This window comes from Prinia subflava, chromosome 5, assembly GCF_021018805.1.
Source record: "Prinia subflava isolate CZ2003 ecotype Zambia chromosome 5, Cam_Psub_1.2, whole genome shotgun sequence".
Classification (NCBI taxonomy): Eukaryota; Metazoa; Chordata; class Aves; order Passeriformes; family Cisticolidae; genus Prinia; species Prinia subflava.
In genome coordinates, this window is record NC_086251.1 from 13176783 (window position 1) to 13248871 (window position 72089).

Genomic DNA, 72089 nt, shown 5'->3' on the forward strand with positions numbered 1-72089 from the left:
CAAACTTTTTGTCCTTTCTGGTTTAGCATCATAAAAATCTGCACATGTATCTAGAAGGTAGACAACAATCCACTACACCATCAGAGTAGCAGTAGGATACAAATAGAAGTCCAAGAAAAATAGTTAAATCTGTTTTATCTTTAATTTCTTCCTTACCTTCTATCGTCAGTTCTTTGGAAACCCTTTATATGGTTTGGGTGAGGATTAAGGTATTTTTATTAGGATCTGGGGGCCTTATAAAAAAAATGTATGCATCTTCATCTAAGACTCTGTGAAATTTGTGACCTCTCAAAAAGATGAACTTGGAATCAGTTCAACTTCCACCACAGGTACCACATTTTACTGGCTGGAGGGTGCAAGGGCACAAAGTGCAGGTTCACTGCCTTTGTGTCAGGGTACACTTGTCAAGGAACTTTTCAGCCCTACTGGTTTACATCGTATTTGTTGTACTGCAAAAAATGAGCTTCAGAAGTCAGTGTGCAAATTGTACAGAGAACAATGAGAAATAAGGGGGAAGGTAAAGGTCTGGTCAGGAAGTAGAGTCCAGCTGAAGTTTAAGGGATTATGACATGGAACAAATAGATATTGCTGGCAGTGTTGCTCACTATCTCAGTTTGGCTGTGTAAGTTTGGAAGGGCTTTGGAGAGATGTTGCAAGTTAAAATTTTATGTAAAGCACTTGATAGGCCAAGTGTCTAGGGAAACCTGACAGTCCCATAAACAACAAGCAAACACATTCATAGCTTTGCCCCTTCTCCACATTAAACTCTGAATGTACAAGAAGCATTTGGCCCAAAAAACATAGTCTAAACTTCTGTTTACTTATCTATAATATCCACTGATTTTCCAGATATAATTTTATAACAAGGTATGTGGCATAAAAGTGATTAGAAATCCAGAAACTGTTTCGGGAATAAAAAGCTAAATGTGTCACGGTGTTACTGCAAGCAAATTGTTCAATTATTTGCCTTTGGTCAATCAGTTGCAACCTAGTATTGGGTGCAGCTGTATGGTCCTGCTGGTGTTTATTCCAAGGTTGTTTTGCTTCACCTCATTCTCCCCTCTCCTTCTCTGCCTTCCAGCATGCACCTAATCCAGGTGGACTCTGTTCAGCGATGGATGGAAGACCTGAAGCTGATGACAGACTGTGAATGTATGTGCATTCTCCAGTCCAAGCCCATCAGCATTGAGAAGGATGAACAAAATGAACTCATCCTTTCCTCGCAGTACAGCACTTGTGATAGCTTGCAGCTTCTGCTAAAGAGAGCTTGGATCATAAGCACAGAGCTGACCAGGATTGCTCAGAAGCTGGAGAAGAACAGGTGGCAGAGGGTCCACAGCATGACAGTGAGAGTCAACTGCCACGTGCGCTCCATGATAAACGAGTACAGCACCTTCACCAGGAGCTCTTCAGAAGAAACGCACCAGGTGAGAAGATGCCTTAGCTGATGTCATGTTTCTCTGGCTTTTTGAGTTTTTATTTAATTATAATAATTAAAACTTGCTTTAAACAATCTGTAAGAAATTCTTACATACTGATATTGGTCCCATAAGACTTTCCAATCTCTTTCCAGCAATGGAAAAATTCTTGACTTGCTTTGGGTCCTATTTTATCATAGGCTATTCTGAATGTTAATAATATTGACAAATTGTATTGAAAAAATGTTTTGCTTTTGAGGACTACAGGACTTCGCTTTTGAGAATCCCATCTGTGAATCCCTTTGCATTTAAAGTGTAGAAAATGCTACTTTTTTTGTTAACCTCAGTTTTATCTCTACCTGTTTTATTTGGAAAAATAGATGAAGGGAGTTCATATGAAATATTATGTTTTGAGAAGGTTTTTGATTACCAGACAAGGATTTATTTTTGTAAAGCAATTGTGTGTATGGATATAACTTAAAACCACTTTCTCCTGCTCTCTCTGCAGCTTGAAAAACTTTTAGTAGAAAAGTGTTCAGAATTTACAGCATTCACAGAAAGGTAACTTAAATTTTATAGTTGAAATATTAATTTTGCTCTTTTATTTTGTTGTAGAACTTCTAATGAGAATCAAAAATCCATAGACACCCCCAATTGTTTGAACTAGGCTGCTGTAACTCTGCAAAGCTTTCTAAATGTTAATCTCTGGTGGGTGAAGTGAGTTGCTGTTAGCTAAACTACATCCTAATGAAATGGGATCTGCTGTTGCCCAGAGTATCTGACATAGATGCAAAGCTGCATGCAAGTTGATTTTTCAGGACTTTTAGACATCAAGGGAGAAAATCTGGCTGTGACAGATATTGGTGACAAAGTTCCCTTCTAGTTCTGTGGAGTCAGGATTTCAGCTGGTGTGAAAACTTGGGTTTTGAGACTTGTACTATGTGGTCCTGTATGAACATACCCATTGCATTGTAGATCAAAACAAAGTAAATACACATTCCTTTGAATTTTAGTTGTAGGTTTACTCATCTCCCTGCACTCCGGAATGTTGAGACTGGAAAATAAAAAATCTCTGTAATTCTTCTAATGTTATTTCCACTTTCTGACATAAGTTACCCATTTCCTCCAGCACAGTTCAATCACTCTTTTTTTGGTATACTTTAAACATGGTGCAAATCATTCTGTTTCAGGGATATCACCAGGGAAAAAACACAATCTAATTATTAGGAAATAACATTTTTTTGGAGCACTATTGCTTTTTGCCAAACCCACACAGCTCATGTTTGTGTTTTATACTCTACTATGAGACACACTGATTTACTAATGAGATCCAGTCTCAAAGATTCTTCCCCAAATCAGTCCTCTCCCTTCTTGTCTTTTTGACAAAAAACTGATATAGGTGGCTGACAAGTAAAGCTGAAAAGGTGACCTGAGTGCAGGCAGAGAGGCTGATCACCCAAACTATGTCTTCCAATACAGTAACTTGACTGGGTGAAAGATGTTTTGACAATACAAATTAATGCATTTCTGTGAGGAAGCATTCATTATTTTATTTGAATTGTATAAAGTTTCTCATCTATATCTAATTTCTTTAGTTACAGCCAGACATCACTGGTTACAGGATAATGGTACTAACTCTGTAAAGATGCTTTATGTATCTTTCTGTATAGAGGGCCAAATTTTATTTTTGATTATGCTGTTTAACTCATTTGGACACACATTTCTTTCTTCATCCTTATCCTGCTATCATTAAACTATGACAAAGAAGGTAAAGAAATAGAAATTGCTGAAAGCCCTTCATTGATCATGAAAATGGATGGATATTCACAGCTGCAGTTGAAATACAGGCATCCAAGAGTGAAACTGTCAGCATAAGAGGAAAAGAGCAGTGTTGAACTGTATAAACACACAGCATCTACAGCAAAATTTGGCCTGCACTCTGTGATGTAAATTGTGACCCCCAAATTATTCAGTAGTGTCCACTGTTATCCTTTCATGGTGTATATTTACTCTGTGTAGACAAAGCTTTGAATAAAGTCTGGAATGATGTTAATGACACAAAGTCCTTGTGAACAGCTGAATTTCAGTTATATCCTGTGATTAACATGGGCCTCATCTCTGACATTCATGTCTGTTGCATCTTTTTTTCCTTCATCCCTTTCCCATCTCTTTCTTTTCAGGTGCTTACAGACTGAAGATGAAGAGATACTGAAGTCCATGAAATCTTGTGTTAATGAAACACTCACGACCGTTGCCCAATATTTTGGCCAGTTGATAGAGCTGGTTTTAACACAAGAGGCACAGGTTAGTTTGTAGTAAAAAAATCCCAAGTCAAAAAGGTCTTCCAAAATTGTTGAATCTTGAGGGCAACCATCCATGAAAGATCCAAGGCTGAGCTGGATGGGACTTCTGAGAAACCTGATCTAGCGGAAGGTGTCCCTGCTCCTGGCAGGGAGATGGCAACTAGATGATTTTAGAGTCCCCTTCCAACCCAAGCCATTCTATAATTCTATAATTAAGAGGAGGATTAGAATTACAGCTCTCAATTTTCAACAAATTTATGATAAGTAACTCAAATATGTTGCAATGAGATTTAGATGTTCATATCCTCAAATTCTCCAATAACCTCAAATCCTCAAATTGGCTCACCATGTTACTTATTCTTCCTGATGTCTCTTTCTTGCAAGACATCTAAATGATGACTTCTGGTTGTCTCTTCCAGCCTTATCCATTCTGTGATTCTGATTCTGTGAAATACACTCAGTAATTACTCTGAGTCTGCAAATGCATTATTTTTTTTTCCATTGGATCATTTTTGAAATAATAGCAACTTGCATGTCTAGCCAGCCTATCTTGACCTCCCTCTCCCTTTGCATGTTCTAGTCTTTCTCACATAGAAAAATCCACAAATGTAATTCTGCTCAAAAAAATTGTCCATGTTTTAGAGGAGATGTTATGCTGAAATTTTGTGTTGCTGCAGCAGAAAAAGAGGAAAGGAGAGGCTTAGTGAACACAAATAGCTAAAAAGTATTATTACAGCACCAAAACAAAATTAATGCATACTAGTGGTTAAACTGTAACATACCCTGATGTGTTAACATGGCAAAAACGGTGGTGGTTTCAGAAACATCCCTTCTATTTTTAAAGGGTCATTACTAGGAGGTGAGAATATTCCAAATATATTTGCAGAATTATGGTCAAACTAACAAACTACTTCCTATATGCTCTTTGGCTGGGATTTATGAGAACCACACAAAATGTATGGGTTGAAGTGTGTAAATAACTTTGCTTATTTCAAATTCAGTGAGTAGGTTACCATTGTTAAGATGTTTATTATTTTCTGCTTGAAGAGCAGTACTTTACTGCTGATATTTCTGCCTTTGGGCATCTTGGCACCTACTGACATACCTGAGATCCTACTCTCCTTTTTTTTAAGGGAGTGAAATTATTGACTGCATCATCTTGTGTGTATTTGTGTGGGTGAAGGACTTGGATTAGAACTCATTAATAAAAACAATTTTCTGAACAGTTCTGTCAGGCTATGTGCCCACTTCTGCCATAAAAACCCATTGTCTGGGGGTAGTTTGCTGCTCTGAAGCAGACTAAGTATCTGTGTGAGAGATTTCAGCTTAAATTGTGTATAGACCTTTTTTTTTCTAATCAGTGTAGCAGGATTTAATTCAGGATAGGTTCATATCAAATTGTGAACTCCTAAGCAATGTCTTTTATGGAGCATTTTTCTAATGCATTATTATGGAGCATTTTCCTAATGCTAAAGGTGGAAGAATAGAACCTCTTAAAGGCAAGGTAATTGAATTTTGTATAAATAACAGTGTAAAACATGGGATACTCCCTTGCATTTCTTTCAAATTTGGATTAAATACAAAAATGCTTACTTTCCTCCTCCTAGGAAATAGAATTAATTATTCTAGGGATTCTATGTCTTTTTTCAGAAACATAAAATGAAATAGACTTCCTGTTCTTTTCACAGTTGCACTTCTCTAAAGCTGCGATGGCACAAATACAAAAGCAAGATAATATTTACAAAGATTAAAAGATATTTAATCTATTTCATACATTGGATAAATACACTATATTTTTTTATAAGAATATCTATTTGTCAGTGACGTTTTGACTGAGAGTAGCGATGAACCCAGAGCCTTAGGAGGTAGTGTAAGAAAGGGTGTAGTAATATTCCTTGTAAATAAGGTGGAAATCTTGTATCATCATGTGTTTCAGCTTCTATACTAACTAAATTAGTTGCCTTCTGAAAATTCTGGTTCAATCCCAGATGAAACGCAATAACAATTTACTAAATATCTTGAGAGTTCCATAACAAACGTTCTCACACCACTGCCTTACCCTGTTAATATTTATTTTTAAATGTCACTCTCCTTGGTTACGTCTGCTCAAATGCAAAGACAGATGTGCACTGTGAGCCTGACTGCTGCAGGTTTGTTGTGCTGTGTCCCGCAGAGCCTGCTGAGGCAGATAGAGCTCTCGGGCAGCCTGTACGTCACGGAGTTGGCCCTCAGCGGTTTGTTCAGCCTTGCCCAGGAGGGCACTCACCTCTGCCGCATCATAGCCAAGGTAAGGGATGCATGGAGTCATCCAAATACAAGAAACTCATTTCGCTAAAGAACAACAAAATTTACGCAGAGAAACTACTTTTTTTCTCTTCTTGTGGTGCTTTTGGAAGTCTTGCTCTACAGAGTTTACCACTACAAGTATTGCGTTAGAGATTTTTTTCCTTAAGAGGACGACATCCCCTCAATTTAATAAAGCCCAATACCTGTGCAAGCAGCTTCAGTAGGATGGTCAGTTCCAACAGACTTCTCAGCATTGCTTCAGTTGCAGTTGTCTTTGTGTCATCTGAGGGATTATCATTCCATAATTTTGGGAACATTTTTAGTGTCTCTCCTGATACTGCTTTTTACATACGAGCCGTGTAAATGAACAAACTTTACAATAGGCCATGGCTGTGGCAGACTGTGCACAGAAACAGAAAGACTTCTTCAGCTGTGTGTACAGGGAGGGTTAGAGATGTTATTAAAGATGCAAATTTAGGAATAATTTGCATTTATTATTATCATTTTACAAAGGACTCATCATTGCAATTACAGTTACTTTTTTTCAGTGTGTGTTCTCATTTACTGAGTAGTTGGTGCTAACTTTTGGTATAAATGAGTCATTCTGTCAAGATCCATGACACTGGAAATCCCCACAGAGTTTGCACCTTTGAGGACACTTGGATTTTGAAAACGTGAGGAGGGTAGGACATGGTGTCTTCTTGAGGATGGGATAATCAGAGCATGCAGAAGGAGGAAAACCTCCCTCCCCCAGCTCCTGCTTGTGGAGTGCTGTGCCAGTTACTCAGAGGCAGGTCTAGACAGCAGCATTTAACTACTTCTATGTGCCTTTAGATGGACATTTACATGAGAGAAGGTACTCCTCTGTTCTGAAGGCTGAGAACAAGCCAGACTCAGAAACCTGTAGTGGATTCTGTCAACAGCCTGAGAAGTTTTTTTTCTCTAAATTGGTATTTGAGCTCCACTCAGTGGTACCCAAAAACAATGTTTAAATGTTGAGTATTGAGGAAGTGCAGAATTAACAAATTAAAGAAAATTAGTCTTGGGCTTTTTATCATTTTACAACTTCCATAACAGTTTAATTTAACAGAAGTGAAGTCTGACTTTTCATAAATCACTACACTAATGTATTGCTAAAAACTGGGTGTGTCACAGGTTTACAACTGAGGAAATGCATCCCCTTATGCAAAGAACCCTGAGTGGTGTTTGGCTGCCAAATTACAGTGGTGATTGCATCACCTGTCCTGTGCCTCTGTCTGCACTGGGAAATTTGTCCAGACTGACCATTATCCTTCACCCTCTGCACTGCCTCAGTGACCAAGGGGGAACTGTAACACATCAGAGTTTCAAATGGGTAAAGAGCTCTGTTCAGACAAAGAAACTTAACAACACTGAGCTTTGCTTGCTTTGGAGGTTAACTTGCATCTTTCCAGAAGCTCCCAATGTGAATAAAGTATGTTTTAATTTCTAGTTTGCAGACTTTGTGACATTTCCAGTTTTGGACCAGATAACACATGAAGTGCTGCTTGTGCTGTAATTCAAGTTTCATTTGTGACAGATTTTACAGTCTCTGAAGCAGAAAGGGATGGGCACTGGCTTTAGTTAGCTATGACAGCAAAAATTCAGGGTGATTTCAAAACAGAAAATAAACAATAAAAAAAAGCCTTCAAACTCTTCTCAGTCATTGGGAGAATGAAAAGGGATTGAAGTCATGTGAAGATTTCAAAATCTTTTATAAAATCTATAGTTCCCTCAAGAGCTGTCATAAGATCCTTGATAAAAACTAGCCAGAGAGATTAGTTGTTTATCATGAAAGAGAAATTCAACAAATTTGTCCATGTAACCTTGACGTTACTCTCCATGACAGAGTGTGATCTTGTGGAACACTGCTGTTAGGTTTTTCCCTGTCCCAAGCTATAAGTTACAGCTTTAAAGCACACTAGTCTTGGATGTGCAAAAAAAGGAACCAAGACAGTGTTGTAAAGCTACAACATTACAGGAGCTGGTCTCTCATTTTACGTTTGGTAAGTGTTTCAGTCTTCTTTCTCTTTCTCCCCCATCCCCTGCTAACATTTTACAGAAATTTAAAAAAGACTATCAAACGCTCCTCTCTATGCTGAAGCATAATTTTATTCCCATAATTTTATTCCACCTACAAGCATTCTTTGACACTTTTTTTTAGCATGTAACTTTGTAATCTGCTGTGAAAAAATCATGTTGCTGACTCACCTGGGCAGTCAGCAGTAGTTCTCACTAGCTGTCAGAGACATAAAACCTAAAGTCTCTAACAAAAATGAGTAGTAGCATGGACAAGAAAAATTTGCATTACTTGGAACAAACTTGTTATAAATAGATTTGGATTTATGACAACCAGAAGAATTGGTAAAAATATGTTTACTAGTTACAATAAATAGGTCATAGAATGATAAGGAAAATATAATTTTTAAAAAAATTAATTTTACTGACAGTAGAGTCCAATACCAGCTGTATGGAAGAGAGTGCCATGATAAAAGGCTTGTAAAAGAGAAGCAATAAAAATGAAGATATTCGTACCTCATAACAGCCCCCTTGGAGAATACTTGACTATTGGAATTCCTTATGGCTGTACAGCAGGTCACTTGCTCTGAGAAGCTTTTGATGGATCCTGCCTTACTTTCTTTATATGCCAGTTACTTTTCTAGCAAGTATTTATGATGAAGATCTCTTTGGAGGTCATCTGTCAAGATAATTATTAATATTGTCAAAGCCTTGAGGAGAATTTACTGCACTTTGTGTTATTTCAGGCTGAAACTGCAAAATATTCCACCTTAGAATTAGATGCCTTTTTGCTTCCCCTCATTATTCACTCAACCCACATAGTTTTGGTGATTGCAGTTCAGGTGATTTTGTTACCTAAACCTAGCCCTTCTGAACAGCAATCCCACAAAACTGAATTCCTGTTAATCCAGTATAAGAGAGAAGTAGGTCATCAAGTAGTAGAGCAAGCGTCCCTCCCTTCCTCTGAATGTTTACCCACTTGACCAATTTATGTATGTCCCTGTCATATGGAATGGTTTGGCGTCATTGCAAAAGATACAGGGGATGAATCTTGAGAAAGGTGAATAAATTCTGAGAAATGCTCTGATCCCAGTGAGGGGACTGGTTTTGACAAGCTATGGGATCAGGCTCAGTGTTTTCTGCCCATCCAATATTTCATTTACAGATCTCTCAGTTCATTACTCATGGTCAATATTTTACAGCTTAATAATGGCACATGAGGCACAAAATAAAGACTACAGATCTCCTCCTGACAAATGCAGTGATAAATCAGTTCATGTCCATCAAAGGCCAAATCAGGGCACCCATTTGGCATAGAAAAGGCTTAAAGCAAATGTGCCAACATCACTTGAACATTACTAGATTTATCCACAAACTTCTGCTTATTGGGGCTAAAACAGAGGGTCAGATCATCCTTGATTCAATTGAACTGTGGGAATATTCAAATTGAAAATGAAATTTAAGCAAAAAACCCCAACAAAACAGTTACTTTTGGCTTGGAAATGACAATGCAACCGCTTTTCCCCTACATTTTTGATAGATAATTTAATTACTGCTTGGGTGAAATACAAGTATCCTTTTTTGGAAGGAAAAATACGACTGAAACTCTTTTGTTAATGTACTACCTATTTTTTTAATTCAAAGGCTCAGAAATATCATTCTGCATTAGGCTATATATAGCAGTACTGGATACAAAAAACCAGACACATGAAAGCTTCTTACAATTTCAAAAATAAGTTTCAGTCCTAATGAATTTCAGGGAGCCTATTGTTTTCACCGATGCCACAGAAATTCCAAATGCTTGTGAAAGATGTGATCTAAAACTTCTATCTGGAAAATATGTTGAAGAGTTAATTTTGTCTAATTCTATATGACCTGGTATAATTTTTTTTTTTAGACTGAATATAGGGTTTTGCTTCTTCTATTATTCTCTACTGTATTCAAGTAGAACTCGTACCAAAATATAGAATTCTGAAAATGAGTAAAGTCTGAATTGTAAGCCAGAGGGTTTAAGTAAGTATAACCTGTTGAGATTTCAAATAATGGTTGAGGAAAAATGGTTGAGGAAAAAAAGATTATTTCTATGAATCTAAAAATGTTTTAAAACAGAGACTACTGAAACAGGCTCTTAAAAAGGGTGTGCTTTTCCCTTGGTCCACAATTTCAACTGTTTTTAATTTACCACTGTAATCTGAACATTTTAGTCTGAGATCTTTCATCTATCATCAACAATTTAAATGCTTTCATTTTCATTGTATGTCTGATTCTACAACATAAAAGACATATGTAGTCTACCTGATAGCACAACATTTTCAAACGAAACATAATTTAAAAAACCCCACCACAAAAAGTGCAACATTGTTGGTATTTATTTATGTATTTACATTTGTTATATGAAATTTGCTAAAACATGTTTACAAGCTATGTTGGAAATTAATTGAGACTAGCTACTCCAATACGTATTCAAGTCTTTGCCGCTGTGGTATTTAAAGAAAAAGTTTTAGGAATGCAAATTTTATTTATTAGAGGATGAAGATTTGAATTGTATCTGTTTAGAATTTGATGCCTATTTTCAGTACCTTTTCAAACAGACAACCTTCCCCTTTATAATTTTAGCATTCAGTAAATTTTGTGTGGAGCTCAGAAATGTAGAGGAACGGGAAATATATCCTAACAAAAGTCTATTTTATAATAATAATAGGGCTGAAGGATCAGTTAAATGTCACTCTAATTGCCACTTATTGATGGTTCTTTGCAATTTTTGCAGGAATGTCAGGTTTAATTTAAATGGAGCTTGTAGCTGGTAGAAGTCAATCACTTAAGCACACCTCCTACTGAGGTTGTATTACTTTTTCATCACTTAGTGTACAAGCATTAATCCACTTGAATTCTCTGTGTGAGCTTAACACCCTCTTTGTTGGTGTTACAATAGCAATTTTGGATAAACTACTAAAGGAATCTACTCCCCCTCCCAATCTTGATTAAGTACTAGGGAAACCTCTAGAACTGCTTTCCTGATTGCTGTTTTCCCCTGCAGGAAGGAGGCGTCGTTGCTCTCTTTAAGATCTGTCGCCAGGATTGTTTCAGGTGCCTTTATCCCCAGACCCTGAGAACGCTGGCATCAATTTGCTGTGTAGAGGAAGGGATGCACCAGCTGGAAAAGGTAGGCACCTCAGGAGTCCTTACTACTGCGGCAAAAAAAAAGAAACGCCATGTCTTTAATGTCTTCCAGAAATTGATAATTTGATGGTATTTGATGTTCCATGCTATGCTCACCTTTTCTGTGCTGAACACATCTTCTGTCTTCAAAAAATTAGTCCCAGCAATAGCATTATCCTATTATCCTTGCACATATAAGCTTTATAAGTGGGGATAATTTTGTGAAACAGGTAAATGTGTTAGTGTCTACATCAAAAAAGGAGAACAAACTAGAGAAATTATGTTTTTCTAGACTCTCTAAAGTGTTTAGAAATTCCAATCTTTCGAATCATCCTTAAAATACAGAAGGCTTTATACCTCTTTTAATCTTTTCTTGATGCTCTGATAGGGGTCCTGCTTGTGGCAGTGCTGCAGCTTGTGAGAACTGTAGTTGAACAGAAAGAAATGGGACAGATACCATCATTAGTCAATCAAAAACTGTCTGCTAATCAGCAGCAGCTTTCATAAAAGCCACTCCTAACTGCGATGGCCAACATCAAAACACTATCCAGATAAAGTTATATCAACTTAGGCTCCTTTTCTTTCTTGCATTCACTACATACTGCTATGTTTTGGAAAGTGAACCCTTCTGGTCACTAAATCATGATCTCATCCTTTGTATTTCATAAAACAGTCATCTTCTTCAGCTGAATAATAGCCTCTTGAAGTTAATGATAAATGATTTCACTGCCTCTTTACATTGACATGTCCTGTAATTTACTGCCCCGAATTCAAGCAAACTGTGACAGAACACCTGCAGCAAAAAGCAAGTCTGTGAGTTTACAGTAAATGAAGATGACTTAAATTTTTTTTGACATAATGCTGGTTCAGACTGACACCAGAATCAGTCTAAAAGGATCTTTCATTATGTCCACTATAATGGTGGAGTTAATAGAGTTAGAAATGAAAAAGATTAATTCAAGTCACCCAGTCCAATTCCTGGCAGCATCAGGATGTGTTCAATGGGCCCATATCAAAGCTGATGGAACAGGAGTCCCAGAAAAAGCAAACACTCTCAAGATCACGTTTCTTTGATCTGCTTGACCACAAGTAAAATTGTTCAGGGTAAACTTTATCACAATTAGGGTTGGAGGTTTAAGGGATTTTTAACTGAAATTCCTACCTTCAAGGGCTTTCAATTCCTAAAGCATTCTCTTTAAATATAAGTGGTTTTATGACTTTCAAAATCTGAAGTACTCTTTCAAAGAACACAAAAGCGAGTTAAAAGTATTAGCAATCCTGTAATTACAAAATTTATTTTGGGACTTCTTATCTCGCAGAAAGGGTGGCTTCTTTTATCCAATGAAGTATCTGGGTGCTGGTGAATCATTTAATTTCTCTAATATGAATATCATTATGCCACCTAGTGCATTAAAATATCAGTGCAATTTGAACTGGGTTTTTAATGACAGAAACTTCATTAAAAAAACCACAGACCTGGCTACCAAGCAACTCAGATTAGGCAAATCAAGATTAAAAAAAACCCAAAAACCAAAAAACAAACTTATGCAAGACCTCCCCCTGTATTTTTCAATTAGATTGCAGAGCCATGGCAGTGTTTAAAAGACCACTTAAAAGAAAGCAGCAAAAACTATAATTTCTTATGAAACACTTATCTGAGAGGTGAAATAAACGGAGGTGGTACAGATTCTGCAGCAATTGCAGTGCTTATCTACTAAAGACGTCAGGAATATTGTTTATTTATCCAGTGCTCTTTGAGCTTGCCAATTCAGCACTCATTTCTAAAGATGTAGAAAATTGCCTATTTTAATAAAAAGCTTTTCTATCAATCTTTTTTTTAATAAAATTCTTGTTCTTCCCAGCCACGAAGCTATAAATATATCACACTGGAAAAAGCCATTATCACCTTTTTATCAGCTTGATAAACAAGCTGATCTTTGCTATAATTGCAGTGATAAAGTAGTTGCTGCCATGATTAGTTTTTCCTCTTTAGGTAAATTTAGTTGGGCCTGTATACAATGATGTAAAATCAGTTGGTTAAAATGTGGGTTTGGAACAATTATTTTACTTGAAAGTACTTGACTGAATTTTGATAATATGCTGGTACTATTTGTTGTACATTGAAGTGCAGAGCTCCAGGAACTCAAGAGTAACAAATTAGGCAATTAAAGTAGAAAAATGGTGAAGAAATAGTCTCATTGTGTGCCTGAGGACTGCAAAAATAAATGTTCTCTGTAAGCTGTGCTAACAAGTGGTAATTTTGGTGCTTCAAGTTGCTTGTGGGTATCTGGTTGTTTGATACACTTCAATTTTGTAATCCACTGTGACACCTGCAGGTTTGAGATCATTATTTGGTCTGAGCTTCCTGACCAGTCCTACTTCAGAGTGGAGTGGAGAGACTCTGGAAAAGCAACCAAAACATATTATTTGTGCATCTCTTTGCCCTGTACCCAAGAGAACTTTGTCATCTGTGTCCTGTGGCACTCAAGCATTTTAAGGAAAAGCTCACTCCACCAGAAAAGTTGGTTATTCTTGATCTGGGCATTCCAGAGTTTATACAGACAAAATAAGTAATACACATAATTAGGGAATAGAGAAAATAGATAAAATCCCTAAACCCCCAACTGAAAGGAGTTTGTGAGAGCTGAGCATGGCTGAAACTAAAGAACAATGTTAGTGCTGCACATGCAGACAGACCTGGTGGTGTGTCCTGCTCTGAGGTTTAGGACAGGAATACAGGGATGTAGGGGGAGACTGGTTCTTGAGATTTGTTGAGGGTTCTGGAGAGAAGAATATCTGAACCTTCAGGATGTGCTTTGCAAATTTAAATCACCTCAATGTAGGAAGGAGAGTTGGAGGCACAGAGTTAGGATCAATTATTTTGTGTATTCAGTGGCACTTAAGGTTCAGAAAATTTAAAATTTGTGGTCTTGGTGACGTATATCCTGCAAATTGCTTCAAGAATGACTGTAGTTCAAGTAATGCTTTCGGAATGAAGACACACAAAATCCAACAGATATGGTCTTCAACATGGAACAATTTTGCCTGGAAATGGAGTTTGTTTCAAGACTTTTCTCTTTTTTCTAGAGCAGTTCTTCAGGCTTTACTCCTCTGAGCAGGCATTAGGTCTTTGTTTTTCAGAGCTGTCTGAACAAAGTGTTTCCCATACATTTGGTGACATGCAGCCTCATTAAAGTCTAAAAACTATGGCAGTTTCTCTGCTTCAGGGCGAAAGTTAGTGGTGGTGGTACTAAAAGCCACAGCTTTCCAGTTTTTGCCCTACTAAGCTCAGTTGTGTGGTTTTTCACTGAGACTTCTGTGGCAATAAAATTCCTGCTGCAATAAAAGAACTGCAGAGCTCGTTCAGAAATAAATAGCAAACAGTGCAATGTGTACTACATTATTTTACTGTGCATCTGAAATGTTATCACATTAAAAAATGCTGCTTAGGTGGGACCTAGATCAAGGGTTAACTGCCACAAAACCAGGATGATTATACAAACAACCAGCTGCCTAAATTTTTACAGTGTGATGAGTATGGTTACTAACATTATTTAAACGACTCCAGAAAGCGAGACACCTTGAATCAGCTCATCAAGACGAGATAATCCAGAGACACTGGTGACAATAGCAGTTACTTTCATTAGAAAAACCTTTTTCACAAATGACACAGCTTTTATCACTGTGCTTTAAGCAAAATTGCCCAGGGTTAGATTACAAATTACTTTGAATCCTTCATTTAAAGCAGAGTAAATCAAATAACCTCCAGAAGAAGGGTAAAGAAAGGGTAAAGAAAGTATGAAGTGTACATTATTTGTGGCTGGAAAACTATACAGATTTTACAAAGCTTTCTAAAATATGAGTGACATCAAAATCTATTACTCACTATGAACACAGTCTGAGTCTTAAAATAACCATATTCTTATACACAGTATTAATTTCTGCATGATAGTAATGCAGTCTGTCCACGATACAGCTGAAAAAGCAAATTTTTCTGGGGAATGAAGTAAAATGTATATTACAGAACCTCCTACAACTTATTCATAGTTTTGGGATGAATGTGTGTTGATTACTTAATTCAGCTCTAACCACTTTGAACTTTCAGTTTCAAATATTACCTTCAGTAAAAATCATGGAGTAACCTTGTCTCAGGTGAAGTCTCAACTGCTAAAACCATTGAAGTCCATGTGACTGTAGGGTGAGACAGAAATGAGAACTCTGTATTAGGAAGAAATTCCTCACTGTGAGAGAGGTAGAGACCAGAACAGGTTGCCCAGAGAAGTTGTGGATGTTCTGTCCCTGGAAGTGTTCAAGGCCAGAGTGGATGAGGCTTTGAGCAGCCTGGTCTAATGGAAGATGGTCCTGGCTATAGCAGGGGGTTGGGAGTAGATGATCTTTTGGATCCCTTCCAGCCCAACCTATTCTATGAATTATGGAAAGGGCTTTGATTGTGAGAGTTTGGATGGTATGAAGGTAAAGTCACTAATTTGAAGGCTGAATGTAAAAGTTAGCTGGTGGCCCATGGATTTCATTGTCCCAGCATGAGAATGCTCCACAATCATGAATGCTTTAATTTTCATTGTGCCTGGTATACAGTGGAAGCAACTTTGTACAATGCAAGAAATGGAAAATTTCCCCTTCTGAATGAACTATATAGATGCCTTCATATTTCATTACTCTAAATGGAAGATCTCAAGGGATGTTAGTAATACTCTTCTAGAAAAGGTATGTGAGATTGCCAGTGTAGGTAGGAGAAACCCTCAGGTTGCTACAGTTAAAAGCATGTCTGCAGCTTGTTTGCTTCTTTTAAGAGGTGCAAGTTTTCTGAGAAACAGGGAAATGTTGATTTTTATTATGGCAAATGGTGGCTTCCAACAGGACTTCCAACAATGAGGAAATTTCAGAAAGTGCATATGACTGCCTCAGACTGTTACCCTTATTACTCCTCAGAGAAGAGCTTTGTGTTAGTGTTTCTTTGTTTCTTAGATGAAAAATTCTCATGGCCTATTTTAGTAGTTTCAGAACAAGGATTATGTGGTCTCAAAGCTGATAAAAATTGCATGGTTATTTTATTCTAAAATGAATTGAGTTCAAGAACTCACATGATTAAGATTTTTTTTAATATTTTCAAAATGGCCATAGTTTTCAAAGTTTTGTTTTGATACACAGAGATTCACATTATTCTGTTTCCTAAGTAAGACAGTATAAAGCTGTGTAATAACAAAATACAGGATTCTTAGAAGCCATTAGGTGTCAAGTTGTCAATGAGCCCTTCTCTTGCCTCTTTCCCACAAAAACAGGTAATGTGCAGTGTTACAACCCTTTCTGATTTTTTCACAGGTTGTGTTGGCAAACACATTCTTAATGCTGTTTTATAAAGAGGAATACCATTGTTTTATGTTCCATAAAGCAGTGCTTGTTTACAGGAGAAACTTGTGAAGCTTCATGGTTGGAAAGAGCCAGGAAACTTACTTTTTGCATGCTCAAAAGCACAGAGCACTGGCTTGTGTGCTGAAAACATGTGAAATGATTTAGGTGGATAGGGTTCAAGTGATGCATTGCTTTTACAGCCCTTTGGCTGGAGAATCAACTCTTCTGATCTGCATAATTCACTTCTTTTCATCCTGGAACACTCTTTTGGCTCATCTTACATGGCTATTTGTAGCTAGGCTTTGAAATCATACTACTGAAGTTACAAACAGTAAGAAGGAATGGATAAAGGGGTTTCTGAATTTTGAGAGAGAAGGATAAGCTTTTAAAGACTAATTCTAGCAACTTTTGGCACACAGAGCACAGCACACTGAAAGTTGGTGGCACTGATAGCTGAAGCTGGGAACTGCGTCTCACTACTGTCAGTGGGTAATTGTGGAAGTCACATGAGAACAAAGAGCAATGAGAAAGAAATATAAGCCAAACTTAAGGAATAGCAGGAGGGACAACGTATTGAAGCTGCTTTTCGCATACCCTTTTAGATAACCAGGCATATCTGTTTCAGTAGCTGAGCTTGTGGTACAATTACATAATGTAAAATTCTATGCTTGCAGCTCTTTAATTTACTGGACACTTCTTCTGAGTAAGGCTGTTTAATTAATTGGCAGTGAAAAATGTGCTGTGTTTGGCAAATTACATTTCTGTCAAAGCCCCTGCAAGATTCATTAAATCATATCTGAGAGTGCAGGAGCTGCCCTTCCTCAAGTGCTGGCTTCGTGTGTATTAGGCGGTTCAAGTTTTACCTCTACACAGCTACGTACATGAAATTAGTAAATAAGGTCTCTTTCAGCACCTTCCCAGGCAAGAGCAACAAGACTTGGGTCACTGCAGAATCTGACCATCTTGGATGCAGCAGGCTGCAGTTCTAAGCCCAAATGAGGAAGTCATGGAAGTGATATGTGTGAATACTGAAAATCAGAGTGAAAAGAGGTTTTAAACCCCACATCTCTCCTCCTAAAACCTCACAACAACAACTAAAGAAAAAACCCCAAAACAACGGGAGCCAATCTTTGAAGTAGCATTTGATTTGTTGAAAACCTTCTGCTAGTTACACAGAAGATTAAAATTTGTTCACTTTATGGTAGTATCCATTTCATCAAGCAAAAAGGAAAACGAGGATTTTTTATGCCTCATTCAAGAGAGATAGAATTGAATAAAGAGAGACAAGTTGGGGTAGGATTATGGTACATTGCTAGATCTCTGTAAGAAAAAAGCATACACAAACTGCTTTGGTTGAAGTCAGGGCCATTATTTCAATTCTGTTAAAATGACTAAAGATACTAGAGTGGTTGTGTTGTTGTAGTCCTGATGCTCTAAAGAGATATGTATCTGTTGCTCTGATAAAAGATATTACCTCTCCTTACAAACCTTGCTTCTCCGAAATCATATTATAGATTTTAAAAGAGGGAGAAAGGAGCCAGCAAGTGTAGCGCTAAAGATAAACATTTTGATAAGACTAGTGAAGGGGGACAACGTGAGACTTGGCTAAGGAGTTGGTGAATACCTGCCTTGGGCTTTGGAGGACAAAGTCTATTGTTTATCAGCAGATCCTCATTTAGATATCTGGCCTTGTCCAGATTCTGCAAACATATAAATGTCCACTCGGCCTTAAATATCATCAGCAAAAAACAAGAGAACCACTACCCGCTAAAAATGTCAGCAGGCATGCACGTGTATTGGTCTATTCATGACTGAGGTTTCTGATGGCAATAAATTTTATTACATAAATATTAATTTGTTGACTACGGAACACAATGCTGTGGCACAGAGGAAAACTTTTAGAATTAAATCAAATAATTGAATTTTTTTTGATAAACTTTGTCTACTTTTTCAATGGAGTGCAACAGGCAATCTATGAATTGACATAATAATCTCCCTCAAAATTGTTAACTTCTATTAACAATTTATGGATAGATTTGCATGTCAGTTCAAAGTGAGCAGTCTTATAACCCAACAATGAATACTTAAAGTCCTTTGCGTTCCAAATCACCTACAGATCTAGGCTTTATGAGGTTTGTCCTGTTCTTAAAGTGACATACTGCTAAAGCACGGATCTGTAATAAAGTGTCCACATGCAAAAACTGCATAACAGTCAAAGCAGCCCTGTTTTATTGGGTTTTTTTCATGTTTCATCAAGACCTGATCAGGAGGTGGCATTGCAGTGGCATTCAGGTATTATCACTAATGTGCTGAGTGTAAATCTTGCCACTGTTATACTTTTTTCATGGCTCCAGGGCAGTGTTCAGCAAGTGAGAGCTGATAGAATGAGGTGTACTTTGGCATTTGGTTTCCATACAGGATGTAGTTACTGAAGGAGGAGCAACCACTCTTCTAATCTAACCCTCAGCTCTGCCTTTTTATACACCTCGATTTCATTAATTGAGATGCAGGAGAGGCTCTACAGATAATTCTTTTTCTTCTTGTTCTAGAAAGATAAATTTCATTGAAATAGGTTTTAAAAGTTGAAAAGGAAAGGCCCCAGGCCATGCCAGGTTACTGAGGTGTACACTTCAAATGGCAAGATCAACTTGGACCAGTGCCTGTGGATTGCCATTCCCTCCAACTTCATTTTGGAAATTTGGAGTGGTGCCAGGTTACTGCTCTGCACTTGTTCAGCTCCCATATAATTTACACATAGTTTTTGCAGTCAGTTCTGTTAGAATTTTATGCTATCTATTGATTTTGTATTTCGCTAAGTATTTTATTTCAGGCACTCCAAATATCTCTAGATTTATGTTTCCAAAGTCAGGATGTTAAAAGAATTTTATAAATGAAAAATAATTTGGAAATCACCAGATGATGATTTTTCTGTAACAATTTAAAGTATTACCTAAAGTGATGACAGTGATCAGGGCAGTGAATGATCCACGAATGACATCCGAAGGAACAGAAGCCAGCATATCAAATAACAGGTGGGTTTTCCCTACCTAATAATAATAATAATAGTCATCTATCAAGAAAATTTAATTTTAAGATGAAAGAAACAGCTTACTCAGCTCCTAAACTGAAGGCAGAGATTAATGAGAATCAATTGAAGCATTTAGAAATAGTGCAAGCAGAGAGCTATTTTGGACCTCAAATTTTCCCCTTGTTCCTGACAGAGGCAGAAAACTGGAAAGAGATGGCCTAAAAAAAAACCTAACAGATGAGTAACTTTGATAATCTTTTTCTCCTCACTCAGCAGGAAACTGTTGCATCTCATATTTGCATTTGTAGCCAGGTGTAAACACACGTACTGAATGTGCTTAGGTTGCACTTTCTAAGTTGCTTACCTGTAGTCATGATAAAGAAGAGATAAGAGTGAAAATGCATGTATGAGGAGACAAATACAAGTAGATCATTCCCCTCCATAAAATCTCTGCTAATAAGTCACGCAGATATAACCAATCCATCCTGCTGCAGGTTTTATGAAAACCTGTATTGTATTGTAGAAGAATTGTAGAAGTATTGTAGAAGAATTTTCTGGATGATAGGAAAGTTCAAAGAGTTTATTTCTCAGGGCTTCCCTTTCTTGTTTGGCTGATTCTTGAGCTCACAGAAAACTTCACTGCTTTCTGAGACCTCTGTAGAATGAGAAGAGGTACCTTCCTGCAGAGATCTGGTAACAAGTTAGGGATTTAAATGCCTAGAGAACCTGAGGATTCACTACCAGCATTATTTTTCCTTCTAATCCTTCTCTCATGTTTATTTTTCCACCTTAATGAACTATCCCTCTTGGAGTTTTCTAGTGTTCTGTGTGGTTTCTTGTGTATCTGTTCTTGCTTGCATAACATCAATTTTCAAAAATGTTAATATACATTGAATTTTGAAGGACTAAATTCTCAGATGCACATTACAAAAAAAGTAAAAGGAGAAAATCCTTTCTTCATTGATCTAACTGCAGCCATGGGATTCCTTACTAATATAAAACTAGACTTACAGAAGTGCTGAATGACCAAAATTCTCAAAAACAGAGAATTATTTCTCCTGGTTCCAGGTAATTTATATTTTTCTTTAGGTCGTGCCAGCTGGAAACAAATAGCTCTATATGTTCAGAAGTGAGCGGATCTCAGTCATACATGAGGGTAACATGATGGAGGCTGCTAGACAAAGTGACTGGCTTACTTGGTCTGGAAATAGGTGTTGGTCACGTACTGGGGTTATAGGAAATGAGAGCACTACAGAAAATTGATTTTCATCACCAGAGCATCCATATTCTGAATCAACTTCTCATCTTGACTACTTCCTTATGCTTGCTTTTGGGTAGTAGTTCAAACTAGCAAAACACAGAAACCTCAGCTTATATTCAGCTTACAACTTGGCTCTCTTCCAAAACCACTTCTGCCATTCTTGTACTCCCATGAATGCTTCTACCCTTCCTCCAGTTCAGCGTGGTGCTAACAAGCCCTTGCATCACAGCACTCGCCAGAGTTCACACTTAGGCAGGGAGGCTCTAAGAGCCCTGCTGTGACTCAGCTCAGTGCAGCTATAAGCTGGGAACCTTTTCCAGCTACGGATACCAAGGAACCTTTGCAAGTCAGGTCCAAGAAGGGCTCCCAAAATGCAAACAAGCTGGATATTGTTATCAAGAGGGAAATCCACAAGTCTGTATTTTACAAGTTTTAATTTTATACTGTTGCTTGTGGGTTTTGTTTGGTTTCACACAATGTTTACCAAAATTACAGTCAAAATATTTGGTCAAACTGTCTTTTCTCCTTCCTCGTCTCCAGTACCTATCACTGCAAGAAAGTCAGAAAACTCTTTAGAAAACAGGGAAAAAATAGATGCAGGAAACTTTTACAATACCAGCTTTGGCCAGTTCTAGCCATGACTGCTATTAAACTAGGTGTGCTTGGTTTAAATGAGTGCTTAGCAGTTTAACCTTACCACTCAAACAGCATTATAGAAACAAAAAAACTCACTCAGAGTTTTCCTGGTGGTAATATTCTGACTCTGCTACAAGGGCCAAAAACTAGCCCTTGGTGGAGCTGTTTTCCCAGAGGTAGTTGTAAAACAGAAACAGAGGAAATCAAACCCAGTGTAATCCAGCTGCCTAATTAGATGAAATCTGGCATCCTTTCCTTGTGATGTACATTTGAAGTTGGGGCTGGCACTACTCAGGTGAAGTGTCTTGCATGTGCTCCTAACAAACCAAAGAAAGTTAATTGCGTGAGATTTTTTTATTTCGGGTTTGTAATGAGCTTAAAGCTACCATGTGACTTAACAGAAGTTCAATCATGATATGTAGGAGTCTCCATGTATTTCTTAAAGTAAGGAAAGGTTAAACAATAATTAATGGCAGATGATGTAGAGATGTTTTTGTGTGTCACTGTAAGGGGATATTTTTGCTTAGGCTTGTTTGCAGGAAACCACTTAGGTCTGGCACACTGCCTGATTTACACTAAAACTTTCATGTTTCATAAAGCATCTTTGAGAACACTTAAAGAGCTGTTGGAAAAACAACCTCTTCTGGTAAAGATAATAATCCTGTTAGATAAACATCTAACAGCATTGCTTGTATATTTACCTGACCTGTACCTTTCTTCTCTTGCCTATCATTAAGTTCCCAGACAGTAGCTCTTTCACTGACTGTTCTTTCCCTTGCCAGTACTGTCTTGAGCTTTTTCTTTTTGAGAGCTTTCAGTTTGTTCCTTTGCAGTCCCTGGGAATGAATGAGCAACATTTTGTATGAATCAGGGCATACTCATATGCTTGTCTGACAAGGATCTCCAGCTGAGATGAAGAAGGAATCCTTATGGGACCAGCAGATTGAATTAAGAAGACAGAAGCATTTCCAGTTTTTGTCAGAGCTCATCTTTGTCATTGTCCCTCACAAAGTGTGGGAACTGACAGTGGTCAGATTTTAGGCTTCAGGCACTTGCTAAAAAGACAAGTGAGCGACTCTCTCATTCTGGTCTGGGAAAATCCTAAGGAGGATTCTTAACAATCCTTGGGAGGTGAAAAACAGCAGCAGTTATTTAGGTGGTGATTTTCTAACTTGTTTACTGGCAAAGATGTTTACAAAGAGGTGTAGGCTCTGAATGACCAATCCATATTCATTGTACCGAAGTACTGTATAAAAAGAGGGTTTTGAAGAAGAAAGATCTCTCTCACTTGCTAAATAAGCTGGGAGTCATGTTGTTATTCCTATGCCATCTTTAAAACAATAACAACAAAAAAGGAGATGTGGAAAAGTTTTCACAGTAACTTGAATTATCCAAGGAGCAGTCCTGCCTCACCAACCCAATGCTTCTGTGATGGAGTGACTACACTACTGGACAAGGGAAGATCCACTGATATCATTTATCTAAACTTCTGTAAGGCTTTTGACATGATGTCCTCATACTGAGAATTCTGTCACACTGGACATGTGTGCATTCCTTTATACCTCATATATAACTGATAGATATAACCTTATTTTGGTATCAACACTATTAGTTTCAAGCTCAAGAAAATAATATTGAAGGAAGATGTCACACAGTACTGGTCCAAATATGGGCTCCTGGGAGACCCCACTCATCACTGCTCTCCATCTGGACACTGAGGAGCTGACTTCTACTTTCTGGTTGTGACAATCCAGCCAATGCATCATCCAACAAACAGCCCATGTCTTAATCCCAAGCCAGCTGGTGCAACCAATGTTTCTTTCTAGCTTCTGTTGTGTCTCGACAATGACACATGTCTGTGTCCCTGCCAGAGTCCAAATGTCTTCTGGTCTTTGTTTAAAAATGAGCTTAGCTGGATTGCAAAAAAAATGGGCATTTCTGGCATGAGCACTTCAGAAAATTGGAAGGGAGGCTAAAGTTTTCTCTTGCATACATCCCATGAAGTCTTGTTGACACTCAACGGGGGATCTATAATATCTGTCACTGAAGAAGTTGATTTTTTCTATTCAATGTGCCATGAAATTCTGTGATGTCATTACTACAGTGGTGTAGTAATGACAGTAGAGTGTTGTGGTGGGGTTTTGTTAAGCTGTATTGATTCTGTATCACTGTGGTTCTTCCCTGTTTCCCCCTGCTCGATGTGTCGGGTGCTGTCCAGGCATGTCCCCATTTTTGTCTCTGTCTACCTCTCCTATCCCTGGCCTGTCCCTAAAAGCTTCGGTCCGCTGTCCATCTCTCCCCTGACCCTGCCCTATGTTATGGAGAAACCCCTGTCCATCTGTCCTGGGACCAATCACCGCTTGTTTCACACCCCCCCCGCCCCGCCTCAGGTTTAAAAGCAGACATAGGCTTTGTTCTTTGCTCCTTTTCGTACTCCCCTCTTGCGGAATAAAGGTCTCTGAGAAATCATACAAAAGAGAGCCTTCTCTAATCCTTGCTCTGAAGCCTAGGCACTGCAACACCTGTTTGCAGCAGAAGAACAGCCTTGTTCTGCACAGTTACCTGAATCTGCTGGAAGATTTGGGAACGGTTCTTGGCACAGCCAGGATTCAGAGCTAGCCGGGGTTCTTCCAGCTGTGTTAGTAGAACACAGAAATGTGTTAGCAGAAAATGTGTTAGCAGAAAATGCCTTATTAGTTTTACTAGTCCCTATCTCAGGGTTGCTTTTCCCTGAGATTCTCTTCAGGGTTCCTGTTCCCTGAGGTATGCAGGCTTTTTGAGCTTTTCTTGCCTGAAAGGTCCAGCACTGGAGTCAGAGAAGACAAACAGTTCTGCCAGTTCGTGTTTTCAATGTTGTTTATTTTTTCATTATCTCTTAGTTCTTTCTCAGCTCCACAAGGCGTCCCCAGCAGAGCAGGACACATGGCAGACTGGGTGGATCAGAGGGTCCCGGACTTTATGTACGGTTTCCCTGATCCAACCATCATCCACAACATACTTTGTATTTACAAAATTTTACCAATACTTACTTCCTATGCTAACATGTCATTTCTACTCTAAACCAATCCTTGTGATACAACTCAGCAGAAAATGGGGGAAAAGAACAAGAACAAGGAGGACAGGACCACTCCCCAATTCCTCCATCTTGCCTCTTCAAACCCATATACTAAAAATCCTTGATTTTACATTCACACTCTGTGATAAACTAACTACTACTTATTTTGAATTCTTTCGGCTTGTGATTCTTCATACAATGTGGGCATTCACTCCCATGGCCAGGGATCAGAGAGGCAGTGTCCTCCTGGGCTCTGTGTGAGTCTGGCTGACCCCTTTGTACAGATCCAAGACCCCGCTGTCCAGTCTCCAAACTCTCCAGGGCGGCCAGAGGGGTGCCCTGGACTCTGACATCCCTACACTGCTGTTCTTATTTACTACAGAAAGGTCATATACCAGCTAAAGGTGTTCCCTCTGTCCCTCATGACTTTATATCCTCTCCCCCCACCCATATGTACATCCCTATTTTGTAAGGAGACAAACATCTATGTATAGGTTGAGTTTTCAAAGAAGCTCCTTCTAAGGAGAGTTTGTGAGAGCCTCAGTCTGACTGAAGGCAGTGCAGAGCTGGATGCTCATGAAGCTGAGCCTGGAGAGACTGTGTCACATGAAGATGTACAGCAAGAGCCATGGAAGGTCTGCCTATGATGACACAATTTCCTGGTCACTCTGTTGTCTGTTAATCCTTTACTGGCAAGAGTCTCTGATTTATAAAATAAGGAAAAGAAACTAAACCTAAAACAAAGAAGCATATTAAACCCTAAGAAATAAGTAAAATTGGAAATTTATGCTGAAGTTAAAGCTTCTGATACCCTGACAGTTTCCCAGAAGAATTCTGAAGGCAGAACAAGTCCCCTTGGGAAAGTATTTCTGGAGGCTGCACACAGGCAGTTTCCTGTTGCAGAGGTAGGAAAGACCATGCACATCCTAGATTCCTGGAATTGTGACTGGGCTCTCCTACCCAGAAAAAATTACTTCAGCTGTAATTAGAAAGACTGGGATTTCCCAGTTTTTGATGGCAGATATTGGTTTATAAATCTGAGCTTCTTTCCATGAGTGACCTTTCCTTTACGTCCTCATGCATATGCCTAATAGACAGGCATCAATATAAAGAGCAGGTAGGTGGTTCTTTTGCTCTGTTGCTGTTTCTATCATGACTCAGTAAATAGGCATAATGGAGGCAACTACATGGATGATGTCACTCCTGCAGTTTGCCGTGTGTGATGAACAGCAGCTGGAATGCTGAGAGAGCCCTAGAGCAGAGCTGCTCTAATAGAGTGAAATTCTGCCTCTGTCTCAATGTTCTTTTGTTTCTATTTCCTGCCCTGGGTGAATTTCTTGAGCTCATTACTTTACTTGGCAAATGAATAGCTGCTTCTCCTTAGCCACAAACAGCCACTTTTGAGTCTCCAGCACTGCAGGAATGTCCAGGCTGCAGGGCACAGGTCTTGCCTGTTGCCTCCAGACCTGCATCACAGATCTGTTTAGCTTCTGGTGCCAATGATTTAGCTAGGTTTGAACAACTGCAGGTCAGATTAAGATTTAGTCTACTAGCTGTTTGGTTTTGTTGATTTCCTTGCTTTATTGTATAATCTTGTTCTTTCGCTGCTGTATCTTCAGGCCTTAGAGAGGCCTAGAGTGCCAGACTAATGCTTAGATGTTCTATTTTGCCCATCTCCGTGACAAGATAACCAGCGTTGATCAGAGTCACTCAAGCTTCTGTTTGAACAAAGCCTGTGTCAGAATATAGCAGGTTTTCAAGGCAGTATTTTGGATATCTGCTAGAAAAGGCTGAGATCCTTTCAAAGGCCAGTCACTATAGACATTTCTGTACTTATCAGTGTCACTGTCTACAAGTGTTGAGAGGAGTGAAAGACCACATTACAAAAGTAGATTTCATAAACACTGAGACACTGCTTCCCCCATCTTCAGCAACTTGAAACAATTGTGGTTATGTCAGCTCTGCCAAATGAGTAGGATAACAAGTCATTCCAGGATGGAGGGCTGGCATGAAAATCTCCCTCTAGCACTATTTTGCCTGGAAGAATTTTGCATGTTTTCTGTAAATTCTCAGAGTACTCCATTAGGTAATATTTATATAACCATATAGATTGTTGAATGTATTAATATAATGTATATATTTAAATATTTTTATTTATTAATATAATAGTTGATATTACTTAGTTATTTAGTTAGTTGGTTATTTGAGGCCTGGGAAAAGAAAGTAAAGCAAAATACAAAAGCTGGGATAATGTGAAATAGACCAAAGGTGATTTAATTTTCTGCCCAGGATTTCAAAAAGTGATTAATAACATTAAATTTCAGTACTTTTAGATTACAGCTTGAATCACCAGAATGGTATCTATCAAGTTGTGGATATCTGTGCATCATCAAATGGCAATTAAATCCACTCCATGAAACTAATAATTAATTGTTATTAATTTAGAAGTTGGCTGATAATGTGTTTTCAGTATTATTGCCATCCTCGGGATGTGCACACACTTTAAGAACACTGAGTGAGTGTTTTTAAGGTATCTGTGGGTCTGTGGTAAGATTTTACCCTTGTGCTGGTTAAGCTGTCTTCAAAGCACTTTAGATGGAGACATAGAGCAATAACACAATTTGGGCTGGAAGGGATTTTTAAAGGTCATCTAATCCAGGCCCTCTGCAGTGAGATTAAAAAAGATAGGGCAAAATAGAGGGCTAAGATGACCTTCAGTCAGTATGGAGGAAGAGATCCACACATGGGACAAAAGGCTTTTTCAAGCACAAAATCAGGAAAGAATCCGAACACTTTTTTGCATTACAGCTTTTCAGTTGTAGTGATCTAGAAAGAATTAAATCATCCTCATATTTCTGTGCTAAAATGATTATCACGTGGCATTTTAGGGTCATAAAAACTAAGTGATAATTCTCTACATATGGTCTGAAAACTTCACGAGAGGGAAGCACGAGTTAAAAGTCCATTTTTCCAGGCTGTTGACTCCTACAGTAAATGCAAGTTATGCTGTGCAATAGTGGCACCCAGTGGAGGCTGGAATTACAGCGAAGTTTGTGCTGCTCCTGGGTATGGTCTGTCCAAATCTATTCTGTGTTTAGGAAGGCAGCAGAGGATTTGGAAAGACAGGTTTGTGAGGACCAAAGCTATGCGCCACTGAAGCATCCACCTAAATCAAGGCAAGCCGTGTCAAATGGGCTTTTAATCTGAAAAGTTTTGGTTCTCTTATCTGTTCACAACAACCTGGATGGTGTGAGAACCATTTTCCTACAGGATAGACCCTCTGATTAACTGCATTAATTGAAAAAATAAAAATCCTTTAGCAATATCTAATGCAAGAGCATCCTTGGGGCAGTGGGGAAAAATGCCTTCTATTCCTGCTGCCCTGAGAGTACTGCCTGGATAGTGACAGTATCAGCCTGAAAAGCTTGGAGGGAATGTAAGGAGCAGGATGTGTGCATGAGGGGAAAGGGGGTTCAGAAAGAAAGCATGGCTCTTTGATCAGCTTCAGTCTGAAAAGGCTGTAAGGTGCATGAGAGAGGAGTTGAGAACAGGAGGAATGCCAGGAGTGTCAGGTAGGGAAGAAATTATCAAGGGAAAATGTCTTCAAGCTTTAAATTCAGGTAATACGAACAGCAGCACCACTAAAACAAATGGACACTAAAAATGATCTGTAAGCAGAAAAATCCCCCTCAGTGTGGAGTCCTCAACATGTTACAAAATGAATGGACTACCAGATTTCTGTAAAGAATGTATTATTTACTACGGGGTGGTCAACATGCTGCTTCGTGGGAAATGAGGCTACCTGCACTTATTATCTGGTTATTGCCTTCTCAGGCATCATGTGTTACAAATAGTTCTGATGAGCAGGGATTTGAGAATAACTGACATGTAGTGCTAAAGAGAATGGAGTGAATTAGAATAATGCTCCTGCAAACAAGGTGCTGTTGAGCTCAGATTTCAGTTCCTGTTATATGTAGACCTACTCATAAGATCACAAAAATGTGAGGAATGAGAATGATGATCTGAGTTCCTAGAAAATGCCCATCCTTAACTGCTTTAGCACTCTCTGCCCTCTGCATTTGTTTTGGCATTTTGTTTTAAGCACTGGATGCTCTGGCATTTTGTCCATGCTGGAATTATTTTATATCTGCAAAGGGTGGCTGGATGCAGGGAAACCTTCCAGAACTTTCTTTTGATCTGGTTATTACTCAGTCTGAGAAACATTCATTTTCTGGAGAAATGAAAGTTCTTTAGGAGGATAATAAGTAGCATTATTGTAATGGCTTATATCCACATGCTAAGTGGCCATAGGTATGTTAATTTTTATCTTCTTTTTTTTTTTTTTATCATAGCACAGGGTATAAGAGGGAAATGAAGTCACTCAGGAGTAAGACTCTACCCCAGACATGTAATGTGAACTTCATGACTGATCCAAACACGAGGTTTTACTACTGTCTAGGCTGAGGAAACAATTATGACAAAATAGAAGGCAAAAGAGCTGTTAGAATAGGTTTGTAATTTATTTTTGAGCAAGATACTTGATTTTTTCTGAGAAAAATAATTAGAAAGCATAGGTCACCTTTTAGTTACTAAAGATTGCTCCTGTCTCATCCCATATCCTGGAAGAAGAACGGGGTTACAAGACACAGGATCTCACCTAGGAAATATTCGTGGTTGAAGACACATGACTGACTCCCTGCTCCTGTTGGCTAAATTTATTTATGTGTTTAAAGGCTGTGACAAATTGCTTTCTTCCTCACTCAGAAAAGGATTTTTGATGATTTGTGCTTCAGGGACCTGGTGGTGTTTGAATTTTCCAGTCCATGGATTTCTGTGTGGCTGTATCAGATGAGGTTGAGAAACACACCCTGCACCTTTATTTTACCAGCTTCGCCAGTGTATTAATGATATTGATGTCACTCTGAGTAAAAATTCTGTGTTTGTTGCTCTCCTTTAGTTCATCTTCCCTTCAAGCTCCTTTAAACATGAAATAACACACTTGCATGTAATTTTTGACACATTTCTCTGATAGAAGAATTTATGTCCTGTATCAACCAGTAAAAGTGAAACGCTTGCCACAAAATGTATGAAGAAGGTAAGGCATTTAGGACTTGGGGCATTGGAGAAGACATTAGGACAGAGAAGTCTAATTAATCAGATCAGGACTTCCAGCCCTCCCCCAAAAAATGGACGGGTAATTGAGACATACTCATGTAATTATAATTGATTTTTCTTACAGAAAAAACCCCCAAAAGACAAAGAATGACAATCGCTGCAAATGGTAATGGCAAAGGAAGTGATTTTAAATTGAGATGACACTGGCTTTTTTCCCCTTTTTATCTCTTGGTTTTTATAAAAGCTATGAGTGCTGACTTCTGATCCTCCCAGTCTTAAAAAGAAGAGTAAGGTTTACCAATAAGTAGTATTTTATAGTTCAAATAAAGAGAAAATAACAGAGAGGAAAGGATATAACAATCAAAGACCTTTTCAGTAACATGGATTAAGGTTTACAATTGAATTAAGAGAGATCAGTTAAAACTCATTAAAAGCTGACTGATTATACTGTTGGTGATTTTCTTTTTTCCTTTAAAAAGAATGGTTTGTGGCCAGTTATTTTGAACAAAAACATTTACACTTTCCTTAAAAATCCTTAAGGCTTTGGAACAGGTGCTTGCATTAACTTTGGTGATTCATCTTTGTAGTGACTCCTGTATTTTACTTCTGGTTAAAGTTGCTCTTCCCTAAAACAGCCAAGGATCTGAGCCATCAGCATCAGTTAAAGGCCAGCCAACATCTCAGTTGGTGCTGAGCAACTTGTCCATGGTGCTTGGCAGTGGAGATGACAGAGCTGTCCTGCAGGTTTTGTGCACTATGAGTGGGAAGCATTAGCTTTCTGTCATGGCAAGGACCATCTAGAAGGTGGTTTGGACCTGCTTTGCTTTAAAAATACCTTTGCACAGTGATGAGACTATGTCTTGGTTTGGAAAGACAGATGTCTGCCAGGGAAAACTGGAGTTTCCCTTGGAATGGAGAATATAAAAACCCATCCCTACAAATTATTACAATTTTGCAATTAGGAACTTTCAGGCAAAAATGTGGGAATAGGAGTAACAGTTCTTTATTAGGAATATTAAAAATAGAAATGCAGTAGTACAAAGAAACAAACAAGCAAACAAACAGAAGTCCTAGAAAACCCTGACAGAGTCAGGGATACAACCTGAAATCCTGTTGTCAGGGTGTTGGAAGCAGTCCAAATAAGTCCTTCTGGAGTAACAGATGTTGTTCTGTGGAGTAGAGATGATCCTGTAGAAAATAAAAGGGTCCAGTGCTGGTGAGATGAGTCCAGTCTTCCTCTGAGAATCAGTGGAAAACCGGCTGCTTGGTGTTCCTACATCTCAGTTTTTACCTTGGTAGAAACAGTTTGCTGCCCCCGCACTGGGTGGAGCATCTCACAATGGGATGATGTAATGTGTCATGTCACTGGTGAGCCTTAATGGCCCATTAACAGAAGAAACACCCCCCCCACCCCACCCTCCGAGGGTGGACAGTGGTGGAAGAGATGAGAAACACTGCCCCACCTGGTTTTAACAGCTGGCCCATTAACAGAAGGCATCCACCCTCCTCCCCCTGGAGTTAAAAGAGATAAAGAGAAAAAAAAAATCTCCCCAACTGGTTTCAACAGATGAAATAGAATACACGTTTTTTTTGGTTACACAACCCAAGACAGACTAATGAATCTCCAGAATTCATGATAAATGTTTGCTGTTGGCAATATGGAAGCTATTTTAATGGGAAGCAATATGGAAGTGAATGCTATTGGTATTTGATACAAGTGTTAGTAAAAATCATAGTCACAGACAAAACCCCAACAATTCAGTCTATTGTATATACACACACAGAGTTGCTTCAAAAACTGGAAATTCTATAAATATTTTGAAAACAAAAGCCAATGTTCAGTGCAACAACTGCTATTTAGGGGTTTATACAGATCTTTACAGCAGATGTTGTGAACAGAACACCTAAGTGCCTAGGCAATCTGAGAGTATTCATACCTGTAAAGACCTATAGTGACTTTTAGGACAACATGTAATGTGGAACAGTTCTTAGCTTAACTAGATCTAGGTGCAAGGACTTTTACTGATGGCTCCTAATTTCACTGAAGTATGCTAAACCTTCAGTTTGTCGTATCATTAATATGCCTCAATTGCAAGGTACTTTTCACACATTTTGGTGAAACCAAGCCTGAGGCATGCTCTTTATTTGTGGAATGTGAGAGAGCCAGCAGTTCTTAGCACACAAGAGACTCACTTCAAGATAGTTTTGAATGATCTTTACTACAACATCTCTTCCTCTTATGTAGAGAGATTGTAAGAGAGATTAACCTGATTTTTTGTTTTGTTTTTGTTTTTGTTTTTGTTTTTTGTTTTTTTGTTTGGAGGCTACTAATGTAATTATAAACAACATGGGGTATATTTTTAAAAGTAATTTGCACTGAACATTTTTTTTTTCCCTCCAGGATCCTTGTTGGCTTGAATTTGGTATAATTTCTTTATGTTGAGTCTGGCTTTATATGGTTTACTTTCCTCATCGGACATCAGTCTAAGTAAATTTAAAAAAATATGTTAAATTCATCTTTAGTAAAAAACAGTGGGAGAGATATAGCACAGACTTTGCAGTGGCTTTTCCCTAGCAGTTGCTATCATTGCTTTCAGTGGCAGTTCGGGCTTGATACACTTTCCTAAGGCTGAGAAAGATGTGACCAGGACTCTGCCTCCTGCCCAGTAAAGTTGGACATATTTGTACTCTCAGACATGATGCTAATATAAATAGAATGTCCACTGTTCTTTCCTCCTTTTGTTCTTTGTCAGCTGTAGAGATGAAATATTGGAAAAAAATCCATTGAAATGTTTTACTTACAGTCTGAATTATTCTAGACTAGATTGCCTAGCAAATGACAAAGGTTTTGTTAATGCTTTTGAGAATGAGGAGTGCACAGAAGGCTAGTCTCAGGAGAAAATCCAGTCAACCATAGTTTCATTCTAGGCAAGACATTGTCTTTCAAAGCAACATTTTCTTTCTTCTGGATGCCTTGAATTTGAGTTCTTTCTAAAAGTCTGGTACATTTTGATTTAAAGTAACATTCTTTCTTTGGCCTTAAGTATTCAGTAGTAGTGGTTTCTGAGTGATGTGGGTATACCTTAGAATCCTAGCTGTCTCACTTTTCTACTATCACTTCTCCCAGTTATGTTATTTTTGATTCCTTCTGAAACAGAGCAGATCCTAATCCTGGGGGCTCTCCTGGATCCAGGAGAAACCCACTACCATTCTGTGGAGACCCGCAGTGGCTCTTTGTTCTTTATGGACTGGCATGTGGCAGAATGCAGCTTGGTCATGTGAAATTTCTAGTCCAGACTTGAGCTTTACAGATCTGGGGGATTCAGTTGGTTTGGAATATGGAATGAAAGTTTTACCTGATTATGAGAAATGAGCCTTGAGTGTTATTGGGGAACACTAATATTTAGTACTTTGTAGTTGGTGCATTCCTTCTGTCATAATACCACTTGCATTTTTCTAAGAATGAGGAAGCTAGTTTATGGATTAGAGACAGTATTAGAAAAACAGACAGTGACTGGATGACAGAATCAGAACAGTATTTGGGATTTTCCTAGACAATGCATTTGTTTTCCCAGATCTGTGCAGCTAAAATAAGGAAAATTGAGGTTTTATCTTTGCTATAACATAACACTTCCACATTTATCTGTCCAAAATATCTGGGGAAGATCCTGGGCTATTGAATCTGGAGTCTGCTCACTAGGAAAATTAAATTTCATTCAGTTCTGACTCATTTTTCTGATGTGAGATCAGATTATGAAAATAAGCTGACTTGAAATATGATTTTGAATGCAGAGTGTAATTGCCCCTGTATCAAAGTGGTGAATGGTACTTCCAAATCCTTGGATTTTCATATGTTGGGAGAACAATCTCTATTGAAAGAGCAATAAAATTTGTGGTTTTATTCCTCCTAGTTCAAACACTAGCTTAACTTGAACTGTATGTGCTTATTACCCTTCAAAGAGTGGTTCTTTTTGTTAAGACTTGTTAAGGCAGCAAAGAATATTGAGTAGAAGAAAAATCAAAATTCAACTTGTAAAAATATCCAATTTTCTCAGCATCTTAGGACTGTCCTTATTTCTTCTAATACAGAATCAATGTAGCAACTGTATTTGACCAAAGAGCAGCATGGAAGGTGCTAATGGAGAGAAAAACATCTGAGATCACTTTACCTGATGACTCCTAGTAGACCTCTGACTGCTCATAAAGATTGTATGTGAGCAGCTGATCTTAAACTTGAATTTCTCAGGCTTCAAGCAATTCTGAAATTAATTTATTGCCACTGCAGTCATAGACATAAATCAATGTTTGTAGGAGACCCGAGGAGATTTACCCAACTGTCAGAAGGGGAATCTTAGGATCAAATAACTTGGGTCTGCTGTAGCCAATAAGGTTCTATCAATTTTCACCAGATGAAAACTGCCCCTTTTTTCACTTTTTCTGATTTTTTTTTTTTTTTTTTTGTTTAAATAAGGGTAGCAATTTCCTCTGTTGTTATTACAACATGAATGGACTCTTATTGAGTTGCTCACTAAAAGTTTTATAGCTACAGTACTGTGAGTGTTTTCATTATAAATGGGTATCATAAAACTCTATAACTTGCTTGTAAAAATTCTCTGCCAATAAAAATCTGGCACATCCAAGGTTGGTTCTGGAGCTAATTTATTTAAAATAATTTATTAAAATAATTGAACAGCCATTGTGAAGTCATGAACGCAGCAAACAATTCTATTAACGCCTAGTGCCTCATAGCGCTGTTCTTAAAAGCAACAAAAATTTGGGGAAGAGAAATATGAGTAAAGCACTGAGTCAGTTTTGGTAATTATGAATTTAGACATAAAAACATTTTTCCGAGCAAGTTACTGTGTATATTTAATACATTATATTATATAAATATTCTACAATTGTAGTGCATTTGATCAGTGTACATATGATTCAGATATTGTTCAAGTCTTGCATTTTATAGAGTGGGTATTTTTTAGGTTAAACTGGCTGACACCATTGAAATGAGAAATGTTTGCAGGAAAATTGTTTGCATAAAGATCTTTATCTTAAAAGTGTTTGCAAAAATCTCATATTTAAAATAAGAGTAAAAAATAAGCACAACATCCTATGAATGTCCATTGCTCACTTTCTCCACCTCTCTAATGTAACTCTGCTTTCTACTGTCATGTTTCCATTGTCATAATTTGAGAATAGAGTAGGGTTGTGTTTGTGTGCAAGTCATGGCATAATGGCATACAGCTGGTCAAGAATTTTAATTCAGTAAGGGAAGTTGTATGTGAAATTATGGTAATAATAATGACAGGGAATATTAAAATTATTTATTAAATCTGCAACATAATTAGGGTTTCAAATTTTTGACTTGAACAACTCCAGAATTCTAGCAGGAAGATTATCAGATACTTTTCCTGAGAGAGGAAAGACACTGTGAAGAGTTAGATGAGGTGACAACGAGTGGCTGTGACCTCCATGCTGCTCTTTTTGGGTAGAGACTCTTTCTCATTATTGTAATAGAATAAGAGGGTCCTCTAAAAATGCCATGTGCGTGAGGTTTTTTTTTTTTTCTTCATTAAGAGCTACACTAAGAGACACTTGAAAATAGAAACCATGGTGTCACACCAAAACCTAAATGATACAAAGTAATCAAACATGTTGAAAGAGTGTCCTTGTTTTTAAATACCAGGCACCAGGTGTTGGAGAATATACCCTCACACCATGAAGTGTCTGTGACATTATTTATTTAAAAGTAGATGACTGGAGCATGTTTTTTTCAGGTAGCACATCTCATTTTCTGGACTGCCCTGCCACACATAACCTGGAGCCCCTGTTTGTTTATAGGAGTAGTTGAGGTGGGTATTTTTCCTTCTCTCAGACTATGATCCCCCAGGGTAAATAAAAATTAGGGCTGTGTGAAAATGACTAATGTATGGTCTTTCCTTAATTCAGACTTCAGGTCCCAGTATCTTGTTCAGCATTCTTGTACACCGCTTGACAGTTCCTCTCATCTTGTTGACAAGTCCTTTTTTGGGTCTGTGTGGCTTCATTTTAATGGATTTCAGACCCCAAAATATAATGCATAAAACCTTATCCATTATTTAAAAGAAACAAGCATGTACTTTCTGGAATTTGTAATGCAGATGCAGATACCAAGAAAACCATACAAATAGGAATAGATTCTTGCCACTTAAAAACAGGCCAGTGTATGCAGTCCTCAAAAATGTAGGGCACAAAAAGTTGAGAAACATTTGGTGTCATGTGTCACATAACTTCAAGAATTTAATCTTTATCATATGTGAGCATAAATAGTTATTCTTTATTCTTACAGGCTTCTGACTCTACCGGTAACATAGTCATTATTGGGATTGTGACAGAATAGGAGAAAGAAAATGTAACAACTGTTGAGTACAAGGCTCATTGCAAATATCTTCCCGTCTGCTGCCCAGGCCACTGTGTTCATTTGTGACCAGTGTTTTCCCTCTGTTTTATCAATGCATCCCAATTCTGTGAACAGTTTCCTGCACTACAGATGAATTCTGCGTATCTGTATGTGAATTGCTTTGCAGTCTCTTCTCCTGCCCTTCGTAGCCAGCCAGTGTTTATCCTGTAGAAATGGAGGGATATCACATTGGAGGAGTAGATCAGGAAAACTGAGTTTATCCTTGGGAGTTTCTCTTCTGTTTGTGGAGAGTAGTTTGAAGCAACGTAAGGTGTGTTTTATGGGAGTGTGAATAAGTGAATATTGCTAGGCTAAATAGCAGTGCAGTGCCTGGTTTCTTTTATCAACCACAAAAAACTTTGAAGACTGTCTTACCCTTCATATCAGTCCTCAATATTGAGGGAGTTCAAAGCCAGCTTCTTCTCTTATCCTTGAAGCAAAGACAAGAGAGAAGTCTGGATATCGACCTTACTGTTTTGTCCATCCTTTCTGTAAAATTACTTATTCTCTATTATCTCTTTGACAACCATTTGTACTTTTTATTTGCAACGAGCTTAGAGCATCTCTGAGTGCTGAAGAACATGAATTCTGAGATGCAGGGCTGCTTCCTCTTGGTTTCATAGGGAGAAAGGTTTTCACAAGATTTATCTTTCAACTCCTAGACAGTCCAGAATAAGGAACTTAGTTCATCTTGCTCTGCATTTTGTTTCTCCCTGCAATATTGATGTAAGGTTGCTACTCAGTCATTGTCACATTTAATGCATCCTTCAAGTTGATACAGCCAAATGTCTTTTCTTTTATGCCACATAACAATATTCCAACATCAATTTTACACTTCTCCTTGATGGATAATCATCAGAAAGAACAAATACCTCTTCATCAGCTTGACCACAACTGAAGGAGGGAAGTGTTAAATGGAAGCTGTAGTCAAAGTCGCTGCAAACTAAAGCACAACTCATTGTCAGTTTAGATATAAAGCTAAAGTTTTTGACAGAAATTTCAAAGCTGCTGAGTTGGGAACTGTTCAAACTCTATTCAACCCCACACAGTTCTGTGATGTTCACAACAGGGCTTATAAATTAGGTGCCATGGCCACTATTGTACAGCATTAGTTATAAAAATCATTGCAGTTTTGTTCACTGGTCACTGCTGCCACCATGGAATGGCTGAAGTAGTTTGGATTATTTGGGATTATATTTGAGGATGTTTTAATGGTATCCCTTTGCTACTATATCATCTCTATATCAATTCCATTACTCAGTAACAAGTCATCAAAATAACAGTATATGGGTTTTGCTGAATGGATATGATAATCCTCCTCCCTGCCTTCTTTCTCAGTTACCCTCTTCCTCATCCGATAAATTTTGATGTGTTTGGGTTTTTACCCACCTTTATATGTTTGGTTTGCCCTGCTAATGTTCATGTCTTCACCTACATAGTTAACCTGTCCTACCTTCAGGTAGGAGGTGCTATTACACAACATGTGGGAAAGGATAGAAGACACAGCTCTGATCTATCAGTTCTTTACTGTTGGGTGCAGCCTCTGCTTTTGAAATTCTCCTCTGGAACAGTTGAGACTGTTTAAGGGGCAATCCCCTTTGTGATATTGTTTCCATATTTGCTGCCCTACCTCTGGATCTCAACATCTCCATTTTTTTCTTCCGTAAAACTGCTTTGAAATCAGCTGGTGCTTCTTACCAGAAGCACCCAGATTTGGCCTGATAGTGTTATCCATGGATTTGACAGTGGGAAATCAGCTGACAGAAGCCTGTAAGACTTTCCAGCCTCACGAAATGACTCTGGAGATCAACTTAGAAAAGGCAAAAAAAAGTTTTGACCAAAGTTTTATCAATATGTAGGGATTATCTGAACATTAAGTGAGCAAACAGGAATGGTAGGGAAAGTCATGCTTTGACAAAAGGCCTTCAGCAACGTTTTATATGGAAGAACATAGATATTACTAAAAGGAAGACGATGAGCATTGGCTCCCAGAGTAGCATGGAGAAACTGCCTTAAACCCCCTTGTGGAACGCAGAGATTTAAGATTGCTGTTGTGTGTAATATTTCAAATCATGAAGTCATTAATGCAATTCATCCCAAGTTCTGCATTGGTATCTTTAAGAGATGCCTCGTTTTTGAATATTTTTAGGAGAAAGGACAGGTATACTGAAGAAGGAAGACTGTTGCCCCAGAACTCATTCATTCCTGTTGTAGAAAAAAGAAATTATTTCCTTTCAGAACACTTGATCTATGCAGTAACATGGTCACACATTTATTTTGTCACTTGGATTAAGTTTCTGCAACAGGACTATGTTCATAAGGATGTAAGTTCCTGGCATTTTCCCAATTATCAATACTGAAATATTAGTGATCAAGCATTTACTGAACGCCATTCCTCAAATGCAGGGGCTCCACAGCTTCTTGTTGCATTCATGGAATTCATTTGTTTGCATTATCTGGCCAACTGGTTCTTTTGTATTGCCAAGGTGATGAACAGGTTTGACATTTAGCTGATTACTTCACCAAAATTAAACAGAAAACAGGGCAGCCATCCAAAGTTCCTTTCAGTGTGAAACCTAATTATAAAAATGCTTTGAGCAGCAATTTCTTTTTGGATGTTAAAGTGCTTTTATTAGATTGTTCCCCTGTCATTTTAAAATTTATTGCTAGACACTTATAAATGGGGTTGCCTGCTGAAGTAGAATTATTTTATTTTCTGTATTGAAGATGGGAGGAAAAAGTGTATGGAGCAAATTTTAGGCTGAATTGGTTAGTATTTTACATGTTTCTGAAAAGGAAGGAGAATAACTAGTTCTGGCTTTCATAGATCTAAAATATGTAACTTATCTTTGTGTTGAATAAAATCGTATCTTTTTTTTTTAAATCACAATTCAGCAGTTCTCAAATTTCAAAAGCTATTAATTAGCAAATAGTGAAATCAAATGTGTGATTTAAAATTTGAGTACAGACCTGCATTGTTAGAAGCTTGTGTTAATGTAGATTTACACAATTACATGTGATAGAAAAATGTAACCATGTACTTGTCCCTGTCCTTCACAAGCCATTACCTGTTCTCAAGGAGCATAAGAGTACTTTTAAGTCATTTATCAAGGTAATAGAATATAAGTTGGCCAAGTGAATTTTAACCAGTAAATTTAGAGCTGAAGACTGAAGTGTATCTTAGAAGAGTTTTCTCGTGAAGTATTTTTTTAATGTCTTGGAATATGCTTAAATTTTTATACTGCCTGTTGTTATTAACATCCTTTGGACCCCAGACAAGGTGTGATCTGGGGAGATTTCAAGGTGACAAAATTGTGGGATTTTGCACATGATATTGTCTAGCACACTTTGGGTACTAAATCATCTTGTGAGGACATAGATTAATTTTTGACACTGAGATCTATTAATATACCTTGAAGCCCAGTGAATTATGTGAATCTGCTGTTTCAAGCTGAAGAATTCTGCCATAACTAGGAGGAAATATTTTGCTGTAGGTAGATTAATGTTGAAAGCTTGTCAAGAAGAAGTTTAACATTGAAAATTTATTCTTTCTCTTTTTGCCAGTGCTAGAGCTTCTACAATAAATACCATTTGTGACCTGAGGAAAAATAGAGATATAGTTTATTTTATGTTTATCTGTGTTACTAGAGTTTCAATGATACAGTCTATTCCCTATTAAAAACTGCATCCCAGTGGATAGTCTTACAGAGGGTAATTTCTGCTCCTATCTATCTGAGAGCTTTTCTCATAAAATACAGTAAAAGTCAGTGCTTATCAAATAATTCATGTCCATTGCAGGATAAGTAATTAAGATAACTCAACATTCTGTATTAATAAATATCAAAAATGAGAATTAGAGATTTGCTAAATACCCTTTTTGAAGATAATGGATATGACTTAACATGGATGATATGAGGGAGCTTTGAGTTGACAGAGAATGAGCAGCAGATCTAAGAGAGGGTGTACAACACAAATATGGGTTTGATTTTGTTTAAGTGTTGAAGTATATTTCAGTACTAAGCCTTCTTAACTCCTCCAAAGTGCCGAGCTGAGGGTGTTTAGCCTGGAGAAAAGGAGGCTCAGGGGAGATCTCCTCACTCGCTGCAACTCAGTGAGCAAGGTGGGAGTCGGCCTCTGCTCCCAGGCAGCCAGTGGCAGGACAAGTGGAAATGGCCTCAAGCTGCACCAGGGGAAGTTCAGGCTGGACATCAGGAAAATTTCTCCATGAAAAGGATTGTCAAGCTTTAGAATGTACAGCCCAAGGGAGGTGGTGCAGTCACCATGGCTCCCACAGCAGTGAGTGCCATGCCTGCTTGACAAGGGGGTGTTCAGCCATAGGCTGGACTCAGTGGTATTGGAGGTCATTTACATCCTAAATTATCCTGTGTTATTACTACTTGCTTGTCAGCTTGGTAAGTTATTCAGGGCTGTGTTAAAGGGAGAGAAACACATTGCTGTTAATTTGAAAGTTCACAGATTATGCTCCTGTGCACAGAGAACACTCCCTAGCTGTGTTTTCTTGCTCACAATGATCCCAATTGATGTGCCCTGTTGCTGTGTTTCATTGTGCCAGTGGGTCTCCTATAACTTAAACCAATATGTGTGTATATGATCTATCTGCCTGAGCTGTGTAAGAACCCTTCAAACTCTAAAAACATAAACCTAGGTTATTTCTTATTTTTCTGTTTCCCTTTGAGACAAGCAAGGGATGGGTGGACCTGGCTTTAATATAAGCGCTGTGCAACCTCATCAGGAGCAACTTGGCCAGGGTCATCTTAAAAGTATTCTTTTTGATCCTTTGTTGGCTTTGTGACAATTTCAGGGAAAAGTGGCGGGAAAAAAAGGTCTGTTTAGACCTTAGTGCACAGTCAGGTTTGAGTCTTGTAATAGAGCTCAAATGAAGCATAGTAGCAATTAACATTTGCTTATCAGAGCTTATTTTTGGATTCATGTTTAACTTTAGATATCTGTCAGAAAAGACTTTGTTGGACCAAAATTGATCTCACAGAAACATTAAGGGAGAAGGAACTACATGACTTTTGGGAGGACAACAAACTTATATGCTGAACTAATTTGTATTTGCTAAACTGAAACTTGCTGTTTCACAAAGGCCACCAAGTTCGAGTTATTTTTGAAAATAAATTGGGTAGTTTAGTCACTGCCATGAAAAGACAAATGGAAAACCATCTTTGGTTGCAAAAGTGCTTGCTACAGTATTTCTAAATTCTACCTGTTGATTCTCCATAGGTTGATGGGATACTGTGCCTGGCTGACATCCTCACTGATACCAGCCATTCTGAAGCTACTCATGCAGAAGCAGCAGCAGTAATTGCCCAGATCACATCTCCACATCTCACGTTCACTCAGCATCTCAGCAGCTTTCTGGAAAATATGGAAGAAATTGTGACAGCACTTGTCAGTAAGTTTTCTATGGGACTTCTGAGTCCAGTTAAAATAACAGGTTAGGGTATGACTCTTTCATTAGAAATATTCCCTAAATAATGTTTACCATACTTTCCTTAACAGACAAAATAACAATTTTCAATTCTGAACCAGAGAATTCTGCAATTACATAATACTTTTTACTCCAGGCTGCATGTGAATAGAATTTATGCACTTTTGTAAAAATAATATCTGTGAGAAAATCTATCTTAAGAGCCTCAAGAAAGACTCAGCAAAGCATCCTCTTGTCTGATTTTTGTCTGTAAAAGAGGAATATTGAGAGCTGTTGACCTTTATGCATGTTGTATTTTCCAAACTTGCTAGAACTCAAGCTCACCACTACATCTGTATTTGTATGATAATTCAGAGGAAAAATAGAGTGTCATATAATCTATGGGTATTGTTACAAGAAAATAAAAGATCTGCCTTGTCTAGGCCCTTGATCCATAGTAAAATGAGACAAAGGTAACAGTAATATTTTCCTTAACCTGGTCACTGAGGATACTTTAGAAAAACAAGATGACATTTCTCATTGTTTTCTAAAGAGAGGAATATCTTATGTCTGGCACTGTGCTCCCTCCCTCTCAAATACCAACATCTTTAATTCAAGCATTCTCTTCTCTCTAGTCTGGAAATTCCTTTTCCCAGAGCTCCACTACTGTTTGGATCTTCTAGTTTGATTTCTCATGTATAATAGATCAGTATATTTGGAATTTTTTCTGGTGACCCCAATGGTTATAGTTAAACTGCAGCACTTCCATGTGAATGCATGATTTTGTGTTTGGTTTTGTTTGTTTATTTGTTGTTGTTGTTTTAAGAAGAAAAAAAAAAGAGTAGTACCAGTGCTTGAGGATTCTGCAGTGGCTGAGTATTATCTGTGATGTATTTAGGCATTCTTCAATAGGCCCAAACAGAACTAGTGATGCAGAAATCAAGGGAACAATTTATTCCTGATGTCCACCAACAAATGGAGAAGCTTGTGCCCTGACACTGCCCTGAATCCAGCAGGTGGAATTAACTTGTCTGAGCTTGGTTCTGCTTGTAGATAGCAGCATCTGACCTGATTGGTTTCAGATGATTTTCTTGGTTATTATAGTGTACCGCAGCCAAGGGCCAATCTGAACAGCTTATCCAGAAGGTGGATCATTTCCTCAATTGTTTAAGTTCCACAGGAATTTTAGTGGTATTAATATTCTGCCCAAGAAATGTAAGCATTAAAAATAGAACATGTATAACTTTGCAAGAGCCATTTCAGTAATCACACACCAGTTTCCTTGTAATATTTATAACTCAGTAATTGAATTACTGTAATATGTTTAATTTTTAAACCATGCAGAAATCCCATTACCAGATGATTCACATCTTAGTTAAAGTACATATGTACAAGGGATTAAATGGTAGCTGTCTCTTTAGCACTTCTTATTGAAGTCGAAAAATATGCAGGATGATTTTTGACTACAGAGAATCAGATTTAGAGATAAGCAACATGTATATGTACCTTGTTCTAAAGAAGAGGATGGAATTCTTCTCATATGGATCATTTACTGTCAGCTTTCTGCCTCCTGTATTTAATTTTATTTCGTTATATCAAGCTTTATTTTGAACAACATGCAGTGAAATATTCCTGGTAGAATGTTTTACTAGGTAGAACGTAATGTTTATTAGAGTTGTAGTGAGGTGAGTGTTGGTCACTTCTTGCAAGTAAAAGTGATAGAACAAGAGTAAATGGCCTCAAGCTGCACCAGGGGAGTTTTAGATTGCATATTAGGAAAATTACTTCATGGAAAGGACTGTTAAGTGCTGGAAACCTCAGCCCAGGGAAGTGGTTGAGTGGCCATCCCTGGAGGTATTTAAAAGCTGTGGCACTTGGGCTCATGGTGTAGTGGTGGAATTGGCAGTGATGGGTTTGGTTGGAGCTGATGATCTTAGAAGCCTTTCCCACTATAAACCACTCTATGATGTTACATAATTGATGAAATTAAGTTTATATTTTTTGTTTCCTTATCTCCACGTTTATGAACTTGATATTGGCTAATAGGATCACACTTGTAAGTTGCAGATGCTTAAATATTGCCTCTAAATGCTGCAGTGAAGGAATAACTTTAATTCAGCTTATTTTCTGCATTCCTAGAACTGTGCCAAGAGGCTTCATCAGGTGAAGTTTTCCTGCTGGCTTCAGCAGCTCTTGCCAATATTACTTTCTTTGATACTATGGCTTGTGAAATATTGCTCCAGTTAAATGCAGTGAAGATTCTCCTAGCGGCGTGCTCAGACAAGCACATAGTGGATACTTCTTATTCCCGGGATCAGGTGAGGAATTTCTCTGCAAGCCATTGTCACGTTTGTGTAAAAGCCAAAAGATTTCAGCACTGTGTCTGTTCTGACATAGCCAAATCTAAACTTCTTTCACTACTCCTTTCTTGGTTCTTTTCATTACATGCTTCTTTCGTTATCTGCTTCACTTCCTTTGGTTTTGGTTTGTTGTGTGTATGGTGGTTTTGTTTGTTTGTTTGTTTTAAATGAGCATTATAAAATATGACAGCTTTAATGTGATTTTCAAAAAATAAAAAAGTTGCAGTTCCATATATCTAAGATAGTGGAATGTATTGTTTTTCATCATGAAGTATGCCAAATAGGGACACAGAGACCCATACAGGTTCTGGGAATCTCTCTCTTTGGAGGGATTCAAAATTTGACTGCACAGAGCTTTGAGGCAAAGATATATATGGAGCCTAAATATACAGTTGTCAGTTCAAAGATGAATTAGCTCCAAAAGCTGAATAAGGATCTGATCCTCAGCCCATTGATGTCGGTGGGCTTTGGACCAAGTCCTGTCTGCCTGGTAGATGGTTTGCAAATTTTTATTGGCAAATACTGCTAATTTAGTTTTGCCTTTACCTTTCCTTCTAGCCACTATTTTTAAATTTTTTTTTTTTTAGTAAAGGGACACAGAATGCTGAAGGTCTATGCTAATGCACAGATGAATTGTGGTAGACCTGGGATCCTCACTGCCACAGAAGGCTTTTTTCACCCTTAACCAGGAGCCAGGCCTTGGAGATTAGGGCCCAGTGGACCCTAGAGACTGATTATTGGTGTTCTAGAGGGCTGATTAGGGCCATTTGATATTATATTAATAGTACTTACTAGTTTTTCAGCTCAGGACTGTGTATAAAAAGATAGAATTAAACCATAATTACTGTTAGTGCTCTTTGGGCGAAGTCAGAGATATCAGCTGTGGTGTTGACATGGCTGTATACTATGACATATGTCAATTCTTCACATTCTTTTTTTTTTTTTTAATTTCTCCTGTATGCTCTCATAGTTTTGATTTCCTCATTTCTTTACATCCCCATCTGAATTCTGCTGTCAGCTGTGAGTTTGCAGTTTGCTCTGTGGGTAGCACAACAAGACCCTTCTTTTTTTGAGGAAGGTAGGTATTGAAAGAAATACATCTGACTTTTTTGAGGTGACAGGCTAGTTCCAGGCCTTTTGCAGTTTGCAAGCAGCAAGTTCATCTCACTATTAGATGAATAGCAAACGTAATGGCTTCCTTCCAAGGACTGAGGAGATTTCATCCCCCATAACCCCTTACCTTCCTTCTCAGAATGAGAAGCTAGAGCAGAAAGGGTGGTGTTCTCTGTGGTGCACTGCTGCAGGAAGCAGTTTCTGAGCCGGCTCCTCGGCTCCTGCAGCAATGGGAACTATAAAAACCTACCTTCAGATTTTCTTTTACTGAGCACTAAGTGTTCAGGTGGAACCTGAGTGCTGCTCATCTTGTCTTTAAGAGCTACCAGTCAAGCAGTTTTGGTAATTTGCAAGCCTTAAGAGAAGTCTTCAAATTCCTGAACAAGTGTGGGTTTGACTGCATTGATCTCCTTGGTTCTTGTATTTGGGGGTGGGGATGGTGTCTGCCAATAACAGCAGTCTCAGGGAATATTTTGCCTTTTAATTTGCTCTGTGCCTAGTTGCAACGAGGAAAATACACTCAGAAAAGAAAAACAGCAGTACAATACTATATTTTATAAGGGCATTATAAATTGCCATTTTGATTTTTGACTGTAAATCCTCTTAGGTAAGCAATGTAGTCAGTATCTTTTCCCAGTATACAAAATATTATGTCCCAGGCAGTAGACATTTGCCTAGGGAGATGTACATTAAAGATTAGTAGGTTTGGAAATTCTTTGATCTAAGATTTTGTTTTGGATTATGGAACCAATATGAAATATATTTTCATGGACTGATTTCCATTCTGAATGATCAAGTCTTGGCCAATGAAACAGATGATTTGTTATTGAGTTATACTAAAGGTTGAAACAATTAAACAAAATAAGCAGGTTAATAGCTGATACAAAACTTGGTCTGAATATTACAAAATTGTATGAAAGACCCCTCAAACTTAAATGCTCTGTTTTTCATACAAATATTTAAGTAGCACAACTACTTATAGAAAACTACCTAATATTTCTAAGTATGTTACTATTTAGCATTAATGCTGATTTAAGAGAATTCTGTTCTGCTAGACTAAAGTGTGGTTTAATGTAAACCAAAACTTGGAGGAAGGTGGCTGAAATGCTGGGAAAGGAACATTAAATTTTGTTTTCCTTTGTGCCATTTTATCTCACCTCAAATTCACAGTATGTCCTTCTGTACAGGACATAGAGTTATTATTAGTTATCACCCTCTGTGATGGTACAAATAAATAACATTCTGCTGAGGAGCTGGATGTTGGATACATTGTGTGTTGCCTGCAAAAAATATTTTACTGCTCAAGCACCTTAAAATTGTTCTGCCTTTTGACTTCTGGAAAGCTGTTTTGTGCAAATGATAAGAAATTTTCCTATCTTCACTAACTGAAAACCAACCTCCTTTTTCTTTCAGTTCCCAGGTAGTGTTAGATTAGATCAGGAAAGAAATCTAGAACTGAGAGCTGGACTTACTGATAAAGAAGATTATAGTTGTCCATTTTATAGAAGCATGTGACTATTTCTGTAGCCAGCAACATTACGCTGAGATTCCTTAGTTTTGTAAAAAAATGCATTGTACAAGAACAGTCATAAAGCAATATTTTCCAGACTCCTTAGTCACCAGTTTGGGGTCAAAAATGATATGATTGTCCCATGTTCTCTTTCTTTCTGCAGACAGTTGTTTCCCAAACTGTAGGTTTTTTTACTTTGAAGAAGCATCAAAATATCCTTTCAGAAGGGGTTCATGCCTAAATTCAGCAGGGTGGTATACACGGTCAGATGCCTTAATGAAGTTTAAGAATTGTCAGAAGAGGGGTTTAGCCAAACCCCTTATCATTCAGGATATTCTTGACTTTAAACATCATCTTAGCCTCTACATAGAAAAATATGAAATATGTGTTTGGGCACAGTATGTTTATGTATAATAAATTTTTTCTCTCTGCATTCCCACTTGTCTCTTCAGTGTTGTTAGTATTCTCACCTTACCTGTGAAGTTGTGGAGGTATAGCCTAACACCTTCTGATCTTCTCTTATTCAGGCAGACAAAGAATTGATGTGCAGTGAACACATCCATTTTTAAAGTGGTTATTCTGAGGTATAAAATCAGTGAATTATGTTTCAGAAGTGTTTGAGGTGGAGAAAGAATTTTAAGCTGGAAGGAAAAATTGGAAATGGTTGCTGCTTTTTTTTTCTCTAATAAATTCTTTCCTGTTTTCTTGGTATTTGGGAGATGCCGCTGGTTTTGTCACTGAGATCTTCTGTGTAATTTCAGATTTTAAATTCTTAACACCCTTCTTACTCTAGGTTCCACATCCTTTTCTCTGCTCTTCACCTTTTTTTCCTTATCAGGCATTTGTGTTTGTTTTTATTGTACTTCCTCAATTTTTCCCCCATAAATGAAGTGTCAAAAGGAGATTGGAGAGAGATGTTACTTTAATATAAAGAAGTTTTGATTTTTAAGTGAAAGAATTTGAGAATAATGTTTTTAAAGAGAAGTGTATTAACAGTTCTTTTAGATTTCTTTTGAAAATCCCTGTCTGTATGAAAGAAGCTTGCAGCACTACTTTTAATCTGAGTTTCTTGAATACTGAGGAGTTTATTAACACGGCCTTTACATATGGACATGGTCATAAAAGGGTATCTGCACTGTTTTCTTGCACAGGTCTCTGTTAATATCCAGCTCTGACATTAGTACCATGATCACTAAATATGTGATTGGAATTGCCTTCCCTCTGAGAGGTCTGACTGTGCGCTGTGGTTGGTAAATTGTACATTAAAACTGTGGGATCCTTTCCAGTATTGATTAGATCACACTGAGAAAACATGATTTCAACTAATATAGCTAGAAAGAGAAATGATAAATTAAAAAAATAAGTTATTTTTAAAAGCTTAAGAAATCAAGAAAGAAACATGGCTGCTAGTAACAGATGCAAAAATGAAAAATAGGCCAAAGTCATCTGACTATCTGAATTTTAACCACATCATTATACTAATGATATTCCAGTTAGTTTCCTATGTAAGATTGTAATAATTTTCCTGATGTCTTTTGTTTTTTCTTTTTAACTGCTTATCTCTGTCTTTTCATGCCCATGTAACCAGCATAAATAAATAACAGTACTGACTGACATTATATGGTCAATGCTATGGATTGTTATATTCCAGGGGTCCAAAACTGACTTTCTGTCTTAAGCACTACAATTTTTGAGTCAGAATTCTCACTTAGTATTGATTCTGCCTTTCATATTTTAGACTCTATGTAGGATAAGATATTGTGCTCCCACTTGCAAAGCAAGGGGTTCAGTTGGAAGAATAAAATCTCAGCTCAGTTGAAAAACTAACTTGTGTTGAAAGGCTAATTTGTGCTCTGCTGTGGGGAGATTAGATCTCTTAGGTGCCTTTGGCTGATTGAGCCTGTTCCAAAAAGCTTCTCAGCTTTTCAGTGCCTTGAAGGAAGTCTGAGAGATGGTTATTCTTCCCCTCCCTATAAAGTTTTAACCTGAAATAAAGCAAGCTATGGCCACTAGCTGAATCACTCTTTTAGTTATACACCCTGGTTTATGGGATTTGTTCTGTCACAACGTGACCCATACAGGGTGCATGTCCTATGTGCTTATTTAAAACAAGGAATGTGAGAACCTGGCCGTTCTGCCCATTCCTCATCTAGATTAGTCAGCAATAGGAAGTAAAGTAAATAAAAATGTAGTAAAGGCTTCCTTCATTGCAAAATGTAAGTTCCACACAGCTTTAGTATCTATTGCTCTGCCTCAGCATGCCAAAAATACAGTTCCCTGGCACAGTGTCAGAATAAACCTAGACTTTGCAAGCAGATCCTGTCTCTAACTAATTTTATTATTCTGGGGGGATGTTAGCTTCTTCTGCTCATCTAGGTGTATTTATTTTCTGTTTTCAGGAAGAAAAACTAAATTCCCAATCACAAAAATGGCTATTAGAAACAATTGGAGTTATTTTCTAATTTTAAGCAATATAATGTCCTAGAGAAAATTTTCCAGGCATTTCTTACTGAAGTTTTTCTCCTGATAGATAATATATTGAAAGGCTTTTTCTACCTCAAAGTGCTGTAATGCCTGTTTTTGATGCCTGCTAAATGCACTCTTTTACTGTCTTCCTGTGGATGGATCTTGAATTGTGATGTTCAGATGATTTTATTTACCTTCGGAAACAGAGACTCTGTGTTGCTTCTGAGTAGTTTTCTGGTGCCACTTTGTTTCTGAAGATGGCTATCTGAAACTTTGCAGACACACTATGATTTATGCTTATGTCATTTATTTGAATGAATTACAAAATGCTCTTATAATATGTACAAAATTTAATATTACTTAGAGATGAATCAGCTTTAAAGAAGTAATTAACTAAGAGAATTAGCAATTCTATATTGATCTACTTTGCCACTTTGTTAAATTACTTGCTAATTCTTATTTTGAGCTTGTGTCTTTCTTTTTATGTCAGGACTGTTGATAAAAGCCTACTGAGCAGTGTGCCTTTTCTATCAGTAAAGGTATATTAGCACCACACCTTCCATGTCTGTAGACACTTCCCGCTCCCATAAATGAGGTAAGGGACCCTCAGTTGTGGAAGATATGGGCCCTTTAGCAGGCTAAAATATGTGCTTTCGTCCTCCAAATCCTTTGGCATCTTTCTTCCTTAGTAGCTGGTTTCAGAATAAAGGTAAAAACTTTCTTAAATCTCCCACTGAGGGAACGTTTTCAGAGAAGCCTTCTGTTTCTTAAGTGTTCTTTTAGTTTAAATCTCTTTGATAACTATGGATTTACACTCTCAGTGTATCTTATTTTATAGCAAAGCATTTGTGTCTAGTTTTTACTTTTGCAACAAAGATTCAGTACCTTTGTACACTGGTTGATGGGCATTAGTCACCACTAATTGTTTAGAAAAGTTTTAATATAGTGTTACTAATAACCTATTTTAACAATATAGTTTCCAAGGTGACTGTTGTTTGAAGAAAACTATTTTAAATATTCTTGATTAACCATGGTTTCTCAAATTTAAATTGCTCTTGACAACTGGAATTCCTACAGTTCAGGGCAAAACAGAATACAGAACTTAAAAGGAAGATTCCCCATTCATTAATTCTATATGTGTGAAAGTCTGAAGGAGTGGAAGGAAACTACATGGAAACAGAAACAAATTTAAAATTATGAAATATATATAGAATAACAAAAAAAGATCAACATTGCCAATTTTATAGTAATGTACGATATTGTCACTAGAGATATATCTGTGTTTAATATCTGTTTACTTATTTTGCTTATAAAAATAGAGATTTTTGATTAGATTTCAAAGTAATTGCCAGGGCAACTGCAAGACTAAGAAGATGATGCTGTATTGACATTTGAAAACTATGAAATAACACCACTATTTTTTAAGTTTAGTTATTAATTAGGGACATTTTCCAAGGACCTAAAGGCACCCTTCCCCTTCAAATAGCCCTTTATATTCAGTTCACCAACAAACCATTTAAAGATGAACCTTCAAAGCTTCTTGATTTTGGGTGTGTTTTTTTTTAAGTTCTGAAAATTACCTACGTAGTCTCTTATTCTTGTGAAAAACCTTACTACTCCCAGTGAAATCTCTGCATGTCGATATTTTTGCTAAGTTGGTGCCCCTTCAGAAGGTGCTAAACCGCGAGCTGGTGTGAGAATTCCTTTCCGGACGTTTTGCCCTTTGCTGTGTCTCACTGCCCCGTGGTCAGGTGTGCAGAGCTGAGCACACAGAAAGAGGCAGGTGTTGGGCACAGGAGGAGCCCCAGGGCCTGTTCCTCTGCTTGTTTTTAGCACTGCTACTCGTGACACTGACCTGAATCATCTAGCTCCCACCTGATGGCAAACAAACGTCATAGGCTCTCCAGGACCTGAGGGAGACAACAGGGAAGATGGAGAGGGGTTTTTTAAAAGGGCACGTAGTGACAGGACAAGGGGAATGGCTTCAAACTGAACAAGAGTAGGTTTAGATTAAGTATTATGGAGAAATTCTTTGCTGTGAGGGTGGTGAGGCACAGGAACAGGTTGCTAAGAGAAGCTGTGGATGTCCCATCCCTGGAAGTGTGGGATGCAAAGCTGGATGAAACTCTGAACAAGAGGGAAGTGCCTCTACAGATGACAGGAGTTGGAATTAGATGGTCTTTAAAGTCCCTTCCAACCCAAGCCATTCTATGCTGATTATTTCTTGATGAAGTATATTTTTCTGTGGTTTTCATTAGTACAGTGGATTTAGGGCTTCCAGATCACAGAGATAACTGCAACATCCAGGTTTATCAGACTCTAGCTCTAGCGAGGCACCTGCAATTCTTAACAGATTTGGATAGCAGGGACTAGAATGTGGATCAGCCTGGGTCAGTCTATCAGAGAGCTCTGCCAAAACACAGATATTGCATGGAGACTGCACCTCCAGAGCAGATCTGCTTAGCAGAGATACAGGTGCTGAGGTAGGGAATTATGTTGAATTCCCTGACAAAATTTGCATAATAGCACATGTACAAATCCCACAGGTTGGTGGGGGACTTCAGCACACTCCTTCTGCGCAGTAGGATGGCCCTAGGAGATGGCTAGGGCTCACGTGTCCTGTTCTTCAGGATGTTTTCCTTCTTACACTTTGAGCTGACCACAAGCTCATTGTATGGGTTAGGAATCGAGAAAAATTGCAAGAATCATAAATTGTGTGAGTTGCCAGTGCTTTATAATCATGGAGCGTGCTCTTTTACAGGGTCAATTACTTGAGCAATTAATTAAATTAATATTAAAAATTCCACAGTAGAGATTCCATTTTAAATATCTGAAAGTCTTTCAATTATTTCAAAGTAATTTTAGTTCTGAAAGAGGTTTTGGTATCTATACTTTTCCAGTAATTTTCAACGGTGAAATGTGGCTTAGGCAGGCACTTTTGTCTGTCTCTGTTTGTGTGCTCCATGCCTCACAATAACATCTGAACTGGTCTGCTGATTCAACAGGACTTTGTAGCTATTTTTGAGACTGCCTAAGGCTTTAGGGAATTTGGAGCCAGAAAATGGGAAAAGAATCAAAGATAAAGACTGCAGTGTAAGCCTCTGTATCATTAGACAAAAAGAAAAAAAAAGTCTGCAGTAGGAGAGAACCTACTGGAAAACATCTATTTATGTTTTTTGATCAACACTTAATCCAAAAGAGATGAGACTTCATTAATACCAGTGCTCATAGAAGTATTACTTCCTGAAGCAAATTGAGAATACATTTGTTTGTGTTTTCCTCTAGAGAACTCATCCTTAACAGGAAACTTCCTTGAACTTTGGTTTGTATTACAAAGGAAATTTTCATATAAGTTGCGTGAACTTTAAAATAGGAAAGTGTAGGGGAAATGGAACATTTAAAGTTAACTCTTTATTCTGCTTGCCTATCATGTTTTTGCATTTTCCTATTTTGTTACATTGTTTACATCACTGGAAAACAAATTTTCTTGGGAAAAAAAAATCTGTCCATATGGCGTGAGATAATCTATGGTTTAACTACCTTTTGAGTCCTACTAAGATTTTAAAAGATAATATAGGTAGCACTTGATGGTCATTGATCATAAGGGCCTTTTTTATGCCCCTCTGGAGAATGTCACATATAAATCCTCTAAGCTAGTCCATAAATATGGCAAAATTTGGGGGCCACATAATCTACACTAAGGAAGTATAGCTATAACCTCAAATAATTTTTTGGTGTCAAAAGATGCACACAACCTATTTTTATGTATGAAAATACTTATTAGACAAAATAACTTGAAGCAGTGGAATAATTGGCATGTATTCAAATTGTGGTTAATTGAATTCTTCATCTGTGGCTTAGAGAGCCACATGGGGTACAGAGTCTGCACAGAGGAAGCAATTTTCATTAACGGGATATAATTTAGAAGTAGAAAACATATACACTCTGCCTGCAACACAGTTAATAATTAATATGGAATAAATACATAGACATACACCGAGTTACCATATTTCTACCTGTCACTCTGTAGAGTTTCAGCAACATATTTGCATGCTAAGTAAGTATATTTATTCAGAGAGATGACACTGTAACACTACCTTCAAAAGTGGAAGACCTTTATGTCACAGCATCGGAAATGAGTCATCCTTGTTTTTAAAATGGCAAAGTGAGATCAGAATGGTGATTTGATCTCATGCCTCCTTACATCTAAGAAGTTTACTGATTTCTGAACTGACACTGTACTGTTAAAAAGCTGATAAACAGTTCCAAAACTGATCATTATTTTTGAGCCTGGTCAGTTTTCCTGACTTAGATTACAGAAAATTTAAAACCTCTGAAGAAAGAGTATTGTTTCTATTTTGTATTCTGATGATCTCTAGCATTTATTATTTGGTCTCTCACATATGCTGTTAATATTGGGATGTGTCTGCATGCAAAAAGCAAACTATGTGAAGGATTGAGAAGAATGTCTTGCAGGATGTGTGAGAAAGTATGTGATATGATATCAATGAAGGGAACGATTGACTGAAAGCCAACAGCACCACAGGATCCAGTCTCTGTCAGTGGCTTGCTGCATCACTTTAAGCAAGTTGAGTTACACCTAATCTCAAAAACAGTTAAAACTATTTGGGATAAGAAATTCTGTGAATCAAGATCTCAGAATGTGCTTGCACATATCAACACAGAATGTGTCGGTACAAAGCCTAACCAGCCTAACCTCTGGAAAGGCATAAACAGAATTTTAAGTCCAGTTGCTTTTGAGACAGTGCCTTGACATGCATACAGTTCTTGACTTCAATAAAACTGAAAAATGTTCCTTAAATATTCCCTTCAATCAGAGCTCAAAACTCCAAATCTCTTGCAAGGATTTCTTAGCATTTCACCTGAGCTTATTCATTGTAATAACAACACTCCCAAATATTTTCCATATTTCTGCTGTATTTATTTTATGAACCACAATGATATTTAATACTACTGACTTTTAGGACTAGACCTCATATTTCCTTCTCCTTTTAAAAACAGGTGGTAACAATATTGGCAAACATGTCTGTGTTGGACCAGTGTGCTTCAGAAATCATTCAAGGAAATGGTATGTATTTTAGCTGAATTATATTTTTTGTTTCTGGAGAGTCTGAGTAGATGGGAATGTAGTACTTACAAGGTAAAGGAGAAAGGCTTCACTAATAAAGCTCCATTTTTCATCCTGTCTCTGCTGAATATTGTATATTGCTGCAGGGTGCAAAATGAGTCCTTGAGATGGTTCTGCACAACCCAAATAAAATGCCACTGTTTTGGGAAGCTTTGCATTGTGATACCACCACATTGCTGGTGTTCTGTGTGTGTGAATTACTCCTAGATGCAAAGGAAAGTAGTAAAAAGTGTTTCAGCAACCTGCATTGGGGTAATACAGGTAATATTGTGGTAAGATGTAAATGCCTTATTAATATGCCTACCAGCAAATTCAAGGCCAACCAATATAGTAAGATGGGTGCCTTTTTTTTCCCCTCTTTTATTTTTTGGTGGGAAATATTAAATTACAGTGGAAATTCACATACATTGGTTTGCTAGGCCAAGTAGGCCTAACTCATGCTAGACACTGCAGTGGATTGTCAGGGACAATGACACCAAGTAAAATTTGTGTATACACTCTGTCATGGAATTTCATAAGAAGCATTTTTCCCCTGACTTTTGAGTGGGGTTGGCACTCATCCTGTGTGTAAAATCTTTCTTGTATCTGCCTAAAGTTATAATAAGCAGGTGCTAGTCAGAGGCCACATTCTGGTCTTCGAATGCTGGAGAATTTAGGTACTTTTTTCTCAACTTTAGAGTTTTTTTCATGTTGATTGATTATTATCTAGCTGCATGGTTCTGATGATAATTCTCTGAATTATTTATGCAAATGTTCTAACAGTTAAAATCCTCTGATGCTACCTGATGTAATCTGCCTAATAGCATATGAAGTCTAATAGCACATAATTGTCTTTACACTTAAAATAATCTAGAAAAGAGAAATCATCATCTTTTTATGTGGTGCTACAAGAAGAATATCAACTCCTACAGGCAACAATTAATTAATGAATCTGCTTTGACATGGATGACATTGTCTCTTCTGGAGTGAATAGTTAGTCATACAGTAAACTTCAAGAAAAAGAATTTCATAATTTCCTTCGTTAAAGGATTCCTCATCCTAAAATACCCTTAAACAGCTTGAGAAGGAAACTTTTAAAGGCTTGCTTAAAAATATGTAAACAAACAAAAAATAATTACTTCAACTGAGAGTGAACTTTCATTTAGAGACCTAAAGTATGTCACTACAGGTTTTTAAGGTAGTGATTACCTTCAGGTTAATTTAGAAGCAAATAAGGAATTACATGTGGGACTGAAATAAATTTGTGGAATTTTAAATATGAGCTTTTAGAGCAGGAAAGAGTTGGTGTATTTTCTAATTTCAGAAGTTCTGTAGCTTCCTAGTGAAGACAAATTTATGCTTAGATCAGATGTGCCTGGGTGCTGATGTCAAAATTGCAGTCCTCTTTTATGTATTCTCCATGCCCTTTTGGGGCAGTGGCTGGTCTGCATTAACCCACCTTTCCTTCTCCCTTTACTTCTTTGCACTGAGTTTTTTTTGTTGGAGAGTGGATAACGATAACTCTTGTATTCTTTTAGGCGTTCAGCTTTTAATGGAAATGCTCTTTGAGAAATCCTCCTCAGGAAATCCAGCAGAAGCTGCAGCTTGTGAGCGAGTCCAGCAGAAATCTGCGGTTACCCTGGCACGGCTCAGCCGAGATCCCGAGGTGGCAGACGCCGCCGTGAAACTCAGCTGTAAGGACGTGTCTCCTGCTTGATGGCACTGAATAGCACTTCTCAAGAGAGAAGCTCTTTTTAATTTTTAGCCTTGGTGACTTGGTAAACTTTATGAAAGATATTCCCTGTGGAGTCTGTCCAGAGGATGACTGAGGAGATGGAGCTAAATGAGCCTCTGGCTCGTTTCCCAGAGGAACCTGAGGTGCAGCATCCACTCAACACGTGTGAGCTATGCCTTACTGTTCCATCTGGCACTGCTGTATGTAAACCCTCGGGCAGGATCTGTCAGGGCACAGGAAACTGGGACCCCAGCAGGTCCTGATGTGATGAATCCAATGGGAGGGAAGGTGTTCTTTGAGTAGGAGCTTTTTAAGGGTGTGCGGGAGGATTGGTAGGGAAGAAATGGAGGTCACAATTTCCACTCTGAAACTGCAGCAGCAAGTAAATCCAATTTATTTGTTTATGCTTTACAACTATTAATTATGACTGCTCTGAACTGCATAGCTCCATGGAAAGTCCCTTAAGTATTTGCATATCATCTTTGCATTAGAGATCATATCTACTAGAAAAAGATAAACATGATGCATCTAAAAAATATCACAAAATAAGAAGTTGTTTTTCTAAATTATTTCTCCTGACACTCTTTTGTGCACTCAGGTATTCCTCGCCTGATTAAACTTTGCAGATCACCAACAGAAAGAAATAACAGTGATTCTGTTTTAGTGGCATGCCTGGTATGTACATTTTAGTCTTCCTTTCATGCTTATATTGGAAAATTAAAGGAAAAAAAATCCCTTTAGATTTCAAAATGCATAAGTATTGCAGAAATGTTTTAAATTCCTGTCAGGGTCTCCTGCTTTTCCCCTTAAGCATAATCCTGTAAGCTGTCAATTATTTATCCTCAGATTGAAGATTTAAGCTTATAAGAAAAAATGGCTTCCTCTTCACAGTATTGGGCACCAAAAACTTTCCTTGGAACACTTTGGAATTTAGGGATTCATTAATTCCTAAATTCCATTCTGTGCTGGTTCTATGTTTGTTGAAATTAGTCTTGAGTCACAGGGGTGGCAGCCCTTTATCTGCACTCACGCATATATCTGAAAATATTTATGTAAAGCATCCAAAAAGGGGAAAAGATATTTCTTGCTTCCACTCCAATCCAATTTTTGTTCTATTTGTGTCACCAAGACAATATAGTGCCAAGCCAAGGGGTGGACAACAGAAGCCCAACCCTTTCCCTGCTCAGAAGAAAGATCCCCAGTGAGGCATTGCCAGAGCTGCACGGACTGTGAGCCAAATGCCAGAGCTGAATGATTTCACCGAGCATTCTGTGAAAGGGCTCTGGGGATATGGGTGATCTGGGGTTGGAGCACAGTCTCTGGTGAATGAAGACTGAAGAATACTGTTTGACAGTGCTTTACAATATTAATTTTATTTTAAATGTAAAAGTAAAACTCGGTTATTGCAGCTTGTTCATTTAAGCAGGTCTCATTCAGGAGGAAGAAAGTATAAATGTGAGTGTAGAAAATGCTGTGATTATTCTTCCTACATGCCAAGAAGACTCGTTAATCTTGTGTGGTTAGAGCAGAGACCACAGAGCGATGGCAGCAAACCAGACTGTGATTTTTCTGTCTCACTGAAGTTGTTGCTGTACATTCCTTGAATCCGTGCCTATTGCTTGAGACATTACCTACCTCCCTGTCTCAGAAATTCTCCTTTTCCTGATATTTTAGTAACTGCCAGAAGATGTTTTCTGATAAAAATGTGGCAAAAACATTGTCCTTGAGACATAAGCTGCTTCAGACTCTGATAGGTATTGTCACTGGTGTCTGAGGGCTTGTACTGAGATGTGCTGCTCAGGTCTAAAAGTAATAATTGCCATTTAATAACTTTGCTTGAGGGAAGATTCATCTGACAGATGAAACCAGTAAGAAGAGATTACCCAGGTAGCAGAATTCATAGACCTGCACAGTTGAGTTTTGAGTTCTGGCTGTTATTTAGATATGGTTATAATGGATTCCTGCCAAACCTGACTGCACTGCAATGATGCTGTTCTGTTTTTCTAGGCAGCCTTGCGGAGACTAGCAGTTATGAGCCCTGATGGACTGGAAGATTCAGATTTTCAGCAGCTGGTAAAGCCCAGACTCGTGGATTCTTTCCTGCTATGCACAAATATGGAAGAGAGCTTTGTATAAACGGGAGCCAAAAACATTTGAACAATAATGAAGAGGATAGGTATGCAGTAAGATAACACATGTACAATTTTGTTTTGGTTTAGTCCTATTGTTATTTATGACTTATTTATTCAAAATCCATGAACATGTGGTTTGTCAGAGCAAAGGAACAGAATGAGAAAACTTGTAACTGTGGTTTACAAAGGTAATTTTTTATTTTATTTTCCTGCCAAGAAACACAAGACCTTATCATTGCCATCTAACAAAATGTTTTGTTTAATAGAGTTGAATTAAGGTAATGAAGCCAAGAATTTGTTGCTCTGATGGTAAATGCTTCTAATGATGTTTTATCACCTTTATTTTTCTACAGCTAGGGCATTTTTTAGGGTTTTAAAAAAAAGTTTTAGCCTCATATGTATTAGGAGAAAAATAATCCTAAAACGTGCAAGTATATACCTTGAAATAAAAGGGATGTTGTAGTCAAAGTCCAGTTTTTAACTGTTGCTATTTCATAATAGACATATGTAACTGAGAGAAAAATTTCCAAAAAATGTTCAAATACTGGCTTCAAATGATGCTAGAATACATTCCTAGGTTGTATAAAGACGTGCTTCATCAGAGGATGCACACTAATAGAAAGTGCTTTATTTACATTGACTGAAATTTCCTCAAGAAATTAATAGAATTCTAGAAAAATCTTTGATGGTGTGTGTTGCCATGAATTTTCCTAGTTTGCTGAGCGTTCATATTAAAGGAGAAACGTGCAGTTTCTCACGCTAGTGAATTGTAAACACAGGACCATATTTTGTAAATATTAGCAATGTTATGAATTCTTTCTCCAAGAGAAGGAGAAGTTGAATGACAGCCTCCTAGACCAATGTGACAGGAGAGGTAGCAATACCCTTCTCCAATCCATGGTCACCTTGCCACAGATATATAATAGAAAAATAAACTAAGGCGTGAGAAACTGCAGGTTTCTCCTTTAATATGAACGCTCAGCAAACTAAGAAAATTCATAGCAACAGGTGTGTGTGTTTTATCTCATAATGTGAGATTTTTCACTTATGATTTAAAAACATTACCCAGTGATAATTTTCTCTCCTTTCCAAGCGTTACAAGAACTGGAAGTGCTAATGTCAAGACATGTTTTTAACATTCAAGCTACTGTTTTTGTGAAAATTTTTTCACACCTATTCTAAATAATCTGAAGAGTTTAATTAATTGTAACTTGAAATTGTAACTTGAATTCTCTCTCTCTCTCTCTTTTTTTTTTTTTTTTTTTTTGGTTTACTAAGTAGTCCTGTATTTTTAAAACTTAAATGAGATACTTAGGAGCTCTGGAATTTGAGAAATGGATGATAACCTAAATAACAGATGTGATTTTGAAATCGACTTTTTTTCATGAACATTCTTCTTAAGTCTTGCTTTTTCTTTCCATTGACATGTATTACTCAACCAGCAACATCTTGGTAGTGTTTTTTCCTTAACTTTTCACAAAGCACTCTGTAGATTATGAAAAGAGGTGTAATTCTTTCTTCATGGCTTCCAAACATTGTTTTGGATCATTTTATGATCAGCAACTTCAGGGTGCTAGGATATCTGCCAAAACCCCCCCCACATCCCTTCCTTACTGTACTTTGTAGATATATTAAGCAGTTTAATTCATTAATGTTTCTTTAGTGTTATGTGGTGTTTGGATGAAAGGCACCAGGAAATTGTGAAGCTGTGATTGCCTTCCACAGCTTCTGAATATGAGAAATCTGTCCTGCTTCAAGCACTGAGACAATGATGGCTACTTTTTTCTCCCTTAATTTTATGGGTTAAGAAGTCTCTGTCTTAATGTTTTTCTTGTGAGCTCTACATTTAATGAGCTCTATCCTGACTGAATTTCAAAACCTTACAAAACATGCAATGACCTCTGTCATGAGCAGCTGTTCAAAGAAAAGTGTTGAATCAAATGTTCTAGAAAGCACCGAGGTGAATTCTGCTTTTTTTTGCTTACTTTGAGACAGCTTCTTAAGTTTCTAAGATTATTAAAATGTATGGTGCTGTAAAACTTTAAGAATATTGTATTAGTGGTGGACTTCAACATTTTCCTCACTAAGCAGAAATACATGTGTGAGCCATGGATGTCTTGGTATAAACAATGAACTGATGCATTTCATAAAAAACTAATTCAAAATAAAATCCTGTTGCTATCATTCTGATAGCATGACAATCCCTGCTAAAACACATCAAATTCTGTAGTGAATTTCTGTACAAAACCTCATTCTGTCAGCTTCAGCTAATACCAGAGATGGAGTGGAGTTTATCCCATAATAGGAAAATTTAAAATCTAATTTAAAGAAATTTTCCACACCTGCGCAGTGAACTGAAGCAGCTATTAAGAAAATGACGTCATGATTCTTAATGTTTTAATGTCATTTCTAACAGGTCAATCAAATATTCAGTGAGCAGGTCAGTGACAACTGGTTCGCTCTCAAATACAGTAATGTGAACCCACATCAATTGAATTTACTACAGATACTCTCAATCTGCAAATATGGGTCCATAGTTCTAGGCCCATATTTTCCATTTAAATGTGTTCATATTGCAGATGTGGCTGTTGATATTACAGAAGAAACGTACATTTAGGTGGAACTCGAATTTGCAGCAGAAAATATATCTTGAAAGAGCCATTGCAGCAGACCTCTTGTCACCTAAGTGTCCTCACAACCATTTTAGCTAGGACTATTATTTTCACCTAAAGCTGTGCACTGTTGTAGTTTAAATTTTGGGGGGCATCCCGGGGAGGGTTCCCCGGGAGCCCCCCGGGCTCTAGGGTCGTGGGTGTTCACGTGCTGGCAGGCAAAGACACTCCAGACGGCTGCTGAGGTGCTGATGAGATGAGGGTTTATTCAGGGCTTTACCCCGGGAAGGCAGCATGGGGTCACTGAGGGAGAGGGGGAAGGGAAGGGGGGAGAGGGAGAAGGGGAGAGGGATGGGGAGAGAGCAGTCTCTGGAGACCACCAGGGCAACAGAGGAGGAGCCCTCTCCATTTGCACCCTTATCACAGAGGTTCAAAGGGGCGCAGTAAGATTCTCCAGCCAATAGAGTTACAGATACACGATACTGCAGGGAGGGTACAGACTGGGGATCAACCATACACTTTATAAGGGTGAACAAGAGCAAACCATTTCCATAAAATGCAATCCCACAGTGCACTTTATTTTTGTATACGCTACAGTTTATGAGAAAGTAAACACACCTCTAATTTTACCTCTTGATTCACTTGGAAATAATAAGTCATTAAAAATACTGATTTATTTTACTTCTGAAGAAGAATTTTGGATTCTGAATGAATTCTTGATTCTAAATGTTTGCTTTGAAATTAAATCTTCAGCTTTTAAAACAAAAAAACAAACAAAACCAAACAAGAACCATTTAAGCCAGAATAAACATTTTTGCTTTCAAATGTAGTATGAAATAAAATATTTCATATCAAGGAATTTTCACTAAAATAAATATAGTAGTGGCTTAATCTTTGAGCTCCCTGTATGTATACATATACAGGTAGGAGAGAGAGTGGAGAGTATGTGTAATATGTTCACAAATCAGCTCATTTATGTGAAGTCATTGACCTATAGAGACTGAATGTAAGTTATATATTGGTTTAATCTTCCTGGAAAATGAATGTCAAACTTGTTAGAAATGTTGTCATTTTACTTAAATTCTTCTGAACATTTTCAGTTTTGTATGAGATTAGAAATACTTAACAAACATGCAGTGAGCTGCAGGATTCTTTGTAATTTTGATTTACACTCCAGCAACTTTGGACAATGTCTTCAAATTTCAGCTTTAGTTTCAAACTGTTTACAGATATTCAGTGCCCAGATGTTCCATTCATTGAATAAAGTTTTGTTTTTCTCAGTTTATTGTGTACTTGGTACATGAATCACTTATGTGGAATGTTACTTGTCCAACTTTTTCAGTTTAAAATAATATTTGTGTCTACAAAGAATAAAATAATGTCTTTGTTAATTGCATACCTTAACTATTTTTGGGGGTTGCCTGTTAGTATCCAAGAGATTACTTCACTTTGTAGAGTTTTGCCTTTGTACAAGACTGATTCTGGTTGCTCATGTGGCTTATTCCAAATTTTTGTGTTGGCCATCTCCTTTTAAATAACAGCAATGAACAGCCAAAATAACCTTGGATTTTGTATTTTGAGGAACTTGCTTTGATCCTCAGTTTAAATTGATATTAAATTTAATGTATTTAAAGAAACACTGTAGACACTGTAAATTATTCACCAGTGTTCTCATTCATAAGGGGAGGGGAGGGAAGATGGCACTAAGCATTGAAAGAAAGGTCCAGAGTGAATTTGTTAATGTGAATTGGAAGTGCAGAACTAGTGGGAAGGTGGGTGAATAATTTCAACCTTTGACAAGTCCTCAAAGAACTGGGAACAAGAAAAACACAGGGTCATCTAGTCTAGATACATACATGTTTTGTGGAGACTCTTATCTCTATTTTCTGTCTTGCTCTTGGATGTGAGCTTCTCTTTTTCCAGCTGTGACAAATTTCTTGCTCTTGGGTGTATATTTGTATAATTGCTAGTTATCTAACAAAAGGGAGTTACACTCCAAGGTCTGGTCCTGCTAATTATCAGATTGATAAGGTTTTTGCTGAGAAATTAAGTAACAAAAATACCTTGTTAAGTAGATGTAGAAGAGAAAGAAATGTCATTCTTACAACAAGGGGAAGGATCGACATATCCTCCAAAAAAAAGCACAGTTACATCAGCTGATACTTTCCTGTTTTGGTACTTTTACAAGCAGACCTGCTGACTAAGAGTTTATGAATTGATCAGCTGTCGGCCAAATAATCACTGAATCTGAGAAATAAAAGAAACCCTTTAGACCTACAGACCAAGTGATGGAAAATCAAAGATTTTTCTCTTTCAACAGCCAATTGCTGACTTTTTCTTTTAATAATTGAAGTGTGTCTAGAACCCAAAGAAACCTCTGGGAAACCAGTGGGGCAAAAAAAAAGTAGCAAGAAATGCTGTTAATTTACTTTGGAAAGAAATGGAAAAAGATCAAAAGGCTTTTAAATGATGTGAAGAAGGAGGTGTGTATAATACAGTGCCTCGCCTATCACGGTTGTGATCACCTGTGTTACAAATCACTGCTCATACCCTCTTCTTTAAGTTTTCTGGATTACTGCTGGGTTTTAACCAGCTTTTGTCCATGTTCCTCACAACATTTAGAATGTGACCGAATAATGCATATGTCTTCTAAGTGATCTGCTTAGTCTGATTTATTTTTTATACCCCATATTGTAAAAAAATCTATTTTTTTTAATAGTTCTGAAAGGATAAACCTCGCAATATATGTCTGTTATGTATGCTCATCAGGTGAGACGAAGGTTATGATAAATCAAGAAGGTATAACTAAAAGGATCCAGAAACAGACATGTATCTTTTCACTTGAATCAAAAGAATAATTATGGGCCCAAGTGATCTAGGAAAGTCTTTTTTGATGCTTCTTCTTCTTACTTCTATTGGTCAGTTTGCTTGCACTGAAGAAGAGCCAGAGGTAACCCAAGGTTTCCAGGATCTTGCTGGAGTTAGATTTGGGGAGGTCTAGCACATCAATATAAATAAAGCCTTACAATATGAAACTATGGAAAAAACACCTTTTTTTCAGAGCAGCAATTAACAAAAATCAATGCTTTTAAAAGTTTATCCTATCAGTAGAAGAAATTATCATATGCTTTATCTAGGGGGGAATTATGAACTGTTTGAAGTTCAGTTCTGCTAGCATAGACTCTACCAGTAATTTAGGTCCTTTCTGTAGACCACAGAGAGAAGTGGGCAGTACTTTCTCACTGAGGATGACCCCCCAAGACAGACAGTATACATACTACCATTGGGATACCTTTTTTTTTTATCCAGGGGCTATGGAAAAATACTGCTGACGATTTCTTTGAGGGAGCTGTCTAAACACCTCGGCATCTGACTCTTAGTTCGGGTCAGGGGAGATGAGTTCCAGGCTCAGTCTGGAGACAAGAGGGAGGCACTTTTTCAACTGGGATTTTACATGCTGTTTACATTTCAAGCACAATTTCCCTCAAACCAGAAAATTTTGCAAGATCAGACTCTTCTTTTGAAAAGACCAAGATGTCATTTACTTGTTTGGTATGTTCTAACTGATGACTCCTGTTTGCCAGTGTTTCAAAACAAGAAATAGCTGGACCAACTCATTGATCTCACCAGATCAATATACCAGATTATAGGTTTCTTATCATAGAGAAATATCTTGCATTTGAAAGAAAGGGAGAAGACAAAAAAGGACACTAACGAGGAACTCCAAAGTGAGCTATCTTGGACAATATGTGAAATACCACTGACCTAATCGATAGTATTGCACATGCCAGGAAAGCTGCTGCTCACCGGAAAACAGGAAAACAAACACAAATCCCCTTAAACCCAGTAAACCTTCTTTCCCAAAAGTAATCATCTGAGCTGGAAGAAGAAAGGACACTTACAAGGCAGAGCCTGGAACAAAGCAACATCACAGGTAAGACACACATATCTGAGGACTATTTCCAGGTGGTTCAGGCTATTCCATAGGAACCCATGCTGGCTTGGAAGTTGCTTACTATCAGACCATTGCTAAACCCTTGCACAGAAGTCTTTGTTGCTGTACTTACTGTGGCTTAATCTTTGAGCTAGCAGACATTGGGAACCCTTTCTTGAGTCAAGAATATGCTTTCCATCACTGGAAGATGGATGTGTGGTAGTTCACAACTGCGTTCCTTTCCAATTTTCTCTAGGCCTTTCCCCCTGATGTCAACTGATTAATGCTCCCCTTTGGAGGGAATGACATCTGAAGGGTTTGCATAGCTCAGTGTAAGGGAAAGCTACTGAGAGGTCAAACCCAACATCTGTGAAACCGGACAGTGACATTTTTTACCAGGTACTTGCAGATGCTGTCTCACTGCTCTCTTACATCTGCATCAAGGCAATCTCTTGGTCTAACACCTTGGCTAAAATTTTGTCTGTTTCCTCGCTTGCATTGTTATCACCATCTCACAACTATTTCTCCTCAAATATTATCTATTTTTCTTTTTTGAAAGCATCATACTTATAGTTACCAACATGCTGGGTGGAATTACCAACACTCAGATGGAATTTCTGAATTCTGCTGCAAAGACCAGATGAATGTTCATGAATTGCTCCTATTCTCATTTTTGTTTCTCTTGCCTACGTAGACTAAAAACTACAGGAGCTAAGTGTTCCTTTCCATCCTTTGGTGCGATACTGAGGACTCTAAATTGATCCTTTCATTTGAGGTCAGTTAAAAAGAAATTTATTTTGAAAAATATTTTTTAAAAGACCAATTCCTTTGACAATATGGTCTATTTGTTTGTGACTCTTAGATATTCCTTGAGTGCAAATGTCTTTGGAGCTTTTTTGCAGTTAATAATATGACATGGCTGCAATAGAGACACCTTTTGTGTCCAACACCTGTCCAGCTGCAGCACTCATTCACTAAAAACAGCTGATTTCAAACATTTTTTGGTCATTTATACTTCTACTGCTTGTGAGCTCATCTGAGAGCCCCTTTCATGTGGCAATATTTTTGTTGTTTTTCATACTCTGTTGAAGCTCTGCCTTCTTCATTTATCCTTTCATCACCTTTTTAGTTTGCTCACTTTTCTCATTATGTGTATCAATAAAATATTGTAGCTGTTTTAATTCAGATTTAAATGCGATAATTTGGTGTGAGCAATAACCAAAAAGGCTGATGAATATTATATCATTAAAATATGGTTTTGATAGAGAGGTTTTATTGACACCAGAATCTCAGGCTTTAAGATATTTTGAAATAGTTCTCAGGTACTTTTTGAGGTAGAATGTCTTTCACTAAAAAAGTATGGATATATTTTTTCTTAAAAAAATTCTTTCTTAAATAGTTTTATTTTTTTTAATTAGAAATGTTTCTATTAAAATAAACCATAAAAAGCTTTTGCAAAAAATTTTACCAAAGAGGTTCTTATATTTTTTATGTTTTTATGTTCATATATTTTATATGTTTTCTTTCATGGCATTTCACGAAGGTTTTTATGACCCTTTTTACCTTGACTCCAGAAATGACAGTGTTATCAGAAAAACAAAATCTAGTTCCACCCAGGGGATATTTTTCCAAGTGACCAAATGTCACATGTTTGGTTTTACTTGCAGCACTGTGGTGATTCTATGCTGCAGACTGAAGGTGTGTTCTGCATGAGGGCCAAGGGGCAGGAAATGTCTGAAATACAAGCAAAAGTGAAGACCTTGCTGAAAGTGCTTCCTCCTGTTGAAGATTCAACAAAGTCCTTGTCATTTGGAGACTGCTCCATGGGCCCTGTGTTGTTCAGGTGTTCACTGCCTTCACTCAGTATCCTGTGGGCTTGTTTACTTTTTCAAAAAACCTTGAATGGTAACTTCTCTCTGTTCCCATCAGGACAGCTGAAAGCTGCAACCCTGTGGATAATTCTGATTTTGTCTGCATACCTCTTTTTTTCTGCTTTATTTGTAACACTTGCCTGCTGAAGAATCATCTTCCTTACTATCTGTTTACTCATTGCAGGCTTTTCTGAAATCTAACAAAAACTGCACTCAAACTCACCACATAATTAATTTGTTTCTTCTGTGTAAAAGCAGCATTATTTTTGTAATACTAAAGCATTTTCTGGAAAATGTAACCGATTTTATCAGGGACAGTTGCTCATATTATTCTCCTCCATTTACATACTTTTGTCAATAAACTGCTTTTAACAGTTCAAGCAAAAATTTCTCTAACTTATTTTCAAAGCAGGAAAAAATTTCAAATGCTTAATACGAATGTTTGTTTTTTTAAAAAATAGCAAATAGAGAATCATCTAAAAGAAGTCAATTGTCACGTAGCAGCCCAAGGTTTTGCCATAGACTGCATTTTTCCTTTTTCTTGAGAAGGAATACAGTGTTGCTATTGTTCAGGCTGCTATTAGTTTGTTCTGGCTGCTATTCTACAAATCCCATGGACAATAGAGTAATTTAGAGGCCCCTTTGCAGCTGGGTGGGAAAGGAATTGCGACAATAATGTTTTAAACATTCTCAAAATGTTCTTGATAGTTTTTTAACTTGTTCTGGTGACCTGATCCCATGAGTAAAGATGTTTTAAAAAGTCTAAGGGATGCATTTGAATCTTATCTCACTTCCTAAAATACTTAAGAACCAATTTTCGTTACATCTGTAATGTCTTGAGTCAGTTTGGCTGTTTTAATCTGGGTGAAATCTGAATGAGAGCAAGTAATCTGGAGACCTGCAAATGAACCTTTCTGCAGTCTTTAAACCACTGCTGAACTCATCAGAAATACATGATCATGATACACTGTTATATCCAAACTCTCTTCCAAGTCTTAAGGGGTGATTCTAGCCAGAAAGTCAGCTTCCCTTGGGGCCACCTGGGAAAGTGACAAAAAAAGTCACACAAAACATTCTCTTGCCCTGGGAACTGCTGAAAATTGATTTTGTCCTCTATTATTCCTTAGAAAATGCAAAATTTGTCTCTAAAGAAAAAGATTATTAAAATCTCTTTAGAAAATGAAGTTTGGACTAAAGAATTTTTTCTGTGGCAGAAAAATTGTCTTAATTTGGTTTTTCACATTACAATGTCTTGTGGATCTCAGCTGCTTTTAAAAGAGCAGAGTAATTTTTTTGTTGTTTGTTTTATTTCATGATGCAGAGAAACATAAAAGGATTTATTTATTTATTAAACTTAAAATTATTATTAATTATTTTAGAAAATTTATTAATTGTCAGATGTGAGGAGCCAAGGTTGGTGTAAGTAATGAATATTCATTGATGGTGCTTCTCAAAGATGTAGATTTTAGCTGGAATCGAGTTTCATCTGATATTAGTTTAAAAATATTTTCTTCCATAGAGATTTAGTGTGCAAAGAAGAAGGTAAAGTACTAGGAATGTCTGTCTGTACTGACCAGAAGCATGAGCCTTCATCCCTGATATGTCAGAACTCCAGGCCTCATGGCTATCTTGTTCCCAGTGGGAGAAAAATGTAGCCATGAAAATCAGGTGAACTGAAGCACGAGGCCTCATTTTTCATGAGGGGAGAAGATAACAGCAAGCAAAAGCTGAAAAGAATAATGGAACCCAAATGTTTAGGAAGGAGACACTTCAGGAGCGTGTTGAAACTTGGGAAAAAAAGCAAACAAAATGTTGCAGGGATTGGTTATGGATGCTGGAAAACTAACTGTAGTCACAGTCAGGGTTAGAGTTACAATCAAAGTATCATTTAAATCTTTGATATTTATGAAGTGTCAAGTGAAAAGAGAAAAAATTAATAGGTAATGTTTTGTATTAGCAGCAACATCACAATTGGCAGCTGATCTGCACGTGCCTTGCTTTGCAATAGTGGCACGAGTTCTGGAAGCTCATTAATTCATTGGCACAGATTAGAAAAATGGATATACTCTTTCTCTGTCAAAACACATTGTAACCCAAAGCAAAAGGAGTCTCTGTGCTTTTGCAACTCATGATGAAGTGCAAACTGAGTTTTCAAAAGCTTCTTTTAGATGTACTTAAGGACTTGCTGGGGGAGAAGTGCTGACATCTACTGGAATTTTAAAACACTTCATCATATGTTTCCAAGGCTGCTAGTGAGACATATTTGGTTTAGGTCTAAAGTTGAATGAATAATGCAGAAACAATTTCTAGTTATATTTGTGCAAATTTTGAAGAAAATTTTCAGCCATCTTGGGGTTGCTTTTGGTGTCATTTCCTGCACACACTCAGAGTTATTAAACTTTAATCGCATAACTGTTGGCAGAAAATAAATGTTAAGCTCACACAGGAATACTATGAAAAGTGAATTTCTAATGTGCTTTCTGTAAGCCTGTGTACCATAAAGCTGATTCCAGGAGTTATATTCATTAGACTGGAGGATGGAAACAATATTAAGTGATTTATGGGACTAACAGCAATTGAACAGTGGGTTTGTGCTTGGAGTAGCAATGTCTTACTTTAAAAGAAATTATAAAAAGAATTCAATGAAGAAGGAATATGTGAAGGAAATTGCAACCCACTCCCCACATTTCATGGTAAGAAGGAAGGAAACTCATCTATCATTAAGTGCATTCATTAAAAATTATTCACTCAGATCCATTTAAAGCATATTCTAACTTTAATCTCCTAATTTCTTGGGGCTAGATTGTGATGTGTCCTGCATGCTCAATAAGAGTATGAAGGCTCTTCCTGCATCCTGATATAGGTTGCTTGGACCTTGGGACTGGGCCTGCAGGAGCAGCAGTGTTGTGGATGTGCTCCCTTTCTCTCCTCAGAGAAAGCCTGTGGAAGGCAGGGAAAGGGGAATAAGATTGCAGAAGGGGAAGCTATCCCTCTTGAGGCAGAAATCCCAGCTTGCTGGTTTTGAATGAGGGTCAGGGTTTCCCAAAATTTTACTACTATGTACCAGTGAATAAATAATTCCTGCTGGGACAAATAAGATGTAGGCAAAACTGGCCCGAACGTGTGTTTTCCAGTGTTATCTCTGTGCCACTGCAATTTGCCTGTCCCATGACCTTCACTCTACGCCTTATGTCAATCTCTAAAGTTCAAAGACCTTATGACTTTACAGAGCTTATCACCTGATTGTATGATGTGATTGTGTCATGCTATTAGAAGTTGTTGAAAATGAGAAACAGGAGTTTTGCCACTCTTCTAAAACTAAAAGCCAAATTACCAATGTTTAGAGTACATTGGTACTTCACAGACTGATCCACAGAGTTTCAGAAACTCTCTGACTTACTGGGCTCTTTGCATTTTCAACCTTTGCATACAACAGACTAAATAAGTTGTGTTATTTCTGGTGGGTAATGTTAAATGAATGCTCAGCAATATTTAGAGTAACAGGCACATGGGCAAAATGGTGAATATTGTTCCTCTAAGTCCCACCACAATTTTTCATTCTTACTAAGAACTGTTTCAAATATTACACATAGCTGGTTCACATTATTATGTTGGGTTTTTTTACTCATTATATCTCTTTTGTTAAAAATTGTCAGAGCTCTGGGAAACTTTCTGCAAGGCTTTCCACCAAGCTGTCCTTAAGGATTTTCTGCTGGAATGACAAAAGGGAACCATTTACTGCTCATCAAAACACATATTTCCTTTCAGTCTTGCCATTAATTCTGAAAGTTTCAGATGTGTGGAGATTTTATGTGGATTTTTCCACCTGTGAGCATATGAGCTGTTGTAATATTCTATTCTTGCAGCCTTCAGTTGGGTCCTGGGAATCAAAAGAGATCCCAGTCACCTGAGCTTTTTCAGTAATGGGATTTGTTTTGCACACTGTTTGCAGTGTGCTCTGGTTATGAGACTGTCTGGTTAACACAAGTGACAATCTCACTTACCTGCTGCTCATTAGGAACAGTGTCTGTCAGCATTAGGGTGAGAAATGCTGACGTGACTCTCTTCTGACTTGAGTAATAAGTTTTTCGCCTCCAGTTTTGTTTGTAAGTGTTGACTTTCCTGCACTGTGTCTCTGATTTACTAAACTGACACGTTCCTATCAATGTATCAGTCTCATTTAGCTGGCCTGCTGCTCCCAAGTTTTTCTAAATTTATCCCAAATAACACATTTTTAATTGAAAAGAGATTCCCTGAGACTATGCATATCCACATCAATTTCTAAGCATTTTTGAGGCTTTAACCTACTCCTATTGCAGACCCTCCAATATCCAAGATCTGGATATTGTGGACAAAGTTCTTGTATGTTTCCAATTATGACTTTTCCTAATTGCACTTTAGTGGATCAGGTCATTGCTGGGGAAACATGCCTGTATGTTAGAAATGCCAGAAACTGCCTGTACAAGGATGCTGGCAGAACTTCTGGCACAAGTTCAGAGTATTTTAGTACCACATCCACTTGTACAAACTGAAGAGCTGGCTGAAGACATTAATGCAAAAATGCACCTACATTTAGCCAGTAAGACAATAAATCATTGAGGGTGCAAGACTAAAATCTTCCCCAGAAAATAGCACATAATATCCAATTAATAGTTGTGGTAAATCTGTCTGAAATGTAATCCATATCATTTGTGGCAAGAGTTGCTTTCAATAGGAGAGAACAGAGAACATTTAAATTAGCAGTGAGAATTGCCCCGAATAACAACCTCATTATTTACTATATTTGCCTTTTGTTGAGTTTATTAATTGTACTGCCTGGTTAGATTTTGTGGATCCTTTTCTATCCTTTCTGCACAAAAGCCCAGCCACGGAACATTTCTGAAAGCAACAATTGTGATTTTATAATGAACCACAAGAGGGGGGAGAATGAACATAAATGAAAGAACTTGATTTTAATGAACAACTGTTACATATAGGACAATGCTGTATTAATGCTTAATTTAGGAATCTTGGCCTGGTGTTGGCTGTGGAATGAAGAGTTTGAACTAATGGTGAGATGTTTTCCCAAAGATTCATTTTTTCAGGTCTGCTGATTCATTGCTGAACTTCTCTTAAGGCTGTGGGCAAACCATGCTGAGTGTGCTCATCCGTTTCTTTACTGCCTTGATCAAACACAAACAAATGCTAATGCAATGGTAAAAATACAGATCTCTGTGACCTGAATAATCAGGTTTATAACATCCTACCCTACCTTTTAATTTTTTCCCACGTTTATACAAAGATGCTCTTTAACTCAAGTAATCCGGGAATTCCTCCCTGGTGCATAGATGAGTTTTTGGTGTCAACATGAAAAATAAATCAGCTTACTCTTGTGGTTATGGACCAATACAGGGCTGGTGGCTTTCAGCCTACTCTTTAAAGAAGGCTCATAGTGCCCTGGTCACCGTGTGCAGGAGCAGCTCCACTGATGACAAAGCTGGGAGCTCCTAGAGATGGTACTCTGGGACTGCTGAGACCACACGCCCCTGGATCAGCCCTCGGGGGAGGATGCACAAGCAGCTTTGGCAATGAATCACCTTCCTATTCCCAGGACTGTGGTGGCGGTTCCTGTAGCCAGCTGAAGGGCAAGAAAGGGAAACAGATTTCAGGAAGTCACCCACTCCACTGTCCACTTTCTTTTATTTCAAAGG

At 37.7% G+C, this 72089-nt stretch overlaps 1 protein-coding gene across 2 annotated transcripts; it reads left to right on the forward strand.

Moving 5' to 3' along the window:
• The first annotated feature begins 799 nt into the window (after positions 1-799).
• Positions 800-58175, forward strand: INSC (INSC spindle orientation adaptor protein). 2 transcript variants are annotated; one of them, XM_063397318.1, is made up of 11 exons: positions 800-1427; positions 1927-1979; positions 3599-3722; positions 5895-6008; positions 11082-11207; positions 41352-41523; positions 43678-43856; positions 54010-54076; positions 55654-55809; positions 56449-56525; positions 57858-58175. In XM_063397318.1, exons 1-11 carry the CDS (start codon positions 1083-1085, stop codon positions 57984-57986), a joined length of 1542 nt encoding a protein of 513 aa, XP_063253388.1. In that variant the 5' UTR covers positions 800-1082; the 3' UTR covers positions 57987-58175. The 2 variants fall into 2 exon arrangements, with proteins under 2 accessions (XP_063253388.1, XP_063253389.1); XM_063397319.1 differs by lacking the exon at positions 11082-11207.
• Positions 58176-72089: the final 13914 nt, after the last annotated feature.

Coding starts and splice junctions, on each gene's coding strand:
- INSC (XM_063397318.1), top strand. CDS start 1,083: ATGCACCTAATCCAGGTGGACTCTGTTCAGCGATGGATGGAAGACCTG. Junction 1,428..1,926: donor CTTCAGAAGAAACGCACCAG/GTGAGAAGATGC, acceptor CTCTCTCTGCAG/CTTGAAAAACTTTTAGTAGA. Junction 41,524..43,677: donor AATTGTGACAGCACTTGTCA/GTAAGTTTTCTA, acceptor CTGCATTCCTAG/AACTGTGCCAAGAGGCTTCA.